Source organism: Oreochromis aureus, linkage group 3 (assembly GCF_013358895.1).
Source record: "Oreochromis aureus strain Israel breed Guangdong linkage group 3, ZZ_aureus, whole genome shotgun sequence".
Classification (NCBI taxonomy): domain Eukaryota; kingdom Metazoa; phylum Chordata; class Actinopteri; order Cichliformes; family Cichlidae; genus Oreochromis; species Oreochromis aureus.
This window is the reverse complement of record NC_052944.1, coordinates 2373544-2444765: the sequence shown is the minus strand read 5'-3', so window position 1 is coordinate 2444765 and position 71222 is coordinate 2373544. Positions and strand designations below refer to the sequence as shown.

General features: G+C 44.1%; 3 protein-coding genes across 8 annotated transcripts in view; 2 read left to right on the top strand and 1 right to left on the bottom strand.

The window, feature by feature from the left end:
- Positions 1-4860, top strand: part of LOC120438860 (NACHT, LRR and PYD domains-containing protein 12-like) — a 9988-nt gene extending 5128 nt beyond the window's left edge. The window contains exons 2-4 of the mRNA XM_039609337.1: positions 178-354; positions 2083-2131; positions 4855-4860. Of these exons, the coding sequence (XP_039465271.1) occupies positions 178-354; positions 2083-2131; positions 4855-4860 (232 nt within the window). The remainder of the gene's footprint in view (positions 1-177; positions 355-2082; positions 2132-4854) is intronic.
- A 27256-nt stretch (positions 4861-32116) lies between these two features.
- Positions 32117-64610, top strand: focad (focadhesin). Of its 5 annotated transcripts, none has more exons than XM_039608981.1 (44): positions 32117-32193; positions 35043-35114; positions 35654-35728; positions 36164-36318; positions 36562-36654; positions 38302-38403; positions 38515-38740; positions 38934-39140; positions 40614-40701; positions 40869-41074; positions 41441-41701; positions 42752-42856; positions 44106-44207; positions 44304-44431; positions 45242-45368; positions 45480-45614; positions 47968-48018; positions 48208-48291; positions 48578-48716; positions 50161-50349; positions 50725-50846; positions 50947-51039; positions 52129-52217; positions 53622-53663; positions 53768-53876; positions 53962-54078; positions 54882-55120; positions 55198-55287; positions 55692-55839; positions 56414-56533; positions 56631-56753; positions 56869-56946; positions 57274-57345; positions 57460-57562; positions 57756-57836; positions 57910-58038; positions 58118-58233; positions 58571-58831; positions 60392-60481; positions 61266-61443; positions 61578-61675; positions 62062-62313; positions 62413-62488; positions 64388-64610. In XM_039608981.1, the coding sequence occupies exons 2-44, from the start codon at positions 35058-35060 to the stop codon at positions 64459-64461; spliced, it is 5430 nt and encodes a 1809-aa protein (XP_039464915.1). In that variant the 5' UTR covers positions 32117-32193; positions 35043-35057; the 3' UTR covers positions 64462-64610. The 5 variants fall into 5 exon arrangements, with proteins under 5 accessions (XP_039464915.1, XP_039464912.1, XP_039464914.1 ...); XM_039608978.1 differs by having other exon boundaries at positions 40869-41086; XM_039608980.1 differs by lacking the exon at positions 32117-32193 and adding an exon at positions 32240-32553 and having other exon boundaries at positions 40869-41086.
- Positions 64526-69913, bottom strand: hacd4 (3-hydroxyacyl-CoA dehydratase 4). Of its 2 annotated transcripts, XM_039608983.1 has the most exons (9): positions 69756-69913; positions 69454-69617; positions 69173-69268; positions 68423-68529; positions 67595-67722; positions 67386-67495; positions 66116-66222; positions 65644-65775; positions 64526-64774 (listed from the first exon to the last, which is right to left on the bottom strand). In XM_039608983.1, coding segments are annotated over exons 3-9 (663 nt in total). In that variant the 5' UTR covers positions 69175-69268; positions 69454-69617; positions 69756-69913; the 3' UTR covers positions 64526-64697. The 2 variants fall into 2 exon arrangements, with proteins under 2 accessions (XP_039464917.1, XP_031581662.1); XM_031725802.2 differs by lacking the exon at positions 69454-69617.
- Positions 69914-71222: the final 1309 nt, after the last annotated feature.

The window sequence follows — 71222 nt, the reverse complement described above, 5'->3', positions numbered from 1 at the left end:
GACAAATAAAGAACCTTGAACCTTGAACCTTGAAGAGGAGCTGAAGCACAGATGTGAAGAGCAGATTCATCAGATTATGACCTCACTCTGTTTTGTCTTCATATACATTCAGTCTGTGTTTATAATGCAGATTTTCTTCTTTTATAATAACACATTTTATATTTTCTATCATCACAGACTGACTCGGTGTCGACTCTCAGAGTCTCACTGTGAAGTTGTGGCCTCAGCTCTGAAGTCCAACCCCTCCCATCTGACAGAGCTGGACATGAGTAGAAATAATGACCTCCTGGATTCAGCATTGAAGCTTCTGTGTGCTGGACTGGAGAGTCCAAACTGTCGACTGGAGACTCTGAGGTGAGTTCACTGACTGCAGCTGTTGTTGTTTTTCTATATTTCAGGTCTTTGATTGATGTTTGAAACTTTCTTTAGTTCCTAAATGTTCAGGATGTGTCTGAAGACAAATGTGAAGAAGTTTGAGTGCTTTCAGAAATGTTGTCTTTCCAAACGACTGAACAACAGTTTTTCCTTTTGGCTCCAAACAGAAGTGACAGACTTGAGCAGGGTTCATTTAAAGGCTGACAGAAGTGGAGTGGTGATGGGGAGATGTTTGACAGGACAGTGTTTCAGCCTCCACAGGTTCATGTTGTGCTCCATCAGTCAGTGAAGATGAAGTCAGTGCTGATGAGGCTGTAGAGTGTGTGAGGGATGTGAATGAGGATGATGAAGATCTGATGATAGCAGATAAAAACAGGCTGCAGAGACTTTGAGCCATACAGGGCACACAGTGTGTGTACAGAACAGCTGAAATCATTCTGGAGGCCTCACTGGAATATGGAAGCATCACAGTACAGCTTCACTAAAGTCTCTGATATGAGATGAGAAATGAAGCAGCCAGAGCTTTTTCATGAGTGGAAATCCACTGTGACTGTGAGCTGCTGCTACAGCCTCCAGATTAGCCAGCAGCTCATCCTGCTCAACATTTTCTCACCAACTTTAATGGAAGTGTGATGTTTTCAGCTGGAGTGATGGTCAGGGTGGCCTCCCTCTCCTCTTCTTCTCCTCTTCCTCTTTCATTTGTAAAGCCACTTCTGCTGCTTTCATTCATTTGGAAGTCCTGTAGCTGAGTTTGGGAGAGACTAACAGCCTCGGCAGCAGAGGGAGAAAGGCTGTAACACCACCACTTTACTCTGTTCTACCTGTCACATCATTTTATCAGGAAACAAATATGTTTTACTATGTTTGTCTTGAAGATGTAAGAAGATCACATGGTGCTTTTTATTATTGTGTTGGTTTGTTTCCTGTCTCTTGGATGGAGCCCAGCTGTGCGTGGCCCCTGGGCCTGTGGTCAGAGTGTGTGCTGGATAATCCGGCCCAGGATGAGGCCAAACTGACATGGGATGAAATGTCTGTCACATAATTGAGCTTAGTGTAGTTTCATTTCTGCACAATTTAAAAACAATCAAAACTTTTTTCTGTCTTTTCTATGTTATACTGTAGAATTTCTTTGATACTGTGTCCAAAAGGAGCAGCTTTTACTTTGAAGGGGAGCCGTCTCTGTTTCCTCTTCAGGTTGGATGATGGAAGCAAATGAGTGTGTGATGTTCTTTCAATGTTGCACTTTGTAGACGCTCCCTGAGCACTGGTCTCACAGCCAGCTGCACATAGAGACCAGTGTTGTTAGTCCAGGTCAGAAGATGACTTGTTGGAATGAAAATGAGCTTGTAGATTGTCTGCTTTAATAATGTGACTGGAAAAAGGCGTTGGACTTCAAATATGTCCATTTCTTTCACACTTCACCTTTAAAAGTGAAGCCTTGTGGTTCCTGGAAGGAAAAACACGACTTTTTCAAGTCGCTGTCCTGTTTTTATGATAAATGTACGACTTTAATGTGAAACATTCAGAGTTTTTTCTCTTGTTGTGTTTGTTTGAAGCTGCTTCCTGTTGGCTTCAGCTGTTTGGAGTTTCCATTTTCTAAACTTCTACATTCTGAACCTTCTTCAGCTCTGAACAGATGATGAAACACTGAATGATTTCAAGCTCACACTTTGTCTAATAAACTTACATCTTTCATTCTTTATACAGATTGAGCGACTGTGATTTGTCAGAGATCAGCTGTGATTATCTGGCAGCAGCCCTGAAGTCCAACCCCTCCCATTTGAGAGAGCTGGACCTGAGTAACAACAACAACCTGCAGGATTCAGGAGTGAAGCATCTGTGTGGTTTCCTGGAGAGTCCAGGATGTGGACTTGAAACTCTGAGGTCAGTCAGCATGTTTTAGTTGTGCTGAGATGAATATGATGTGAAAGTTGTGCTGACACTAAACTGCAGACATCAGGCTGATATTATACTGATCCACACTGAGGATCTTCATGGTAAAGTCTGTTTTCTTCTTCTCTGGTTTAGTCCATTGACTGCAGCAGAACAATGTTCACATTTCAAACAGTGATACTCAACGTATGGCCCGCCGCCCCACGCCGCCTGCCCACCTTTCCTGATTCAGAGAGGGGACCCTGATTAACTGTGTAGTGTTCTTCCTCACAGTTCTAAGTATCAGACACAACCATGAATAATCCACAGCTGACTGTCTTTAGCAGGTCAAAGGTCACGGCACACAGCAGACAGTGGGAAATATTCTAATTCTGATCATTTATCAGCACATATCCATATGTATAAAAACAAAGCTGACACTGTGAGACTTGATCAGAGGTGTGATCATCACAGCAGAGGCCTTTGTGTCAAAGTCACTGAGGATCAAACAGAAACACATGAAGCAGATTTTCCTCTTCTGGCTTTTTTATAGCAGATAACCTTCAAAATATTCTGCAGTCGATCAAAAACTGAAGCAAACCATGAATCAACATGTGAACATGAGCTGATGCTGCTGAAGTGAAGCAAAGTTACAGAGGTTTGATTACAGACACAGCTGAGAGTTTGTAATCTGTCATCATTTTAAAAGGTTTCAATTTCTTCAGTATTGAACAGCAGAAATGAGGCTTTGTTTTTTCGAGGCCGACAGCAGTGAACACAACAGCAGACTGGTGCGTAATAAGCAGTGAATAATGCAGAAAACAGATTTTTGAAGGTAAACTGTTCTTGAAGTACACTGAGAGAGAGAGCTGTGCAGGAAGTAAAGGTCAAAGTCAGAGAGAATTCATGACCATGTTCATCAAACGTAAAGCGTAGTTTGGATCTTCTTTTGCTGCTGGTTCACTCAGTTTTGGTTGGAGACAGATGAAACCTGCAGCTTCAGGATCTGTGAGCTGTCCACTTTCAGCCCCGACGGCGTGTCCGTATGCGTGCCGTCGAGTGAACGATCCACGCTCTGTGTTTCCATCTTTGTGTGTTTAGCTGCTCTCATTTACTGTTTTATCTGTTTGCTTGTTGTTGAAATACTTTTGGGAGCTTTAACCTGAGATTCTGGCAAAATACATTTATATTAAAAATCCATTCAGGATTGAATGAATCAACATCGCTTTATTCAAATTAAAACCATTTAAATAGGAAAATCCATTTTTTACAGCCGCCTCTAATGCTGGGTAATGTCAGCTGGTCCATGTCAGCTGGCTGTGAGGCTCAGGGAGCGTCTACAAAGTGCAACACTGAAAGAACATCATCCATAAATATTGAGGAATAACTGGACTCTCATACAGCGAGACTCAAATGCCTTTAAACATCAGCTTATCCTGCTGATCCAAGTCCAACACTGAGTTTGTAAAAACATGTTTGTCAATCATTTTGTTTGGTTTCTGAGGAAAATGATTCAATAACTTGCTGCTAATACACAACATTTCATCATATTTCCTCATAACCCTCTTTTGTCTGACCATTTGATCCCATTTGAATTTGCAATCAAGGATCCACAGAGTTTGGTGACAATAATGACAGTAGATGTTTGTGTGAAAGTGCTGGAAGCAAAAGAGTGTGTGATGTTTTTTCAGTGATGCACTTTGTAGATGCTTCCTGAGCACTGGTCTCACAGCCAGCTGCACATAGAGACCAGTGTTGTTAGTCCAGGTCAGAAGATGACTTGTTGGAATGAAAATGAGCTTGTAGTTTGTCTGCTTTAATCATGTGACTGGAAAAAGGTGTTGGACTTCAAATATGTCCATTTCTTTCACACTTCACCTTTAAAAGTGAAGCCATGTGGTTCCTGGAAGGAAAAACACGACTTTTTCAAGTCTTTGTCCTGTTTTTATGAGAAATGTACGACTTTAATGGTGTACAAGGTTTATCTCTTGTTGTGTTTGTTTGAAGCTGCTTCCTGTTGGCTTCAGCTGTTTGGAGTTTCCATTTTCTAAACTTCTACATTCTGAACCTTCTTCAGCTCTGAACAGATGATGAAACACTGAATGATTTCATAAATGTCTAATAAACTTCTTTCATTCTTTTATATAGATTGAGGGGCTGTGGTTTGTCAGAGATTAGCTGTGATTATCTGGCAGCAGCCCTGAAGTCCAACCCCTCCCATCTGAGAGAGCTGGACCTGAGCTTCAACAAGCTGCAGGATTCAGGAGGGAAGCATCTGTGTGGTTTCCTGGAAAGTCCAGGATGTGGACTTGAAACTCTGAGGTCAGTCAGCATGTTTTAGTTGTGCTGAGATGAATATGATGTGAAAGTTGTGCTGACACTAAACTGCAGACATCAGGCTGATATTATACTGATCCACACTGAGGATCTTCATGGTAAAGTCTGTTTTCTTCTTCTATGGTTTAGTCCATTGACTGCAGCAGAACAATGTTCACATTTCAAACAGTGATACTCAACGTATGGCCCGCGGCCCACACGCGGCCTGCCCACCTTTCGTGATTCAGAGACAGGTGACCCTGATTAACTGTGTAGTGTTCTTCCTCACAGTTCTAAGTATCTGACACAACAAAGAATAATCCACAGCTGACTGTCTTTAGCAGGTCAAAGGTCACGGCACACAGCAGACAGTGGGAAATATTCTAACTCTGATCATTTATCAGCACATATCCATATGTATAAAAACAAAGCTGACACTGTGAGACTTGATCAGAGGTGTGATCATCACAGCAGAGGCCTTTGTGTCAAAGTCACTGAGGATCAAACAGAAACACATGAAGCAGATTTTCCTCTTCTGGCTTTTTATAGCAGATAACCTTCAAAATATTCTGCAGTCGATCAAAAACTGAAGCAAACCATGAATCAACATGTGAACATGAGCTGATGCTGCTGAAGTGAAGCAAAGTTACAGAGGTTTGATTACAGACACAGCTGAGAGTTTGTAATCTGTCATCATTTTAAAAGGTTTCAATTTTCGACTTTGACAAGTGAGGTTCGCAATTTGCCCAGCAGCCTCTGTTTTGTTTATTGGGGATAGATTAGCGTCATGTTTGGGAGACGCAGGGGGTTGGGCGGGTCTTGTTTGTCTGTTTGTTTGTTTTTCTTTGTTCTGTTCTTTTTTTTGTTTTGTTTTGTTTTGTGGCTCACATGTGTGTATTCTAATTTTTTTCTATGCTATGCAAGATTAAACTCTTGAATTTGATCACTTATAATTATAATGACTGATGTCCAGGGCAGTGTAAAGGCAGAGGGGGGAAATTTGCAGTTGATCTAATGGAACGTGAAGGGGCTGGGTAGTTCTATAAAAAGGGGGAAGGTTTTTAAGCATTTGAAATCTTTATCGGCAGATATTATCTTTCTGCAAGAGACACATATTAAAAAAGACACACAAGACAGATTAAAGTGCAATTGGGTATCTCAGATATATCAGTCACCATTCACCTCGCATGCGCGCGGTGTTGCAATACTCTTTGGGAAGAATGTCCCCTTCCAAATGACTTCTATGGTTACCGATCCTCTAGGTAGATATATAATGGTCTCTGGTACCATAAATTCTCATCCCTTAACATTCTTAAATATATATGGCCAAACACAGACGAACCAAGTTTCTTTAAGAGAATTTTTGATCTGCTCCCAGATAACGACTCTAATATAATAGTGGCTGGAGATCTTAACTGCTATCTTGACCCCTTCTTAGATAGATCATCTACACAATTAGTGTCAGAATCAGCTTCTTCAAAACTGTTAAACAACCTTCTCAAAACTAGGGACATGGTAGACATCTGGAGGATCCAACATCCTACAGGTAGAGAGTACTCGTTTTACTCACATGTTCATAAATCTTATACCAGGATTGACTATTTTCTAGTGAGCTCACGTCTCATTTCTCAAGTCACCAACTCCAAGTATTATAATATACTAATATCGGACCATAGCCCATTAACAATATCATTAAATCTTGCACTTCCAAAGCAGGTTTTCGCTTGGCGACTTAACGCTAATCTTCTTAAGGATGATATTTTTGTTAAGAATATAACCTGTAAATTGAAGAATTACATAGAACTAAATGATAATGGTGAGGTATCCGATTCAACTTTATGGGAAGCACTGAAGACTGTTATGAGGGGCGAAATAATCTCTTATACTTCAGCTCTTAAAAAAGAAAGAGAGAAACGTCTATCGGAAATCAATAGTGTTCTTCCTGATCTGGAAAGAACGTATCAAGTTTCTAAATCTCCTGTGGATTATAAAGAGATAGTGAAATTAAAATATGAATATAATGATATAATGAGTGGCCTAGTTAGTAACTTACTTTGGAAACTGCGACCCAAGCATTTCGAGTTTGGGGATAAACCTGGTATGTTGTTATCACGACAGCTGAAGGGTGTTCAAGCTACAAGAGCAATACATAGCATTAAATCCAAAACAGGAACTCTGTTAACTAACCCAATCGATATAAACCGTCGCTTCAGTGAGGTCTATAGTGAGTTATATTCTCTTAAGCATAATGTGTTACAATCTGATCTTAATGGCTTCTTCGACTCTCTCCCGTTGCCTAAATTGAAGAACTCATTCCGGGATTATCTTGATTCCGAGTTTACTCTTCAGGAGGTTATCCAGGCTATACAATCATTCCCTAATGGCAAAACGGCGGGACCTGACGGTTTCTGTCCAGAGTTCTATAAGACATTTTGTGACATTCTTGCACCACTTGTGCTTAGGATGCTGCGCAACTCGAAAGAAGAAGGAAAATTGCCTAAAACTTTATGTCAAGCCAATATTACTCTCATTTTGAAAAAGGGAAAAGATAAGACTGACCCTAATAATTTTAGGCCGATAGCACTTCAAAATTTTGATCGTAAGATAGTTACAAAAATCCTGGCTACTAGATTGAACAAACATCTGGCATCCATTATTCATCCTGATCAGACGGGGTTTATCCCTGGTAGACTTTCCTTTTTTAATGTTAGACGATTACTCAATATCATCTATTCTGACTATAAAAATTCTAAGGGAGCCTCTGTTTTGGCCTTGGATGCACATAAAGCTTTTGACCAGGTCGAGTGGCCTTACATGTTTGAATCACTGCGCAGATTTGGGTTTGGTGAATCTTTCATTTCTTGGGTGAAATTAATTTACACAGAACCAACATGCTCTGTTTTGACAAATAACAACCAATCTGCCCCATTCCCCCTGCAGCGCTCGGTGCAGCAGGGCTGTCCACTATCCCCAGCCCTCTTTTCCATTGTTTTGGAGCCTCTTGCTGTGGCTATAAGAGTGCATCCAGACATCAAGGGGCTCCAGGTTGGAAGTGTTGAATCACTAATTAGCTTGTACGCTGATGATGTAATATTGTACCTGCAGGATGCTGAACAATCTGTTCCTCTGCTCCTCAGCCTGATTGCAGCTTTTGGTAAAATATCAGGATATACCATTAATTGGTCAAAGAGTGAGTTTATGCTTCTTTCCAACAACAGTTCACCAGAATTTCTGCAGCAAGTTCCATTCAAAGTAGTCAGGAACCACCTAAACTATCTCGGCTTGATTATACCTAGAGATCCCAAATTAATATTTAAATTGAATTTCAATGAGTATTTGTCAGGGCTAAAGCAAAGCATTGAATACTGGAAAACACTACCTTTGTCAATGATTGGACGTATTAATTCAATTAAGATGATTTCTCTTCCTAAATTTTTATATTTATGTCAAAATCTCCCCATTTATCTTACAGCAGCCTTTTTTCAAACAATTGGACTCAATCCTTCAGTCCTATATTTGGAATGGTAAAGGGCTAGAATCTCTAAAGTGCATTTGCAGAAAACTAAGAGAGAAGGAGGGCTGGGTCTGCCAGTTTTTAAACATTACTACTGGGCTGCTAATATCAGAGCATTAGTGTTCTGGCAGCAGGACTCCCCGGATAATCAGGTATTGACCTCCCCATTGTGGGTTAGACTAGAAGCTGAATTAGTGAAAAATTCCTCTCTGTCGGCTATGTTATTTACTAAGCTTGGAAAATTAGACACTTATAAATGTCTGGGTTTTGTATTAAAACAAACCACCAGAATCTTGAATCAGATTAGAAGATTTTTGGCATTGCCAGACACATCTGTACAGACGCCAATATGTTTTAATCATGATTTTATGCCTCCTTGGCAAGACAAGACTTATCATGACTGGAGAGACAAGGGTTTGGTGTATATTAAAGATATGTATATTGATAACAAATTCTTGTCATTTGGTCAACTAAAAGAGAAATATAATTTGCCACATTCACACTTTTATAGATATTTGCAGGTCAGGCATTATATTCAAACTAAGTTTAAAGACTTTGCAACTTTACATTCGGAGCACGGGATCTATGAAATACTCAAGAGCAAACCTGATTCCAGACATCTGTAGGATTATAGGAATTATTTTAGGGTTACTGTTCATAACCATCATCTTTATCATTGCATTAATTATCATTTCATCCAAGCATTTATTGAAGTGCTGGCATTAGGTTATAATTTGTATTACAGGGGTTATCATAATCAAATATTAACAGGTTTATTACAGGTTGTTCTAAAATTTAAAGGTTTTCGAATGTTTTTATATTCTTACATATAGTCTTCAGTGGGTGAGAAAACTGAGTTGCAGGCTGACAGGAAACGGCGTACTTTTGCAGAAGTGAAACCGAAAGCAGAGCGAGTGCAAGCCAAAGAGCCAAAGAGTTATTATGCATTTATCTTTGATTTAAGCTTTTAGTAGAGGCTTTTGATCAAAACATTAATTCAGTAGAGTACACATATATAGTCTTGGTTCGGACATACACGTAACCACACGCACACTTAGTTAGAGGGATCACTGATAGGGGAAAGTTCAAGTTGCTTAAGTTGAGGTCAACTAAGGTTCAGAAAGCAGATGCAAACTCTGCACGTACAGACAGACAAATAGTGAGAGGTCATGACACGTACGCAGTACACAGCATGCACGCGCCCTTCTGCACGCACACACACACACAGATATAAACTCTTACCTACTAAATGAGTTTTAGACTGCAAAGTTGTGCCTGTATGAGTGACATTTTCTACAGGAAGTGCACCTGATGTTCCAGGAGATAAGCGACAGCGAAGGCGGGCTGACAGGAAGCATCAGCCGTGAGACACGAAGATGATGTTCTATGTTAAAAGTCGTTGTGGTTTTGGTGTGACGAAATCTGCCTAGTAACAGAAAAGGGGGCTGTACAATTCTTAACCCCATAAAACAGTTGTCTGAATATGATAAAGACAGTTCAACACTGATTGGGTTGTTGAACTCACACATGTGTTCATTAAAATGCCGTCTAAATTGCACACGCCTGGATCTGTGGTTATTTATGGATTCCTCTCTCAACATTGAACCCTAACACATCTTATCACAAAAATTGTACAATTATTTGGCGACTCTATTGTAGTGCATACCGTTGAGATTAGGCAGGCTTGGGAGAAAGAATCGGGCATGAGGGTGCCCGAATCTATGTGGAGTAAGTGTCTGTCCAAAATCCATTCCTGCTCTATAAACAGCAGACATCAATTAATTCAATTTAAAATCCTCCACCGGTTACACTATTCTAAGGTCAGATTGCACAAGTTTTATCCTTCTATTTCCCCAATGTGTGACAGGTGTAGATTTGAGCAGAAGGCACGTTGTTTCATGCCTTTTGGTCTTGTCCTCATTAAGAGGCTTTTGGTTTAAAATATTTGACTGGTACTCCAAGGCATATATGAAACCTTTACAGCCTGAACCTGAACTTGTAATTTTGGATGTTCTCCCACGTCAGAGTTACTTCCGGTTAAATTGCAGGGGCCACTGGAACTAGGCCTGATTGTTGCCAAGAGAATAATAATGAGGGAATGGAAGTCCCCACCCTCCTTCCTTTCAGTTGTGGGTAACAGACATGATGTTCATAATACATATTGAAAGGTTCAGTGAATACTCAAAAGACTCTTTTCTGAATGTCTGGAACCCCTTTTTGGAACACTTTGCAAAAGCCAGACTGGGCTAAACTAGATTTGTAAACTCTCATTAATTTCAGGTTTGTGTATGTGTATGTATGTGTATATGTGTATATATATATATATATATATATGCATGTAGATGTATGTATGTGTGTGTGTATGTATATGTATATATATCATGAAGTGCAAGTCTGTTTGAATTAACTGTTTTTCCTGTAACGCAACCGAGCCTTTTTTTTTTTTTTTTTTTTTTTTTTTCTTTTTGGGGGTGGGGGGGCTGTTTTTGTTTCTGTATTATATTTTGGAAATTTAAAATAAAATGATAAAAAAAAAAAAGGTTTCAATTTCTTCAGTATTGAACAGCAGAAATGAGGCTTTGTTTTCGGAGGCCGACAGCAGTGAACACAACAGCAGACTGGTGCGTAATAAGCAGTGAATAATGCAGAAAACAGATTTTTGAAGGTAAACTGTTCTTGAAGTACACTGAGAGAGAGAGAGCTGTGCAGGAAGTAAAGGTCAAAGTCAGAGAGAATTCATGACCATGTTCATCAAACGTAAAGCGTAGTTTGGATCTTCTTTTGCTGCTGGTTCACTCAGTTTTGGTTGGAGACAGATGAAACCTGCAGCTTCAGGATCTGTGAGCTGTCCACTTTCAGCCCCGACGGCGTGTCCGTGTACGTGCCGTCGAGTGAACGATCCACGCTCTGTGTTTCCATCTTTGTGTGTTTAGCTGCTCTCATTTACTCTTTTATCTGTTTGCTTGTTGTTGAAATACTTTTGGGAGCTCTCTCTCCAAAAGTTGATTCTGTTCATCTGGACGTAGAGTTTTGTCGGAGAAACGTTTCGTCACTCATCCAAGTGACTTCTTCAGTCTCAGCTGACTGCAGGTCTGACAGACAGCTCACCCAAACAGAGAAAAACATCCTTGCTAAAGGGTTGAATTTTGCCGTCACACCGAGACAAATCCCGCTAGTGGAGCTGATCACAGCCACAGAAACAGCAATTCGTAACAACAATATTGCAGAAGTGGAAGCAGAGCAACTACGGACGAAGGTTTCAGCCTGTCTCAGCAATGCAAAGCCCCCAGCATCCAACATCACCATAGAGGAGAGGAAGGCACTCACATCATTTAGTAATGAAACAGCATTATCATCCTTCTGGCAGACAAGGGTAGGTGCACAGCTCTGCTAAACCAGAAAGACTATCACGAGAAAATTTTGTCACTACTCAGTGACAGAAATACTTATGAGCCCCTGAAATGAGACCCAGGAAGTGGCTACAGGAAGAGGGTGATAGACTGTCTGAAGCAGTAGAACAAGACAAGGCTATTGACCGGACCTCATACCACAGGCTATACCCAGGGGAGACTACACCAAGTCTGTATGGTTTACCAAAAATACATAAGCAGGGTGCACCTTTAAGACCGATTGTCTGCATGATCAACTCGGTCACCTATAACATCTCCAAGTTTCTGGCTTCGATCCTCAACCCGCTGGTGGGCAGCTCTGAACACCACGTCCAGAACACCCTGGATTTTGTTGAGAAGGTGAGAGATGTCATGATGGAGGCAGATGAAACCATGGTCTCGTACGACGTTACATCTCTCTTCACTTGCATCGCAGTCACGGAAGTGTTGGAGGTAGTTCGTAAGAGATTACAGGATGACACCAACCTCAGCAGCAGGACCACTCTCAGCATCGACCAAGTGTGTTTGCTTTTGGAACTGTGTCTCAATTCCACCTACTTCACATACAAGGGTCAGTTCTACAGGCAGAAACATGGGTGTGTCATGAGCTCCCCAGTTTCACCCATCGTGGCCAATTTGTACATGGAAGAAGTGGAAAAGAGGGCTCTGCTATCCTACCCTGGAACACCACCAAGCCATTGTTTCAGGTATGTGGATGACACCTGGGTGAAAATCAAATCTCAGGACGTACTACATTTCACGGATCACATTAACTCGGTGGACCAACACATCAAATTCACCAGGGAGGATATGAAAAGTGGCAGGTTAGCCTTCTTAGACTGTGAGATTTCCATCAGTAATGGGGGACATCTAAACGCTGACGTGTACCGTAAACCTACACATACGGATCAGTATCTAAGGTTTGACTCTCATCATCCACTGGAGCACAAACTGGGTGTCATCAGGACGCTACAACACAGAGCGAACACCATCCCCACAGACACAGCAGCCAGGGAGGCAGAAGAACAGCACATCAAGAAGGCCCTGAGTAAATGTGGTTATCCCAGCTGGACTTTTGTCAAAGCTGGGAAGGCACCTAACGAAAGCTCCAGCCGATCCAGGAGAGAAGGACAACCGCTGCCCAAGCGAAAACCTGTAGTGATCCCATATGTGTCAGGAGTATCGGAGCAGTTGAGACGCATTTTTTCTAAACACCGGGTCTCTGTGGCTTTTAAACCCCAAAACACGCTGCGCCAAAAACTGGTCCACCCCAAGGATCGGGTCCCCCGACACAAACAGAGTAACATAGTGTACGCTGTTAAGTGCAGGAGGATTGCCAGGATTTATACGTCGGGGAAACCAAACAACCTCTGGCTACAACACAGAAGAGCGACCTCGTCAGGCCAGGACTCTGCAGTCTATTTACACCTACAGGCCAGTGGACACTCTTTCAATGATGAGGATGTACACATCCTGGACAGGGAGGAACGCTGGTTTGAGGGCGGAGTCAAGGAGGCCATTTACGTGAAAAGGGAAAGACCATCTCTGAATCGAGGAGGGGGCCTAAGGGTACATCTGTCACCATCTTATAGTGCTGTGATTGCAGCCATTCCCCAACTCTCTGTGAATGGTACTCATGGCCATTGATCAGTGGTATTTGATCAATGGTCATGGTAATTTGCATAATTATGATTAAGGAACTGACCTCACAGCCCATTGTTCCTTCAGTGGGCTGGTTTCAGTCATTATGCAAATGTACTTTTTATAAGGTTTGGGGAAACCTGCAGTCAGCTGAGACTGAAGAAGTCACTTGGATGAGTGACGAAACGTTTCTCCCACAAAACGCTACGTCCAGATGAACAGATTCAACTTTTGGAGATTTACTTTCCTGGATGATTGAGAATGCATCAAGACGTTTTGGGAGCTTTAACCTGAGATTCTGGCAAAATACATTTATATTAAAAGTTGATTCAGGAAAGAATGAATCAACATCGCTTTATTCAAATTCAAACCATTTAAATAGGAAAATCCATTTTTTTACAGCCGCCTCTAATGCTGGGTAATGTCAGCTGGTCCATGTGCAGCTGGCTGTGAGGCTCAGGGAGCGTCTACAAAGTGCAACACTGAAAGAACATCATCCATAAATATTGAGGAATAACTGGACTCTCATACAGCGAGACTCAAATGCCTTTAAACATCAGCTTATCCTGCTGATCCAAGTCCAACACTGAGTTTGTAAAAACATGTTTGTCAATCATTTTGTTTGGTTTCTGAGGAAAATGATTCAATAACTTGCTGCTAATACACAACATTTCATCATATTTCCTCATAACCCTCTTTTGTCTGACCATTTGATCCCATTTGAATTTGCAATAAAGGATCCACAGAGTTTGGTGACAATAATGACAGTAGATGTTTGTGTGAAAGTGCTGGAAGCAAATGAGTGTGTGATGTTCTTTCAGTGTTGCACTTTGTAGACGCTCCTGAGCTCTGGTCTCACAGCCAGCTGCACATAGAGACCAGTGTTGTTAGTCCAGGTCAGAAGATGACTTGTTGGAATGAAAATGAGCTTGTAGTTTGTCTGCTTTAATCATGTGACTGGAAAAAGGTGTTGGACTTCAAATATGTCCATTTCTTTCACACTTCACCTTTAAAAGTGAAGCCTTGTGGTTCCTGGAAGGGAAAACACGACTTTTTCAAGTCTTTGTCCTGTTTTTATGATAAATGTACGACTTTAATGTGAAACATTCAGAGTTTTTTCTCTTGTTGTGTTTGTTTGAAGCTGCTTCCTGTTGGCTTCAGCTGTTTGGAGTTTCCATTTTCTAAACTTCTACATTCTGAACCTTCTTCAGCTCTGAACAGATGATGAAACACTGAATGATTTCAAGCACTTTGTCTAATAAACTTACATCTTTCATTCTTTATACAGATTGTGGGACTGTGGTTTGTCAGAGATCAGCTGTGATTATCTGGCAGCAGCACTGAAGTCCAACCCCTCCCATCTGAGAGAGCTGGAGCTGAGCTGGAACAACCTGAATAATTCACATGTGAAGCAGCTGTCTGATCTTCAGCAGAGTCCAGACTACAGACTGGAGACTCTGAGGTCAGTAGAGTGATGGAGTGAGTGGGTGGTGCTGTCAGCAGTATTGTACTAAACACAGTCAGTATGAAACAAAGATCCAGTGTTTCCTGTAAAGCTGCAGCTTCTCAGTGAAGCTGTGAGAGGAGAATGGTGACAGGCTTCAGGATTGGACACAAACACTTCCTGTTTCTGCCTTTTTGTCGCCATAGTAACGGCTGACACGCTCTGATCAAACGCTGTCAACAGCCAATCAGCTCTCTGAACAAAGCAGCACGCAGACCAATGACTGCATTCATTTCCAAGTTTAAAGCAGTGAAGAACACAGTCTGTAGGTGAGGAAGAATTTAGTGAGAGCAGATGTTTGGATGGAATTCCTCCAGTTAACAGCTGGAAGCGTCCATCTGGATTGTTGGGCTTGTTGTTGGGGTTCCTACAGAGCTCAGAGTGGACACACCAAGGTTCTTCTAATGAATGAAAGTCCAAACTCAAACTAGGAGGGAAAAACATCTTCATCAACTTCAATAAAAATCCAAAGATTAGAAAAAGTGAAGCAACAATGAGTCCTAGTACAGTCCCAGCACTGAAGTCCCTGCTGCTCTTTATACTGGATGTGCTGCATCACTGACTGACAGCTGATGAAGAGTCTCTGGAAACACTCGTTTATCTCCTCTGCTCTTCCTTCTTCTCTCTGCAGGTGGAGGTGGTTGTAAACAGGACGGTGTGTGTGCTGAGAGAGGAGCAGCTGTGTCCTGATGATCCAGAGAGGTTGAAGCAGCAGCAGCTTGTGTGTAGAGACGCTCTGACTGGGCCATGTTACTGGGAGGTGGAGAGGAGAGCTTCATCCAGCAGTGACTGACAGAGGAATGAAGTGCAGATGACTGTCAGTGCTGCAGAGTGAACTGCTCTGAGAACAGCTCCACTGTCAGACACAATGTAGAGTCCAGCATCATCCCTGTGTGTCCCTCTGGATCTGACAGAGGATCATCAGTGTATCTGGACTGCTCTGCTGCTGCTCTGTCCTTCTACAGTCTCTGCACAGTCTCTGTCTGACTCTGGCTTCAGACCCTCCTGGATCAAACTCACCTGGAAAGACTTTCAAACATCACTCAATAGATTTGAATACAGAATAGATTTGATATATACTGTAGATGTACTGTAGAGTTGCAGTTTGTCACCTGTAAATACAGTCTGTGAGCAGCTATGAGCAGAAAGATCTTTCTAGAAACACCAAATGTTTTCACTCTTCTGTTGCTTTTTCATATATTTCCACAACATTAATATTGATCCCACCTGTCTCACCTGTTTCATGCTTTTATACATAAGAACAGGACACGTGTGATCTGAGCGCTGCTGTGGTTGCTGTGCTGCACGTCTTCATTTAGATAACAGAGACATCTAGTGGTTCAGAGGGAGAACTGCAGGAGGTGGAGCTGTGTTTTAGCATGGAAAACTTTTGATCTTTTAGGCGCAGATACAAATATGACAAGTATCAGTGTGAGATACAAAAGGTCACATCAGTCAGCAGAGGGAACAGTGATCACACAGCAATGTAAGAATAGAAACATAACAGTGAATCTGGACATGTGTACAGATGGAAGCAAACAAACAGGATGTAACACTACATTAAAGCCACAAATGGGAAGAAAACAAAGCCAAAGCAAAATATATTTGATCTCAGGAATCCAAATCAGATGCTTTAGAGCAGGGGTCGGCAACCCTGGGCACGCGTGTCACAGCTGCCACGTGAAGGGTTAACTGATGGCACGACCATAGCTGGACTGGCCATCGGGCATACCGATGGTGATTTTTAGTTTTTATAGGCTGATGATGTTTTTTTGTTCTTTTTTTGTAACGGTATAAACGATGGAAGGTGGTGGATTGGCCAGAAGCTGGTCGGTGTAAAAATAAGTCAGTTGTTTGGTGGTGGCTATGGCGGAGCTTCCACAGAGGCAGCAGGTGGATGAGGGAAAGGGGAGGCAGGAGGAGCAGAGACCCGAGGCGGCCGCCGGTCCGAGTGTCAGGTGAACTGAACTACAGGTAAGAAGTTATGACCTGCAGTCTATCCGGGTCAGATATAAACCAAGTTTAGGTGGAGTTTATTTTCGTTGTGCTGACTTTTTACAGTCAGTTACAATAACTCGTACTGCGTACTAGCTAGCATGACGGAGTTTCTATACAGCTGGGTGGGTGCTATGATGTTACTGATAGTGAACTTTGCAGTGGCTGCAAAAGTATTCGGCCCCCTTGAACTTTCCCACATTTTGTCACATTACAGCCACAAACATGATTCAATTTTATTGGAATTCCAGGTGAAAGACCAACACAAAGTGGTGAACACGTGAGAAGTGGAACGAAAATCATACATGATTCCAAACATTTTTTACAAATAAATAACTGCAAAGTGGGGTGTGTGTAATTATTCTGTCATGGAAAAACACACTGCCATCAACTTCTGTTTTGTTTTTGTCAAAATCACTGTAATATAGTCACTGTACCTTTATATACATGTGACTTATATTAATGCTGCTGCCCTCTTGTGGCTAAAGTGTAATTATGTTATTGTTATTAGGGAAAACATTTGAGAGTAACATGCAAATGAGTCAGCACTTTGGCTTTAGCTTAAGAAATCCTAATCTTTATGTAATCAGTTTTAGTTGCATGTATTCATTATCATGATTTAACCTTTAATATTGATGTCTTAAATTTATTTTACGTAAACTAGCAATAATTTTATGGTTGTATTAAATACATACATCACCAGTGAATGAACTATTTTAGTAATTAATTAAAAAATGTACATAATCAATTAAAGAAATATATTAATAATGAATTATCCATTAATTTCATTTAAAATGTTTCAATATTTGTTTATATACAATCCAAATTAGTTAATTACATATTTAATCAATTATTGGTTTGTTTTCTATTTTAATTATTTTACTGACACATTTAATGAATTATTTAATGATGTATTTATTTAATTCACGTTGCTACTCCTGTATGGAGGACCACAAGAGCCACGCGCATCGAAATAAAGAATTCTGTGCTTAAATAATAAATTTTAGAATAAATTCTGCATTTGTAAATTCATTTTTGAATTCCAATTTAATAAGCTGATTTTTGAAATGCTTTTAAAAACTGCATTTCAAAAAACATTTTTGAATTCCAATTTATTAAAGTGCATTTCAAAATCCTTTTTCCAATTGTACTTTAATAAACTCCATTTCAAAATCCTTTCTCCACTTGTACTTTATTAAACTGCATTTCAAAATCCATTTCCCTTTCCTGTTCGTTTAGGGATTAACTTCTGGATTAGCTGCTGGATTAGCTGTTGGATTAGCTGTTGGATTAACAACTTCATTTTAAAAATCGTGTGGCTATTCAAATTAGCCACACCATGGGATGTAAGGAGCTCTCTGATTGGTTGGACAGACACAGGCTGTCTGATTGGATTTTTCTAGCTCATAGCTTCGCCCTGCTACGAAGCGTGTGTGCTTGTACAAAGGCCGTTCAGCCTCGGGATTTACACTCGGCTCGACACGGATATGTGAAGAATGAAGGGACCCTGCAGCGAAACGGAGAGCCCAACCTCTGACTGAGTGCCTGTTTACTCAGTCTGACCACCTGTTGAAGGTAACGTGCTAACGCTAGCATCACCGCACGTAGCCCCGTTATTTTAAGGTCATCTTAGCTAATGAAAGTTTTACGTCGCAGCTGTATGAGCTAGCTACGTGTTTTGTAAGCTGCTGTGCTCTTCACAAATAAAGCTGGAAGCAGCTCAGACTGTTAGAACCAGCACTGAGCCCTGTTACATTTATACAGTGTTAGAGCAATGGCTGCAACCTACAGCCTTTAAACTAGCGATTACAATGCTGACAGTAAACTCGTCAGTCCAGATGTTACCACATTACTTTGTGGTATTTAGAGTTAAAACAACTGAGACAGGCTGATTAAAATAACAGCTGTCAGTTCTCTCATTCCTGTGATTTTAGCTCAGAGAAAGATGGACTCTGCACCCCTGCTTCGCAATGAGGAGGTCAGTTCCTCGGACTGTCAAAGTCGGCACGGTGGCGGAGACTCTGCCGCACGAGCTGAAGACGTCATCCGTCTTGATGTTGCGGGCAATCAGCAGACGTTGAATGGAAGGAATGAAACGAGGGGTGAGAAGTTTTTTCCTGATGCTGTAATAGTTGTCAGAGTAAAAGTCATCCTCCAAGATTTGCAGACACTCGTGTTGTCTCTGGGTGGGATGATCGATCTTACAGCCGTTGCATTCCTCGGTGCGGTACTTGTTGATCACCAAGTTGACTAGATGATACACCGCAGTTTTCACAGCATCGATGAATAAAGAAGATGCCCAGCTGTCCAGCTCTTCGGCATGCTGCTGCTGCTCCTCCGGGGGTCTGTAGTAGCCGGGAGTGTCGGGTACCAGCGAGCCCTCATCCAAGAAACAGTCCGAGGAACTGACCTCCTCATCGCGAAGCAGGGGTGCAGAGTCCATCTCTCTCTGAGCTAAAAAAAGGCTTTTTGAACGACGGCGGGCTTCCTTTTTAAAACGAAAAGAAGGGGGCGTGGATGGGCGGGGATTTTCAAAAGCGCAGAGTTTTTCTCACCGCTATGGCGTCTCTCCAGCAGCGGCAACTTTGAAAAAGAATTGTAATATCCTTCCTTACATGCAGCATCCTTATGATCCATTCTTTGGCGGGTAAAACCATCATGCTGCGAAATAACCTGCAGTCGGGGTTGAATTTCCATGACGAAAATGTCAGGTGCATCAGACTCATCTGTTGAGCGCAGGCTGGCCCACAGTCTCCATCTCCCCGTGGCTGTGGTTCCGGAACACCAGACGGTTGACAAGATTATTTTAGTCTTGGCCAGTTCTCCGTCTTTGAAGCGTATACCCCCGTTCCGGGGAGGAGGAGGAGGAAGATCCTCTTCTTCTTCTTCTTCTTCTTCTGAAGGGGAAAAATTCTCTGAAGCTTTTTCCGCTGGGGGAACATCTACTTTCTCCTCATCATCCTCTTTCTCCTGAGTTTTTTCTGCTGGGGGAACATTTTCTTTATCCTCATCTTCTTTTTCTGAAGTTTTTTCATCTCTTTTCTCTGCAGCGATGTGAAGAGGAGAATCATCCTCGTCTATTTCAGCGGAGGAATCATCCTCATCTACAGGGGGATCCTGTTTGTCCGGAGTTTTTTCAGCAGCGGTGTGAAGAGGAGAATCATCCTCTATTTCAACAGAGGAATCCTCATCATCCTCTTTGTCAGGAGATTTTTCAGCAGCAATGTGGAGAGGAGAATCAGCCTCTGCAGGGGATTCTTCCGGTGAGTCAGAAGGAGAAGAAGGGGGAGGAGGAGGAGGATTATCCTCCTCTCTCCGGCATCTTTTAGGAGCAACATCTTCCTCTTCTGGAATAGGAAAATCCTCGCTAGCCCCTCCGATAGCCAGCGCAATCAGCAGCTTCAGCACGGCCCAGTCACCGGAAGTCAACTTCACAAGGTTGCTCGATTCCATCAAGCTTTCTCCTTCATTAAGCTGATAGAACCAAAGCTCTCCCAGCTCGTATTTGAAGACGTAGCCCCCCTTTCCACACCCCTCAAAAGGTAGAGGCCATTCTCCCCGCAAGCACCTCGGTGCTGGTATCTGGCTGCGGAACATGAAGACGCTCTTATTTTGTCTTCTCTCCACAGAGCATCGGCCGCATCGCATCTGTTACTGTAGACAGTGACGGGGGTGTCGCTGCTCACCGATGAGGACCAGTCGCCGCTGCCTCCCATGATTCTGGCGTCGGGAGAGCAGATCTCTTCCCCATCCAAGTACAGAGGAACGCAGGGCTGCAGAGTGAAAGGTTCCATCTTGTCTGTGCATAGAAAAAGTGTGCACAGGCCCCTCTGTTATTATTCTCCTCCCTCCACAGACCCCCTCCCTCTAAGGGAGAAAAAATAAAATTTTTTCCCCACCGGATGCGATTAGTCACACATATGGAATCGATTAGACACTTCCAGAGTACTTCCGGTAGGGTCAAAAGGTCAAGGCTGGGCCATCAATCAAATTGATGACACAAGCTGTACAGCTATGTTTTTGCCATAAACTAGAGTTGGCAGCTCTGAGTTTTCTGTTCATGAAAGGCTGACCTGAGTTACTTCAATCAAGTACGACCATGGTTACTTTAAGTTAAGACTATGCTCCTGAAACAAGCATTAAATTAAAACTAATATTAAAAAGATGTTTAAGGAGGAAAGAGAACATTTTCACCACAGCATGTTCATGCTGTTTGTAGATAGTGAAGACTGCTGTTCAGCCTGCTCCAAAAATTATTAAACTGCCTTAAAAAAATATTATTAAACTGTATTCTAAAATAAAGTCTGATTAAGGTCTGATCTTTGTTGGGGGGTTTTCAATAAGCAGTGTGACCCGTGTATGTGCATGTTTTAATAAAAGAGATAATGTTGCTGTTTCAGTTAACTGTACAAGGCTTGTTAGACATAATGTCTTCTAATGTCCAGAAGTCTGTATGATGTGTTTCATAGTTTCTAACAAGCCTTTTAAACTTAAGTTACTGCATTGCTGAAACACCAACATCTGCTTACTGAACAAAAAAAACCCCAAAAAGCCACACATCTGATTTTATTTTTTGGTCTTATTTTAATAGACTTCCAAAAGTTATACCAGACAACTGGTGCTTAGAGTATAATTGAATAAATATTTTAAATAAAAAACAATAACCTAATCCTGTCTTGACAGGCTGAGCTCTTCAGTATCCACCAACAGCATCGTCATGCTGAGTCAGACGTTTCTGCTCCTGGTGGAAATACTCTTCCTCTTTCCACATTGTACCAAATGTTTTTAAATGTTAGTTTCAATTTAAAATTAAAGATTAAAAGAGTGTAACACATGTAAACATCAGATAATTAAGACAAGCGAATGGTTCAGTTCCACATGTGCTCCGCTGAGACATTAAACTTCAGTAAAATTATGCAGTTATGAAACAACTTTAATCTAAAACAAACTGATTTGCTCAGGAGCAAAAACAGTGAAGTAAGTGAGTGTAAGTGAGTGAGCTGTGCTGCTGACTGGATATCAGATTTCCAGTCATTAGAGCAGATAAGTGGCAGAACTATATTACTGAGGCACACCTTTACTTATTTAATTGATGTCTGTCAATAAATCTATTTAATTTAAATGCAAATAGCACAAATCCTTATTAAAGTAACAGGTATACCCAGATTGGTCACTTTGAGGGTAAACACAAGCTCCAGCAGCTGTGCGCAGAGGAAACTTAATAAACTTATAGTCCTTTAATTTTCTCAAAAATCGACAGTGCGCCTTATAATTTGGTGCACCTTATGGTCCGAAAAATACGGTACATTTGCAAATTATTTGCACAATATTGGAACTAAATTATTTTATATTGACAAACATTAAACTGTGACTGTCACCTGGTAATGTGGGCGTGTTTCCTGAATAAGCAGCAGGTGTTAAACAGCTGACAGGTGAACAGGATGCATGCAGGTAAACTCGAGGGCCCGTCGAGCTGATCGGTGGTGTCGTGAGGAAAGTTTCAGCTCTTTATTTCTGTTACAGAAACACAGAGGTACGAGACCAGGCAGAAGACTTTCTGATTATTTGTTTTTAGTTAAAATAATTCCATTGTTGTCTAGTGATGGTGTGGTAAAGCTCTGTGAATGTGTCCAATTTTTCCGGCTTTGTTGCTTCACCCAAAGGCAGATCACACAAAGCCTCGTTTAACTGCTTATTTGGAAGAACTGACATCTGCTGGTCATTTAAAGTTCAGCAGCACTGCTGTGAGAATACCTGCAGGATACATACCAGTGGATATGTAAGCACATGCACAGCTGCAGGGCTAGAAGGGCCCAAATGAATTAAATAAATAGATTCTTAAATAATTAATTAAATGTGTCAGTAAGTGATTAATTAAATATATTTAAAAATCAATAAATTTGAAATTAATTTATTGGAAATTACATGGCATTAAATCAATGATGTATGTATTTAATTTTTTAAGTATTTTGAACTTAATTCATTAATGACATTTAATTAATTATTTAATGACTAATTGATTAATTATTGATGATTAATTAACCCTCCACATGATTTAACCTCTAGAGAGATGATATTTTATCTAGATCATGTATTTTTCAAAGGTTCAGACCAGAAAGTTTAACATTATTATTTTTGTCTTTATTGTCTCTTTAGATTGAGTGTCTGTAATCTCTCAGAGGGAAGTTGTGAAACTCTGTCTTCACTACTCAGCTCCCAGCCCTCTAGTTTGAGACAGCTTGACCTGAGTAACAATGACCTGAAGGACTCTGGAGTGAAAGTTTTGTCTTCTGGACTGAAAAGTCCATATTGTGAACTGGAAACACTCAGGTCAGCGTTCTTGAAATGTTCAGTAGATGAGGTTTAGAGGTTTACAGTCTAAGGTTTAGATTGACTAATGGCTATTTTTAACTCCTGTTTCATTTTTGGCTGCAATTTCCTGTTTGCATTTAGCTATTTTGCTATTCTCTAAGAGTATTTGTCATGTCTGCAGGCTGTCAGGTTGCCTGATCACAGAGGAAGGTTGCAAGTCTCTGGTCTCAGCTTTTAGCTCCAGTTCTTCCTATCTGAAAGAGCTGGACTTGAGCTACAATAACCCAGGAGAGGCAGGAGTGAAGATGCTTGAGCAGCTAAAACTGGACACTCTGAGGTGTGTAGATGGCCGTTACAGCCACAAACAGTGTCTGATAGATGAGGAAACTGGCTCTGTCTGATTACTTAATGCTGGAAACCAGTGTAATTTGAACAATCACACATATAGGAACATTTTTCCCATTTTGGTCTGACATAAACAGTAGATGTATGTATGGGGTCTCAAAGGACAAAATCTCTGTCAGCAACAACGGTGCAGCCTGTTCAAACTGATCTCTGGAAAGGAACTGACATTTTCACTCTTTATTTATTTTAAGTTTTATCTGTGTGCAGAGACCATGTCCAGGACATCTTTAGCCTGGCCCAGCATGAACTAGGATTAGGGGGAAGTTGTTTCCCCAGCTTAGAAAAAAATATTAATAAAAGTAACATCCCACTGTGGAGGCATCCTGGCCTGGACCAGTGGCTGCCCTTGTGAGACAGACTTTATGGTCACAAACAGCCCTAATCTGAGAATGAAGGCTCCTTTACATAGAAAGCAGTATGTGGTGTGATGACCGCTGCATTAGCTCAACATATGTGATGCACTGGCTGCTGCACTCTACCTGTACTGGATCAGTTTTTGTACCCAGTCCCAGTCTTTACATGTAATATGCACCCACTCCCTGACAGCATGGATGTCACAGTGTGTTGAACCTTGACTGTGGCACATGTCAATGCTCCCTGGACATCGTGCTTAATAAAGGAGATTAAATGTGATGTGATTATGAGTTTTGCTCTTTTGAAGTTTAAACATTTATGTGTCAAAATGTTGGCCTGTTCCTTTATCAGTGTGTAACAGTGTGTGTATGAGAGCCATGTAATGTCCATGTGTGCATGCTGACTGTGCTGCTCTGACCCCTCCTCCTTTCAGGGTGGAGCCTGCTGGAGTCCGATGGTTGAGACCAGGTCTGAGGAAGTGTAAGTGTGTTTTTAATGGGATTCATGAAAACAAAGCAGCACACATTCAACCATCTTCATCATGTCAGGAGTCATCATCAAAGTGTCAATCAATGAACAGATGATGGATCAATAACTGCAGCTGGATTGTGTTTGTTCTCTCCATCAGATTCCTGTCAACTCACAATCGACACAAACACAGTGAACAAATGGCTCCAACTGTCTGACAACAACAGGAAGGTGACACATGTGGAGGAGGTTCAGTCATATCCTGATCATCCAGACAGATTTGATGTTTGTGAACAGCTGCTGTGTAGAAATGGTCTGACTGGTCGCTGTTACTGGGAGGTCGAGTGGATGAGGAGGGCTTGGATATCAGTGAGTTACAGAGGAATCAAAAGGAAAGGAAGGAGTGATGAGTGTGTGTTTGGTGGAAATGATCAGTCCTGGAGTCTTTGCTGCTCTGAATATTATGGTTCCTCTGTGTTGCACAATAAACGAAGAACATCGTCCTCCTCCTCCTCCTCCTCCTCCTCCTCCTCTGTCTCTAACAGAGCAGCAGTGTATGTGGACTGTCCTGCTGGCACTCTGTCCTTCTACAGAGTCTCCTCTGACACTCTGATCCACCTCCACACCTTCAACACCACATTCACTCAAACTCTTTATCCTGGGTTTGGGTTCCAGTATCAATCTGATTTTTTGAGAATGAAGAATTCTATAAGAAGATTTTTTGGGGGCACTGAGTCTGAGTCAGTGACTCTGTGTAGTTAGTCTTACCTGTTAGAGAAACAGTTCAGTCTGTACATGTCTGTGTCTTTCACTCTGAAACACATGATGAGATTCATGGATTCAGTCAGTTGATGTTTTAAACTAAACGATTTTCAAATTCTTATTCAACACAAGTTTGGTGAGCAGCAGGGCTCATCCTGATTTTTATTTTTGTGCATTATAATGATGAAATAACTTTGTCATGTCTGTGGTGGCCTTTGGAGAATTAAACCATCCTTTAGAAACTAGATATAAATGTCATATTTTCCAACATTGATATTTTTCTGTGTTTCAGACGACAATGAAAAGATAAAGAACAGTCTGTAAATCATAAGTTATCAATTCAAATGATTATTAAAGCCACAAGAGAAGCTTCCTGTTATTTGTACCACTCACCTGGTCATGTGATCCAGCTGTGCAGCCAATCATAACTGACATCACTTTCTGCTTTGATATTTCCATGGTGAATGGACTGATTCTTGTTTAACACGTTCATACTCTGATGGATGCATCGGAGAGGGTTAGTGTCTTGCTCAAGGACACTTTGCGTGTCAGCTGGAGCAGTCAGGGATTGAACCACCAACCTTCTGATCATTAGATGCCTTGCTCTATCTCCTGAGCTACAGCATCATCAAAGCTCTTTCTTAAATCCTCTCTGAGAGGAGCTCAAACACCAGGAAGAGACGAAAGTGAGGGAAGAGAGTGGACTCATTAGTAAAATGAAAAACAGCCAGCGTTGATGTTTAAGACAAGTGAGGTAACAGAAATACTATATATGGCAGTGGTCACCATGGCAACATCAATGTCGGTTGCTACGTATTGTATTGATCCTGATCTGTGAGCCTCATATCAGGATATGCTGTTGTTTGTATTTGTTTTCATTGTTACCATTTTTGTGTCTTTTTTAACAAACTCCTTTTATCTTGCCATCGTTTGTCAGAGAGTCAAACTAAATTTGGTTCATCTTTCTACAATAAAAACATATCTTCATCTTAATTATTGTATGTGCAGAGTTGTAGTTACTCACAGTGACCACTGGAGGCATGTGATCCTGATAGTTTCCCTGGAAGCGTCCAGTTCATCCACATTAATGAAGCTGTTGGTGATTAACGCTCATCTGTACAACTTTAACAACAATATTAAACATTTAATGGCTCTACAAACAGTTTGATGTATAAACTGTGTCTTAAAGGATCAAATGTCACATTGAAAGCAGATTTCACTGTAATGTCCTCTGTTTGAAATATTCCAAATATAATCTGGCTTGGTAATGATTTACTCATATATTGTCCACGCAGACTAAAGCAGCAGGAGATGAGATGGAAAACAATTAGAAGAATCTTTACTCTTTAATGTCACAAATTCCTGTTCCTCTTTGTATGTAACATAACAACATACATGATACAGCTGCAGCAGCTGAGGCGAGGAGAGAGGCAGCAACAAGAACACTGGAAGAAGGAGACCAACAACACCACCTGTGGAAATCTTTCCCCAATCAAGCGTCATCATATCAGCATTTCATCAAAAGCACACATGCTCCAACCTGACAATGCAGAGGTGTGGCAAAATCATTGAAATCATTTATGAAACAAATACATCAAAAATAAGAGTGGAGCTGCAATGAAAGAGAAGTGAACTTTCTCCAGTTAACACAAAGTTTTCCCTGACAGGTGACATTTAATGAAAGTGACTTTATTAGCACACACACATTCAGAGGCAGTCTACAGGAGCAGAGCTGCAGCTATTCAGCAAATGTCTCCCTGCAATCCTCACTGCAATACCTACATTTGAAAATGAAACCAGCTCTACTGTTCACACATGAAAAGTGGTGTGAATAACCAGTTTTCCTCAGATCTCTGTTTTAGTAACTCTGAAGTCTGAACTTTGGATTTTTGCATTCTGTTTGTACTGATAACTGTCAGCGGATGATTTTGATCCCAAAGAAATCTTTAACACACATGTAGTGATGGGACGTGTGCACTGAAACAATGGTTAGGAAACAGAAATCGCCTGAGAATCTGCTCATGTTTAAGATTTCTTCTTTACAAACATTTTCTGTGGCTGTTCCCAGTATGACCAGTGACACAAAGCATGGGAAATGGGGATTAGTTCATTCAGACAAATACACTTTTTCAAATGTAAAAATAAAGAAATGAATCAATAAAATGAAAAGTCAAAGAAATAAAAAATAAGGGTCTGAGGCGTCTGTCTCACTGTATCCATGGCAACAATTTACTTCCTGTTCCTTCATATCAGAACCACATCTTTGAAATCAAAAACATTTAATATTCAAATTCATCCACAGATGTGTTCAATTAAATATTAAATGAAGCAGTGCAACGTTATTATCACACACACACACACACACACACACACACACACAGACACACACAGACACACACACACACACACAGACACACACAGACACACACACACACACAGACACACACACAGACACACACACACACACACACACACACACACACACACACACACACACACACACACACACACACACACACACACACACACACACACACACACACACACACACACACACACACACACACACACACACACACACACACACAGACACACACACACACACACACACACACACACACACACACACACACACACACACACACACACACACACACACACACACACACACACACACACACACACACACACACACACACACAGACACACACACACACACACACACACACACACACACACACACACACACACACACACACACACACACACACACACACACACACACACACACACACACACACACACACACACACACACACACACACACACACACACACACACACACACACACACACACACACACACACACACACACACACACACACACACACACACACACACACACACACACACACACACACACACACACACACACACACACACACACACACACACACACACACACACACACACACACACACACACACACACACACACACACACACACACACACACACACACACACGCACACAGACACACACAGACACACACACACATACACACAGCATGCAGACATGATTTAGGTGATGATAATATAACGACTGCACAGACCTGTGGGATGATTCATGTCCTTTTTCTTACTCTATGCAATGATGAACTTCTTGCTTCAGGACCTTCTTGATGAATTTGTTTTCTAATCCACAGTTTTCTACCTGATCTGTGTGTTTGAAGTAAAATGTGTTACTTCAAATGTAAAAGTTAAACAGACAGAACGCATCAACGTGGACTTCAGTCAATGTTTTGTGTTCATACAGGTCAGCTGTTGCACACAGAGGTCCTGGATTTGCACTGTGCCCTGGTTCCTGTGTTTCTGTATGTAGTTTAGTCTAAAGTGTTTCCTCCTCATGTACAGACTGAATTATCTGTTCAACAATCAGCATTTCTGATTCATGGATTTCATTTGTTTTGACTTGTTTTGACTGAGATTTCAACATATCTGTGGTGGCATCTGTTCAGTGTTATGGGAGTTTTACAGCACTAATCTCACTTAACTGTTTTCTTCCATTTGTGCAACATCTCTAAATAAATTAGAACATCTCTAAATCTAATTAGAAATATCCTGTCTCAGAGTGATGCTGAAAAACTAGTTCATGCATTTATTACTTCCAGGCTGGTCTACTGTAATTCATTATTATCAGGATGTCCTAAAAACTCCCTGAAAAGCCTTCAGTTAATCCAAAATGCTGCAGCAAGAGTACTGACAGGGGCTAGAAAGAGAGAGCAGATTTCTCCTGTTTTGGCTTCCCTTCATTGGCTTCCTGTTAAATCCAGAATTCAAATCCTGCTCCTCACATACAAGGTCTTAAATAATCAGGCCCCATCTTATCTTAATGACCTTGTAGTACCATATCACCCTATTAGAGCACTTCGCTCTCACACTGCAGGCCTACTTGTTGTTCCTAGAGTATTTAAAAGTAGAATGGGAGGCAGAGCCTTCAGTTTTCAGGCCCCTCTTCTGTGGAACCAGCTTCCAGTTTGGATTCGGGAGACAGACACTATCTCTACTTTCAAGATTAGGCTTCAAACTTTCCTTTTTGCTAAAGCATATAGTTAGGGCTGGACCAGGTGACCCTGAATCCTCCCTTAGTTATGCTGCAATAGACGTAGGCTGCCGGGGATTCCCATGATGCATTGAGTTTTTCCTTTCCAGTCACCTTTCTCACTCACTATGTGTTAATAGACCTCTCTGCATTGAATCATATCTGTTATTAATCTCTGTCTCTCTTCCACAGCATGTCTTTATCCTGTTTTCTTTCTTTCACCCCAACCGGTCGCAGCAGATGGCCCCGCCCCTCCCTGAGCCTGGTTCTGCCGGAGGTTTCTTCCTGTTAAAAGGGAGTTTTTTCTTCCCACTGTCGCCAAAGTGCTGCTCATAGGGGGTCATATGATATGATTGTTGGGTTTTTCTCTGTATCTACTGTACAATATAAAGCGCCTTGAGGTGACTGCTGTTGTGATTTGGTGCTATATAAATAAAATTGAATTGAATTGAAGAATTTTATAATGAACTGTTTACAGGTGTATACAGAAAGATCCCAAAACTGAAGCAACAAGTGTAGCAGTGGTAATCCTGGAGTTAAGGATCAAGATTGCAAAAACAACATCAAATCTTCTGAGTATATATGCAGTTGAGTTATATGTCACACTGTTGGCTTTAGAATGGGTGGAAGACAGCAGAAGTTCAAAAGTAATAATTTGTAGTGATTCATTGTCATTATTGAAAGCACTGAAAAAGGAAACAAGTAAATTTTGTATGACGTCCTTTTGCTCATCATAGATTGTCTGAAGAAAATAAACATATAGTAATATGTGGACTCTGGCTTATAGAGGTATTGTGGGTAATGAAAGAGCAGATAGGTTGGCTAAAGCAGCTGTTAAAAAAGTAGACATAGATGTGCAGATACCATTGTTGAAATCTGAGGGAAAAGTATAGTTTGGACACAAAGTAAGAATTTCTGGAGAATGGCATGGGATAATGGAACAAAAGGGAGACATGGGGTACAAAACACAATAGAAGTTAAGAGGAGTCGTGGGTTAAATAGGCAGCAGGAGAATACAAACAGGTCATTGCTTTCTGAATGGTTCTCTTTTTATGATGGGGAAACATCCGACTGGGTTATGTGATGGTGTAATGCTATGGAGACGGTTGAACATGTGGTTATTAGTTGCAGGAAGTATAGAAGTCAAAGGAGAGTGTTGAGGGTAGGAACTGGTGGTGAAATGAAACTTACGTTTGAAAAAGTGGTTAATCAGTTAAGTCATGATGAGGTGAAAGGAGCGGTTTTTCATTTTTGAGAAATACTGATGTCATCAAGAGGATCTGAGGATCTGGAAGAGAAGTAAGAGTAAAAGCCAGGAGATGGCAGTAGTTCAACATCTTTGGATGCAAGCTGCTGTTAAAAATGACAGAAGAAGAAGTTTGCTTGATCATTCCTCAGCTCGTCTGTGTGAAGCTGAGTGTAAAGAGGCTCCTGCTGTTAGAGAAACACTCTGACTGTTTAACAGAGTCAGACATGTTCAGACTGAATTTCAGTCAGAAACTCAGCATCACATTGATGAAGCTGCAGATTAATTGTGGTTAATTTCTGATTAATTTCTTTGCTGCCAGCAGAAATTTAAATGTAATTTAAAAGAAAGATTCAAGGTTATTGGGTTTTTTGAACGTAGAGATCACATGAACGTATATGAAGTGTATGATATGCCTCTTCTTTTTTTCTATGATCATATTTTGATGTTGATTGTGATTGGTTTTATTTGTTTCTTCATTGGCTGTAGTGTTTTAATGTTTAGATTGTCTTTTGTTCCATTATTGTAATTGTGTATAAAGTTTGATTTGAATGAAATTTACACTGAAATGCTTTCAGTGTTGCTGTGTTGAGTGTTTGCATGTTTAAAGTTTGTATGGAAGACACAGAAAGACGTGACTAAAGAAATCTGTGCTAGAGTGACATTTAAAAAATTAATAAATAGTTAAATGCAGACGTTAAATTCTTTAGAGAATTTTCTAAAAATCTTTTTCTTTCTAAACAGAATTCAGAATATTGATGTTTGACATGGAAGCTGTTTCTACAGGATCCTGATGGACACTCAGAGGTTTAGAAAATGTTCTCATTAGTTGTTTACAGCAGAATATCAACCGATGTGAACCAAAACAACAAAATGCTCACACAAGTGTGTGAGACTACAAATGATCAAATCAGTACTGCTGATTTCATTACTCGTAACTTTTAAAGGCAGGTTTTGTATCTGAGAGCAGGGACACCTGCTGTGTTCAGTGTGACTGTAAGTTCAGGCTACGCTTGATTTAGTTGTTAGATGTTTTTAAACTGTGTTTATTTTATAAGGCTGAACTAGAGATGGACCGATCCGATCTTTCGTATCGGTATCAGTCCGATACTGACCTAAATTACTGGATCGTATATAAGTAATTAATAAAAAAAGATGTGGAGCCTCGCTTCGTGCTTCCAAACCGGCCGACATGGTTTCTTATGGACTCAACTCAGACCCAAGACTTTGAAGGCTCGCCGGCTGTAAATCATCTGTAATGAGACGCTTTACATGTCTGAGCTGAAGTTTGTTATCAGTGTTTAAAAAGGCTGCATCTCTGATGGTTGGCATTAGATCAGTGCCTATGGAATTGGCACCTTGCACATTTGGAAAGGAACCAAGACTGAATTATATACACAGGTTTTAGAGCAACATGTGCTCCCATGGAGATGATGCCTTTTACATGTTTAAGGGGGACTGTTGAGCAGCTCTGTCCCTTATATCAGACAAAAATGATGCTCTCCCAAAAGTCCAACACCTGGTCTCCTCAGTTCCCAGGTGTTTATGGACGGTTGATGAAAGCAGAGGTGATGTTGGAAACATGGCCATGCTGCAAGCTTTTTGGGATGTTGCTGCCACCAAATTCACAATGAGCTCATATGTTTTCTATGTTGTGTTATGAATAAAGTATGGGTTCATGAGATTTACAAACCATTCAATTTTATTTACATTTCACACAGTGTGTCAACATTTTGTCATAAAATAATATTAACAACAAGAAACAATGACAACAACAACAACAACAATAATAATTGCAGTGCTCTGTTAAATGTGCTGAAAATATGAGCCTGCGCGTGCTGTGCATGTCTGTGACGTAATCGCGTCAGACAGGCGGTTTCCTGTCCTTTTTGGCCCTCGCTGCTCGCCGTATTTCCGTGCGGGTTTGCTGGATGGAGGAGGTAAAGTTTTTTGAACATCATGTATAACTTTAACTGAGCTTAGTCTTTCTTAGCCTGCTGCAGTTACAGTTACAGCCGCGTGTCTATAACAGTGAATCTACCGTCAGCTGTATAACGTTAGCATTAGCTTGTGTTGATGCTAAGCTGCTATTAGCAGGTCCTGTTCAGTGCTAAGTTGTGTCCAGACGACTTTACAGTTTAGTTTTCTCCGTATTACGATCACCAGATATTTGTGGATGGCCTCGTGTGAACGGAAGCTTTGTGGTGAAGCGCTTTGGCCTGTGGGAAATGTAGGAAACATCAGGACGAGCTGCGCACCGCAGGAAACCGCTTTGACAAATCAACCTTATTTTCACTCACGTAATTAACAAAAGTATTGTCACTTGGAAAACTGCAGTTTTCACACATGTCGCCGTTAATGTCACCCAGCTAACGGTGTAGTTTCAAGAAACCATGCAGAGTTCCTGCCATGAACATCACGACGGAAGCCCTGCAGGGTCGATCTGTGCAGCGGCTCTGATGGAAACGCCACAGATAGTAGCGCATCCTCCTTCTTCCGGTTTCTCCTCTTAGTGTCTCCATAGCAACTCATCTGCCTCCGTCTCACCTGGTCCCGAGGATCCAGGTCTGTCACCTGGTCTCAGGTTCACCCTGAGCTGGCCCTCCTCGTCCAGTCCAGTCACTCTCAAAGACAAACTGGACATTTTCCACTACGACACATCCAGCTGGGTTTTATGTTTTAATTTGAAGTCATTGTCACCATCTCCAAAACAGACAGGAGAGCAGGTCTAACTCCTGTTGCATCCTTCACTCAGTGACCCATAACAGCTGTATTCACCCACTCATCATGTAACACCACAGTTCCTCTCCTGGTTTCTCTAGATCTGTGTCCAGTTTCTTGTGGGACACTTCATAAACATGCTGCTCTGTCTTGGCTGGTCGGCTTTGCCATTTCCAGATTGAGCTTTGTTATATATCTGGGGGATTATTCTTGATTAATTATTTTAGCTGTCACGTAGTTTGTGGCTGTATCAGTCTGAGTGCAGCTCATCATGGTGTGTCGCACTAATTTAATAACTGTAGATGTATTTAGCCTGATATCCTCTTTAGAGACCAACAGAGCAAACGCTGCTGATTTTATTTTTGTATTTTATAGTTTGAAAGTGACACTTGGGACACAATGAGTGTGCGTCCCAATGTATTCTGCTCCTTCAGACACAGATCCACACAGCATGTGTATATAAAACCATGGAAGAAGCAGGAGCTTTCATTGTGACACACTGCTCAGCTTCACAGTGTGTGTGACACAGGTGGGTCACTTGGATTGGCAGAGGTGAGGCCTGCTAAAAAGCTACAGCTGTAAACTGTAACAGTGCTCATATAGGGGGCTGTTGGGGTTGTCTCACTTTTGGATGCAGGCTCCAGAGGCCGTTAGGGGAATTGCAGTTTTTGGCACTTCTGCACAGGTTTCAGTTTTCAGCCCTGGAGGTGCCGCCTGATATGAGGTGATACTTTTGTCTTTGTCCTCTCACCGTCTGTGAGAGATGTGTATCCACCATGTGAGTCCCTCCCTCCACCAGTCGGTCAGACGTCTGCCCGTCCTCCAGTCTGGTTCGGCTAAAAGGGAGATTTTCCTTCCCGCTGTGGCCAAGGGCTTGCTCATTGGGGTTGACCGGTTAGTGGGATTTTCTTTGTACTTCATGGTCTGTGCCTTCAAGTGACTGTTGTTGTGATTTGGTTGATCACAGAGACCTAAAAGACCTGGTGACCTCTAATGGTGACCTCTAATTTCCTGCTTCTAAATTCAGACAGAGGCTGTTGTGCTCGGCCCTAAAACTCTTAGAAACAGCATCATCGTGGCCTCCAGTGAAGCTGTGAGGAGCCATCTTTGAGCAGAATATATCACTCAGTGTGCACAAACAACCATGTAGGTCTGTGAACGGCCACTAAGCTGAGAGTGATTCTAGCTGCATGATTGTGAGTCAGTGTTATCAGACAAGTGCCATGAAAAGCCTCAAAGCCTCCAGTTAACCTGAAACGCTGCAGCACGAGTACCAACAGGAAGTAGAAAGAGAGCATATTTGTCACATATTAGCTCCTCTTCACTGACTCCCTGTTAAATCCAAGATTTAAAATCCTCCTTCTGACAGACGAGGTCTCGAATAATCAGCCTCTGTCGTCTCTTAAAAAGCTTGTAGTACAAAGTTATACTGATAGAACACTCCCTCCTCAGACTGCAGCCTTATTTGTTGTTACTGGGTAGAATAGGAGGCAGTGCCTTCAGCTGTCTCTCAGTGGCCCATCTCCTGTGGACCAGCTCCCAGCTCTCTGAGCCGTATCCCAGTAACACTGCAGTAGGAGGGCTGCTGGGAGACTTCATCATCTATCACCATGTGTTCTCTTTGAAAGCTACATATTTGTTATATAAGATAACGTAATCAGGCACTGTTAGCATCACTGTTTGAACACTTATTAATAGATATACATGACAACACACTGCCACAGTACTAAGATAGTTTAGCAAAATGCATTTAGAAACAACAATGTACACGTCATGTAAGTTCATATAAAGTTTCATCCAGAAACTTTATATGAACCTAAAGTGTTGTTTAGTTAGTGGGTGGATGCTGAATGGTAATCTTGGTTTCCTTTGTTTGGGACAAACATTTGGGGATGTTTGTTTGAGAGGAAGAATAAAGTGTTGGATCAGTCAGGGGTTCGATGTCACGTCCCTGAGCTAAAGTCTGATTTGCCCTGATATGTGATCATCTGTAGTTTAACAGGAGAGCTGTCTTTACTTTGATCAAACCTCCTTCTCTTGTTCTAATGGAGATTCTGGATGTTCACAGGTTTGATCCAGGGACATGATGGAGAGTTTAAAGACACGGCTCAAGTTCCCCAGCCCTGTCGTACAAGCCCAGGTAAGAGGCGGACTCTGCTCTGTGACTCCTCCCATCCAAATGATACAAATGATCCTTCCCTTGTCTGCAGAGATTCCACAGGTACCAGTGATTTATTAATGATAGAGGTAAACTAGCAGCTCACACAGGCAGAAGATCTCTACCATTAACAGGAATTCAGCAATACTCATAGAAAAGTATCCTGATAAGACAGAGTAATCAGTAACTATTTGATAGAGTAACATGACTGTAAGGTGCACTGATACATGTGTGCAGCTGCTGGAGGATTTTAAAGAGACATGAGGTGAGTTTACAGTGTAACAAGATCACAGACACAGAGTTACTTTGTATGTTTGTTGGCACCACAAAGGTTTCTGAGTCACTCACACTCGTGTGTGTATAATATGTTTATGTAGAGGGGAGGCAGGTTTTACTGAACACACACAGACTCCCTGTAGGCTCATTCATTCATTCATTCATTCACACTGTAGTGTTGGTTTCTCTTCTTCTCTTTGTTATTGTGAATAATGGTACAGAAGTGTGATTTTCTTGTGTTGTAGATGGTGAGAAGTCTTGTTGCAGCTGTCTTAAAGGAAAAAGGGTCAAATGGACAAATCAGCTGGTCCTGTGCTCAGGTGAGTTCCTGTAAGATCACATATGATCATTTCTTTAGTTACATGAAGTATAAAAGAGCAGGCCAGGAACATCTGCTTCATGTGGTCCTGTGTTTGATCCTCAGTTACTTTGACACATCTGCTGTGAGGCTGACACCTCTGATCTCACAGTGTCAGCTTTGTTTTTATACACAGATATAAAATATGGATATGCTCTGATAAACGATCATAGTTAGAATATTTCTGACTGTCTGAGTCCAAATTTAATCAAACCTTGTGAGTTGGGATTGAATCAGTGCTGAGCCCGAGTGGCTGAACTGAGTGGGACAGACTGTATTCTCACCTGCACCTCTGTCTTTGTCCGTTTTCATTCAGGGCTTCAGTGCATGTGTGGAAATGGCACAGATAGTTGTGTTAAACTTCTGAAACACTGACTGCATCACTGTTGTCGTTCAGGGCCCAGCACTGGAAGCTTTGTGGCAGCAGTGCTGCAGTGACTGTGCTGTGGTGTGTTCAGCGTGCTGTGACACCTTGGTGTTATTGGTGGACCAGGGCCATGCAGACCTGGAGTACATCCTCAATGGTGTCCTCAACCTCCTGCCTTCTGCAAGGTATGCAACACGCAGTTATTGGACGCCACGATCCTGCCTCAGAAAGCTCAGCTCAGCCACGGCAGCTGTTTGTCAATGAGTCTGATAGAGGCTCTGTAACCTGGCATCCATGCAGCGTTACAGCCGCTGCACAAAGGCACGACATGAAAGATGGACCTCAGCAGGAAATTTGAAAACATTTGAAGCAATGAAAACGCTCACACTGTTAGTTTTTTCAGTTATTCTGACTCTGATATCCAACAGACACACTCAAGGGTTGATAAAAGTCATTCGGCGATTGTTGGAGATGCAGGCTGACCAGAGCGATGGACACTTCACCTGTCCGTATTCTATCAGGTAAGTTTCTCATGTCTAATATCTAGAGATGTTCATACATATTGTCCTGTATAATCTATCAAGCTGCAAATAGCTTGTAGCTTCCTGCTAGTCCAAAGAAGCAGCACTGGTCCATCACCCACCTGAGGTGCTGTAGGGGTCCGGTGCTCTGTGGGGCTGCAGTCAAAGGCCCTGGTGCTTCAGTCCCAAACTAGTGCGTGACGTTGAAAAATACTGACTACATGTAAAGAGTGAGAGGTGGCAGACAGGGATGGGTATGTTTTGAGTAATTCTGCAGCTGCGTGTGAAACATTGGGATGAGAATCAGCACCTCCAAGTCTGAGGCTGTGGTTCAAAGCTGAAAACAGTGGAGCACCCACTCCAGGTCAAGGACGAGCTGGCGCCCAAGTTGGAGGCGTTTAAGTATCTGTGGGTGTTGTTCATGAGTGAGGACAGAGTGACATATTGACAGACGGTGGCTGCAGTGATGGGGCCGCTGTAAGAATGAACAGGGTTTTAACATTAAAAGTGATGTTTTGGTCCCAATATAGTGAGCTCTCCTCTTTTTAGTGTATAAAATCTGTCCTGTGGATGAATGCAGACTTCACCTCAAAGGTTGAAGACACTCGTGAACATCCATATAAAAATCAGTGGTGCAACAGAAAGATCTCCTCTGTCCAAATTGTCTGCCAGTGTTCTGAAACACCAACAGACTTTGAGTCACAATAAATAGAAGAAACTCCTGATTGTTTGCTTCCTTTGTGCTGAAACGTGAGGAGTGCTCTGATAGGCTGACGAGTTGGCGCTGTATTGAAACTCAGGGTCTGGAAATGGCGTGCTGAAGGGTGACACATATGGTCAAACAGGTTACGTCATGTGAAGACTGGAAACACGGAGGACCAGACGTCCGGCCCACAGTGCAGGCTGTCACAGGCACACAGCACTTCATTCAAAGGCTGGATCTATAATGGTATCAGTGGATGCATTAGTGTGTATGGAACTGCTAACGTTTTGTCTCTCAAACTCGACTCTGGTTAGAGGTGCGTGTGAGTACACAATATTTTTAAGCATGTTTTCATCCTCATAGGTGGCAGCTACGTGACATTTTGCCTTTAGATTGTCACTGTGGGAGTGGGTGTATAAATCCAGTTTGTGTGTAAACAGTGTGGATGTTGGAGGACTATTTATATGACTACATTTAACAAATGTGACGATGTGTAGCACTTGGCCAATAGTAAAGGATCGATGCTTTAAAATAACACTGTCAATAATTTTTAGTGTTAACAGTTTGCACTTGTTCTTTGGAGAACTTGTAATTCAGTTTTATTTATACAGCAACAAATCACAACAACAGTCGCCTCAAGGCGCTTTATATTGTACAGTATATCCTATAATAATACAGAGAAAACCCAACAATCATATGACCCCTTATGAGCAGCACTTTGGCAACAGTGGGAAGGAAAAACTCCCTTTTAACAGGAAGAAACCTCCGGCAGAACCAGGCTCAGGGAGGGGCGGGGCCATCTGCTGTGATTGGTTGGGGTGAGAGAAGGAAGGCAACAGCTCTTGTGTGGATTCTTAGTTTGTCTTCGTTGTAACAGACTGACTCAGTGGTTTGTTGGGAGCATGATTTGAATCAGAGCTGGGACACTGACCCGTCCATTGCAGGAGCAGCCCTCACCCGTACGTCACAGCCCTGGAGAACAGAGCGGACTGCTGGCCGGCTCTGCTGTTCGAGATCGATGACTTTATCCAGAAAGCTGTTGACAGGTAAGTCTTACTGGTTCTATCGTAGCCTGTTATGTTGTACACTAGTTTGGACGTTATGAGATGATATATTTTCAGAGATTCTCATGACTCCAGTGTGTGCGTACGTTACAGAGATAAAGCAGCTTATATCACCATGCTGGCCCCCTTCCTTCGGTACCTATACTGCCAACCTCACAGGCAACCCGAGCACGCGCTCCTTCGACAGAGTCTTCTTAGGGTGATGCTGCCCATTCAGGGAGGATCCAGGTCCGTCCCCCAGAACAAGGAGCAGGAAACGCTGTCCCCAGTGTCTGACAGGCTGCTGCTCTGTCTTTGTCAGCTGGTTCCACACATGCAGGTAACACACTGAAGTTATGTTGGGTAACTGTACAAAGACACGGTCAACATGTTTCCACTCTGTATGTTACAGTCCACCATCGTTCATGTAAATGTGTCTCTCTGACACATTTGCATTCGCTCAGATTGACAGGAAGTAACTAACACAGAGAGCAGGATGGAGCTACGTCAGCCTCTCCTCTCTGTCCCTGCAGGTGGACAGCGTGGAGGCAGTCCTGGAGCTGTGTGCATTTGTGGGCGCTCTGCTCCAAGATCTAACTGGGACCTCTGGAGACCAGTGGAAACCAGAGAAAGCGGCGCTGGCTCTGCAGCTGCTGTGTGCGTGTCGGCGATGCCTCGAGTTCAACGGAGACTGCAGACCAATAATCGGCTTAATACAGCAGCTGGTTCCAGCCTGTCAGGTGATCGCTGTTTGTAAACAATCAGACACCAGCAAAAATAAAGAAGCCGTGCTGCTGTGCTAGTTAACGTGAGCGAGTCTAAATATGGAAGTAAACAAAAGTGATGCTTTTTGTTTTACGTGTGCAAATATCTCTGCTCCAAACCTGAGCCTGGACTCACAGGAGCTGGTTATCAGCTTCTTCACTGACAGCAGCGGGCTGACATGGACATGCACACATGTGAATATCTGACACTCAAAGACACTTTGTAGAAATGTAGCGTTTTTTGGTTCAGTGTTTCATAAAAGCCTTGTTGCTACCAGGGAGAGCACACCTGAGTTTAAGAACAGGTGTGAAACCTTTTGTCCTCCATGATGGCTGAAAATCAAAGCTGGTCTCACTTTAGCCCGCTCACGCTGCCCGTCTCTCTGTGTCCCTGGCCTTCCTTCTGTCACATAATGGTATGATCCCAGACACTCTGCGTGTGATTGGCTGCATGGTGTGCCCATTAAAATACAGTCCCACCCCTCCTACATGGCTTCTCAGCAGGGTTGAAGATTCAGCTCCTATGTACTGACGAGCCGTTAATAACTGACACGTGAATGATCTCTGATAGAAGTACATGTGACCTGTGTGTGTGACAGCCTGCACTACAGTCTCTGCCTCTGCTCATTTTCATGGCTGTCATCAGGTTTGTTTACACTAACTTATGTGATGAAGTCAGGCTGTGCACCCTCAGGCTCCAGTCACATTAAAGAAAGCAGTGTTGGAGATGCTGTGTGACCAGAATTAGTGTGAAAAATTAGTTTAGACTAATTCTCACTGAAGCCATCAGAACTATGAACACGTGTGGAAGGAAGTAACTCAGCACATGTTTTAGATTCATCACCCTTTGCTTTGATTGCTGCTCTGCGTCCTCTGGATGAGCTCCATGATGGGTCACCTGAAGTGGTTTGTTCCCAGTGATGCTGAGCACTTGTTGGTCTCTGCGCTCCATCTCATCCAAACAGCTGATTATTGAAAGCTGACTGAAACTCTTCATCACAGAAACAGCTGTAGTGACGGTTACAGAGATCTTCTTACGTAGGGATTAAATGAACTGCTCTGCAGTGGTGATTGGTTCATGTAAATACAGAGTCTTCTTCACACACTGTCTCCATGCTGGGACCGATTCTGTTTACACGTTTCACCTTATTAACATCATTCACATCCTGCAGTTGGAGCCTCTCTGAGAGGAAGCCTGACCATCGATCCTGTCCACGCTTATAAAACCAAACATGCTGACTTATTTATTAGCTGTCAGACTCCAGTCTGCTGCTGATGTCAGTAAGTGGAACAAGATGCCTTCTGGCCTATAGAGAGGTTTACACATGTGGGTCAAATGTCCCCCATTGTGAACATTGTCAGTGCTGTAATGTGTAAGCCCTCGGGCCTCTGTGGCCTGGAGCCTGCGGCCTGTATTGACCTGTTGGCATCGCTGTTTGTTTTCTGCAGGAGTTGCTGTTGGATGAGCTGATGATGGGCGTGGCCTTGCTCTTGTTGGAAACCCCTTCAGATCAGCTGACCAGCCTTCTCAGACTTGGTAAAGTGATTATTTTTGGACAAAGCTCTGCTGGCTTTAGCTTCCTTTAAGAGACTCTGAAGCAGTGAAAGAATTAGTGGGAACAAAACTAGGTTGTGTGTGCAGGTCATGGTTGGAACCTCACAGAGCTTTGTGTCCTACATGAGATATTCTTTCTCTCAACACAGCACTGAGTTTGGTCCCTGAACAAGCGGAGGCGTCGCCCTGGTTGAGTCCGGTCCTGATTCTCCCTGTGTTGCAGCTCCTGTCCTGCTTGGGTCTCACTGAGCCGCTGTCTGACCAAAACACACACAGCACCAACCACAGGCTGGCTCACAGCCTGCTGCGCAGCATTAGCAGGGCCACAGATCAACCCCAGCAGGTAGCCCAGCAGGTAACCCAGCAGGTAACTCAGCAGGTAACCCCAGGCCTGCTTCTCACATTCAGTTTTTGGAGTCTTTCTTTGAGGTGTAGCCACGTAATTCAAACACTGTTACAATAGTGCAGGTAGGTGTTAGAGCATTAGAGCACAGACGACATCCATCCAAAAATACTGTTTCCCTCTCAGTGTCATAGCAACAGGGCTTTACCATTCTGTAGCATGGCCTCTTCTTCAGGGTCAGCATCCAGTCTCTGGAGTGTTGTTCCTCTGGGATGCTTTGCTTGATCCTTAAATTCCACTTCATTAACATTCATGGTGCATCTGTAGCTTTGCTCTTTGTTCTTTATCATTTGTTTCTCATGAATCTGTCTCCCTCAGCCTGCCCCATCACTGACTCTGTCTCTGAGTTCCTGGTATAGTGAGCTCAGCGTGTCTTTGTCGGTACTGCGCAAAGTGGCCAACAATCCAGCAGCAGCGACCGATTGGCTGTTGGCGGTCAGCTCCGCCCTGCCGTCCAGCCAGCGCCTGTCCTCCTCTCTTGTCCTGATTGTGACTTATCTCATCATCACGGGTCAGGAAAACATCTGCCAGCTGGCTTTGAAAGCAAGCCAGGCTGTCGCCGCTGCCGACCCCTGCCAGGTAGATAAATCTGTGGACTGAATATAAAGTAATGCACGTGTTCCCTCTGACATGTAGATATATTGTATGTAAGGGAGCTAGCTTGTGTTTGTCTTTCTAACAGCAGTAAACACATGTTGATAACCTGGTATTTTGGCACCAACACATGACTTTGAAATGGTTCAGATCAGCAGGAAGATAAAAGCTGTCACTGCTGTGTGATTGCTGCTAATCTGCTGCCGTATAAAGGGAGAGGTTAGGGAGTGCTTTAAGGGGACAGACTTCCCTCTGGACTTGTGTTGGAGTCACTAGCTCCAGATGAAGTGTGAAGTTTACCCCTCATTACTCAAGCGTGCACCGGGCCCCAGAGGATTCACCTTCTGCTCTAATTGCTCCCAGAGTGCTGCACACACTGGTGTTTGGATGCACTGGTTGAAGCTTGTTGGCATATTTGAGTCCTCTGGAGATCTCTGCTCGCTCGTACTTGTCATCTTAAATCTGCCTGCGTGCAGCAGCAGGTCTTTGTTACAGGAAAAGCCAGAAGCTAACCACTATGAAACCTTAGATGATGATTTACTGCAGTGATATTGATTCAAAGTGATGTTTTTGGCTTGACAGCATTAAACGTGTCGTCTCTCAGCTTTATTGTCTTTGCCCCTCCCTCTCGCTCTCGGGCCGTGCAGGTGAAGCGTTCGCTCTGCAACAGTTAAAGCTCGGTGTGCCATTAGGTGTGTGGTGGTAATTAAGAGCTGTGACACTGCAGCGTGGTGTATCTAAGGACCATGATGCTGTCTCACTGTTTCCTTATTTGTAACCTGTCTCATACTAAAGTGTCAGGACTTCATGTGTGATCTATGAAGCTTTAACTGACTGCAGAGTACAAGATGGGCACAACACATTTAGCATCACAAGGGCAGACTCAGCCCTGCTTTATCTGTTTATGCTGAACATCCTGTGAAGCTGTCAGTTTGTGTGCACGTACAGGTCGATGATGCAGCCTCTGTAAGGTCTGACAAAGTGCATTTAATGTTTGGTTGGTGTGTTTGCTGATGTGGGTGTTTCCCTCTGCAGGTCCCGCCCCTCCTGCTGCTTCTTTTGTTCAAACTGACCAAAGAAAAGAATCCCGTCCTGGCTCACGCTGTTCTCACAAGCCTGCCAAACCTCGGCACTCATAAGGTACGCAGCACGACGAAGAAGAGCCTGTACTGACTGTGAGCGTATGGAGACGGGGCTGGAACATCAGCAGCACCTTTCTACTTCATCTGAGCGCTCACAGTGTGTTTTAGTCCATCATACATACAGATGAGCTTTTATCTGTGTGGGTCATCCAGGTCATGGTAGTCTGAGGAGCTTCTCTTCATCCAGGAGGCTTCTAGAGTTTAAAAACCAGTGACCCGCGTGTCCCAAATACCCGGGTCACTGGCAAACCAGCGTGTGAGCACAATCCACCAATAGCAGCAATAGATGTTAGTTTAGTTTTGTAGGTGATTTATAAAAGTTGTCATTTCATTTCAGTACAGCATGTTCAGTCTGCCAGGAGCTGCTCAGCTCAGAGCAACATGAGATTTTTGGTTGCCAGTAATTTGCTAATAGAACAGCAACAGCTTTGTAATGAAATCATATAAACAGAGGTCACATGGTCCAAAGGCTCCAAACTGGGACTGTGAGTACAGTATTTTACCTACACATACATTCTTGTAGTTAGACAACAGCTGAGGGATACAACTAACTGTAAATGTCTCCAGCTGGTGTTAACAGCACCACTAACACATCTGTGCTGATGGGGTGTGTATCTGTGATCTACAGCTCATGTCTGTCACATTAATGCAGCTGAGTTTATGGAGATCCATAAAGCACAGCTGATCGTCCTGCGCTGTCTGTGGTCCTGAAATGAACCTTATGAACAAACATGTGTTTTTGAGGTTTATCAGTGTAAAAGCAGAGATCAGACTGATGTCCATCAAATCTCTGTGACGCCGTCTCCGTGCACAAATGATTGGCACAATGTCAAGAGCAAAAAATCAAACACTGCAATAAACAAACTGTGTTAAACATTAGCACCATTAGCAGGACACTGTGTGTGGCAAATGTTGGTAAATCAGTTTGTGCACATAACTGAAATGTTCCCCTCTCGATGTTTAACACTTTGACAAAGGAACAAAGAGAAATTCCCATGTCTTCCACACAGTTTTCTCTTTGTGAACACGGACAGTGTTTCTTGTACCCAGTTTGTAGGAGCTGGGATTGGACTCCACCACAGCAGCCTCTGTGTGGGGTAGATGCAGTGCTCTGTAGTATAAAGCACTCTGTCAGGAAGCTGGACTCTCCAAACCAGCAGTCATCGTCTAACATCTGCCTTCTTCAGCTGTAACCGTGTGTTTCTCTTGTAAACTTGGCTCTGATCATCTGTGCTGTAATATTCCAGCTTTGCTTCCCGATCGTGCTGCACAGTCTGCACATGCTGGCCGGCTCCCCCAAGCTGAGAGCAGTGGGACTGCGCCTCATGACCGCTCTGTGGAAAAAACAGGTTTGCAATAATAACGCATTACTATAAATGTCATATTCATGTGTTCAAAGCTTCTGTTTGTCTGTGATTGTGTGCTGCTTTGGTCATGTCTGTAAGGACCGGGTCTACCCAGAGCTGCAGCATCTAATGAGCCAGCAGGACAGCAGGGTGGTGCTGGGGAGGGACGCCCAGTGGGAGCAGATCCTGGCCAGGGCCGCCTGTGTCAGGGACATCTGCAGAGAGAGGTGGGTCCTCCCATACTTACAGAAACAGTGGGCGCTTCCTACATTCACTGGTTCATTCATTCAGTGGACTTTGCATGCACAGTGCAGACAGTGTGAGCTTCCAACACCAGGATTATTCATTTTCCCTTCTAATGAGTAATAATCACTGACTGGACTCTTCATGGATGTTTCTGCTCAACAAGCTGATAAAAGTTCAGAAAAATAGAAATATTTGTTTTTTCAGCTTTGGTCACATCACATCTGACGGACTTGTTAAGATAAATGAATGCACTTTGTAGCTTTGCAGTGATGAAGCCTCAGCTCGACGCTCCACTGAGTCCCTGTTTCTCCAAAAATCAGCAGGAGTCCAGTTTTAAATATTTACGTACAAATGTCCAGAGCAGCTACACGTGACTGAATCCAGAATGATCAAAGTCTTACAAAGTTCAGTTCAAACAGAGAGACTGAGAGGCAGCTAACTTCCTGTCTCTGCCAGACTATCAAAATAAAAGTCCTGTTACACCTGCTAACATGTACATGCAGCTTTTTTAGCCAGCATTAGTGAAAACCTGGGAAACCCTCTGGATGGATGCTACAGTACAAATTTAGCAAATCATTGAGCTGTTTCGTTGTTTTCACAAATGCTTATGTTTGCTTTTATTGTAAAACCTTTGCAGACATAAGAGTTTGCAATGATAAGAAGCTGTTTGGCATTTACTTGATTAAACGTGTCCTGGCACTTTTAATGCTTTTTTTCTTTAATAAAAATAGTAACAAAATTAGAAGAAACACATTTTCCACTTTGTCCACGCTGATGTGTGTGTTAACCAGGCCTTACCAGCATGCAGGGGACATGGTGGCTGCCATTTCACTCACTTTAAAACAGTGCAACAGACCAGACCTGGCAACCCCGGCTGCTCTCGTCCTGCAGGGACTACAGGAGCTGTGTCGAGCAGAGGTACCTCGTCTGTCTCCATTTGTCTCTTTAAATTCAGGAATCATGTTTCTGGATCATAACTTTTGAATCTTTTCCAAAGTTCTGGTCTTAAAATAAATCTTTCTTTCTCAGGTGGTGGATATTATCTCAGCATGGAGAACTGTTTGGCCTGAGCTCAGCTGTCACTCACAGCCAGGAGTGGTTCAAGCCATGGCTGAGCTTTTGGCTCTGGTGCCTCAGCTCACAGTTAAATCAGAGCAGTACGAGGTGCGTCGTAACGTTCATGTTCCTCTGTGTTAAGGAGCTAACAGAGTGACACAGGAACTCCACCAGGTTATGTTTTTCTCTGTGGTTCTGTCTGTAAACAGGACTCTCACCAGCTGTTTGTACATCCTAACCTTACTGTAGAGTCACATCTCTACAGGGTGGGCCATTTATATGGATACACCGTAAAATAGGAATGGTTGGTGATATTAAAGTCCTGTTTGTGGCACATTAGTATATGTGAGGGGGCAAACTCCTCAAGATGGGTGGTGACCATGGTGGCCATTTAGAAGTCGGCCATCTTGGATACAGCTTTTGTTTTTTCAATAGGAAGAGGGCCATGTGACATATCAAACTTATTGGTAATGTCACAAGAAAAACAATGGTGTGCTCGGTTTCAACGTAACTTTATTGTTTCATGAGTTATTTACAAGTTTCTGACCACTTATAAAATGTGTTCAGTGTGCTGCCCATTGTGTTGGATTGTCAATGCAACCCTCTTCTCCCACTCTTCACACACTGATAGCAACACCGCAGGAGAAATGCCAGCACAGGCATCCAGTATCCGTAGTTTCAGGTGCTGCACATCTCGTATCTTCACACCATAGACAATTGCCTTCAGATGACCCCAAAGATAAAAGTCTAAGGGGTCAGATCGGGAGACCTTGGGGCCATTCAACTGGCCCACGACGACCAATCCACTTTCCAGGAAACTGTTCATCTAGGAATGCTCGGACCTGGCACCCATAATGTGGTGGTGCACCATCTTGCTGGAAAAACTCAGGGAACGTGCCAGCTTCAGTGCATAAAGAGGGAAACACATCATCATGTAGCAATTTCAAATATCCAGTGGCCTTGAGGTTTCCATTGATGAAGAATGGACCCACTATCGTTGTGCCCCATATACCACACCAAACCATCACTTTTGTTGTTCCAACAGTCTTGGAGGGATCCATCCAATGTGGGTTAGTGTCAGACCAATAGCGGCGGTTTTGTTTGTTAACTTCACCATTCACATAAAAGTTGCCTCATCACTGAACAAAATCTTCTGCGTGAACTGAGGGTCCTGTTCCAATTTTTGTTTTGCCCATTCTGCAAATTCTGTGCGCCGATCTGGGTCATCCTCGTTGAGATGCTGCAGTAGCTGGAGTTTGTAAGGGTGGCATTTGTGAGTAGCTAATATCCGCCGAAGGGATGTTCGACTAATGCCACTCTCCAGTGACATGCAGCGAGTGCTACGCTGTGGGCTCTTGCTGAATGAAGCTAGGACAGCCACTGATGTTTCTTCATTAGTGACAGTTTTCTTGTGTCCACATTTTGGCAAATCCAACACTGAACCAGTTTCACGAAACTTAGCAAGCAGTTTGCTAACTGTAGCATGGGAGATGGGTGGTCTCGTAGGGTGTCTTGCATTGAAATCTGCTGCAATGACCCGGTTACTGCATTCACCAGATATCAACACAATTTCGATCCGCTCCTCACGTGTTAACGTCTACGACATGTCAATGGCTGTGAACAAAGAGAAACTTGTAAATAACTCATGAAAGAATAAAGTTACGTTGAAACCAAGCACACCATTGTTTTTCTTGTGACATTACCAATAAGTTTGATATGTCACATGTCACATGTGCCACAAACAGGACTTTAATATCACCAACCATTCCCATTTTATTACACTGTATCCATATAAATGGCCACCCTGTACATCACTGTGTTTGGTAGCTAAAGTTAGCACATCAATGTAAAGTTGGGTAGAAGCACAAAGTACAGACGTGTGAGGGTCCAGTCCTCAGAGTCCTGCTCTGCTCGGACTTCAGAGGGTACATCTGCTTAGGTACAGCTTAGGTTTGCAAAGTTGCATCTAAACAAACAAAGACCAAAGGCCAAAACCAAACATACCATATTAGCACAGGATGCCTGATAGCTGCTGTGCAGCATGCTGAGGTAGGGTTTTGGGTTGCAGCCACAGGACCTGTGCAGCACCTTGCAGACATTGAGTCAGTACAAATTCCTCTGCTGTGTGAACTTAAGCTTAGAGAAAATCGGTTAATGCAAAATGCCAAAGATCCAGAGCACAGCAGCAACTCTTTCATATACATGAAAGCTAATTCTGGGTTTCATGTATATTAAGAGCGGGTCCACCTTCACTGTGTTTAAAGGAAATGTCGTGCAGATCGTGCTTTAGGTCAGTGCAGTCATTTGGCTGAATGAAAGTCTGCAGAAAACATAAGAGAAAGGTTGGAAAACTCTATTGATTCTAGTGCTTTGTGTTATGGGTGCGTCTGTGTGTGTGTGTGTGTGTGTGTGTGTTATATGTGCATTAAAATGACTTCTTATTTTTTGTCTTTGTCATTAGAAATTAAAAGAAGAGGTGGTCAGCATTCTCTGGCATTATGCTCTGAGCGAGGTCTGTATATACTGTATCCACACACACACACACACACACACACACACACACACACACACACACACACACACACACACACACACAGCTGACATGATGACTCCTACATGCACAAATATGCTGTGATGTCACATATTTTTCATCATTTTGTAGGAAACAAAAACATGTGTCTGTACCTTTGTGTTGTAACAGGATCCAGAGGTGGCCAGCTGTGGCTACAGGGCTTTGGCACACTTTCCTGAAACAGATCACACCATCAACCACCTTCCTGAGGCAGTTAAGAGTCCTGCTCCACTCTCATAACAACATCATAACTTCCAGTTTTGTTGTTGTCCGACTCGTGGTTTCTAACATATTAGCCAAACCATTTTGCAATGTTTCTTTATTAATTGTCCTCAGAAGTTAGTCAGGTGTAATCATGTGAGGAACTAGTTAATGAGGAAGCTGACTACCACATTTCAGCTTATTTTAGCGTGTTCAGAAACCTTCCTATACGCCGCCGTGTGTCAGCTCTCTGTTTGAATTGTCCTGCTTGACTTTTGCTCTTCTCTTTGATTGGAAGGCCCGACCACCTGCAAAGCTCCCTGAAAACGAAGAAGATGAACACAGTAAAGAAAAGGAGGAAGATGAGAAGGATCTCTCCGTCCCAGGCTCATCTTATGTGAAGCTGATGACTCTCACCACCTCGTCTGTTCTTCCAGGTAAACTGGAGCAGCCAACAAACCAACAGGTTGTATCCTGTCGTCCATCCAGGGCACGAGAGAGAGCAAGAGGCAGTCAACATCACAAAGCAGACATCCAACAATGAGTCTCGGGACAACAGCGGGACCTGACATAATCCATGTCTACTGTTCGAAGAAGCGTTCAGTGATTAACTGCCTATAGATATGGGGAATGCTAAAGGCGCTAACACAGGACAGAACCGTCCTGGCCATCAAACCACGGTCCGATAACTCGCCTCTCCACGACACAGGAGCTACTCTGTGAAGCTGTGAAGGCACATGAGCCAGTACATGAGCAAAACTCTGAAAAGCATTAGAAATAACACAAGGGCCAAAGCACAGGCTCCTGGTTCGTAGGGTTGCTATCATGTCATTCTGACAGTACAAGAGGACTTAAGACTAGGCAGACCAACCTGACTCAATGCCCCATTCATGCACACTGACGTGCTTGTTACTGTGCTTCAGTGCACTGATAATATTCATCAGGAACTGTGGGAGACAGTACTGGAGTGTGCAATGTACAAAGACAATGTCCCAGCTTCTGTCTGCATAGGCTTCAATCCCCAAAGCCAGCTCATCACTAAGAGGTTATGTCATCAAATGTCATGCTGTAGATGGATGACATCAAGCTGTATGGGAGGAGTCAGTGAGATCTACCTCACCAGTTCCTGTAAAGTTCCTGGGTATACCAGAGGCCAGCAGGATGAAGATCAGTCAGAGCCAAATCCTTGCAGATGCTAAAACAGATGCTGAGAAGCCAGATGAATGGTAGAAAGATCCAGATCCATAGAGGTCACCTGTGGTACGAGGGAGTCTACCACGGCTGACAGGATCCAAGGTGCAGACTGTGCAAAGGTGCTACGGACATTTTCCAACACGTAGTACCAGGATGTGAGATGCAAGCCGGGATAGCATAAACTCAAAGCACAACCAGGAAGCTGTAGTATATAGAAACCCCCACGCCACATATGGACTAGAAGCCCCGTCCACCCGCTCCCCCATTAAAGGTAGTAGGAGTAAGGGCCGGGGGTACTTCAACTTCCAGAGTACCAGGGACTGGAGAAGGTCAAGAACAAAGTGGTCTTAGTGGCAGTAGGAGTGTTAGAGGCTGTAACCCTGAAAGCAGATTCCAGGTACAGCAGCTGTCCAGGAGAGTGCAGTCCTGGGACCGCTAAGATACTTTAGGAACACACATGTATGCTACATGATTTTACAACATTTTTGTTTAGCACAACTGTTCATAACCATCAACATCATAGCTGCTTGAGCTATTTGAGCATACCTGCACAGAAACAGACATCAGGTGTTTGATGTGTTTCCTGCTGACTCCCTGGAGAGAACGTGGATCTGTCACATCTGCATGTGATGCTGAGTAATGCTGATGATTATGCATGCATTGATGGTGTTTCTTTTATGTTTCCAGCCTTTGAGCTCTTCTTGACGTCACTGGTGAGGCAGGAGATGAGTCAGATGCCACGGGGAATCTACTTCTCAGCCCTGAGGGGGGGTAACCTCCGCTCGGACCAGGGTAAAACGGTGGCAGGAATCCCGTCGTTCATGCTCAAGACCTACGAGAAAAACAAGCAGCCGGGGCTGAAGCCAGGACTGGCAGGTGACCCAGTAACACCGCTCATTTAGTTGGTGTCAGTAATATCGACTGTGTGGTGTCGTTGAATGTAACTAATGAACATGTCAGCTCCTTTGCCTTTAAACTCAGTAAAATCTGTCAGTCAGCATATCAAAGTTATGTTTCTTAAATCAGTGAGGAAGGAAGAATATGTGGAGCTACAGGAAGGGACGTCTTTCTGAGGAGAAGTTTGGAAAACGAAGATATTCTGCAGATTAAATCTGTGTTTACGGTTTGGTTTTCATAAAGCCAGGACATGGTGGAGATTTCAAACCCACGCGTGGTGAACAGTGTGTCTGTGTACCAACATGTTACTGTTGAAAGCACCATTAGAGCTCACCCTTTCTCTCTGTGGTGCAGCTGGGCTGCTTCTGTCGTACAGTTTGTCTGTGCAGACCGATCGTGCTGGGAGACCCATCGGCCGGTTCCTCGTCAGCCGCAGCCGCAGTTACCAGCAGACGCTGACAGCCCTCATTCATGAAGTATGTGTTGTCTTCTTCCATTCCTTTCACTCTTGTTCTTTGGTCGTGTACGCAGAGCTTGAAAAAGGAACTCGTTCTTCTTCTTTATTTTGGTGCACAGGTCAACATCCAGCCCTCTGAGTGGCACCGTGCCCTCCTCCTGCCACAGGCCTGGAGGGGCTTCATGAGCCGAGCTTTCTACGCCGTTATGGAGGTTTGTGCAAGTGTTACAAAAGCATGCAGCACTAAGTGCTTTCTAGAAATAAGTAGTGTAGACAAAGAATTCAGTCGACTAAAATGCACATAGTGAAGTGTGACTTCACCAGCTGGTTAGTACTGCCCTTTCCATGTGGCATCAGGACAGAGTAAGACATATTGGGTGATGTGCTAACTGGAACTGACACAACACAAATGTCAGCCAGTCTGTCCTCCACAGGCCTCAGAGGCCTCCGATCTTACGGTAAAGGCCTCCGAGGCCTCCGATCTTACGGTAAAGGCCTCCGAGGCCTCCGATCTTACGGTAAAGGCCTCCGAGGCCTCCGGTCTTACGGTAAAGGCCTCCGAGGACTCCGGTCTTACGGTAAAGGCCTCAGAGGCCTCCGGTCTTACGGTAAAGGCCTCAGAGGCCTCCGGTCTTATGGTAAAGGCCTCAGAGGCCTCCGGTCTTACGGTAAAGGCCTCAGAGGCCTCCGGTCTTACGGTAAAGGCCTCAGTGGCCTCCGATCTTACGGTAAAGGCCTCCAAGCCCTCCAATCTTACGGTAAAGGCCTCAGAGGCCTCCAATCTTATGGTAAAGGCCTCCGAGGACTCCGGTCTTACGGTAAAGGCCTCAGAGGCCTCCGGTCTTACGGTAAAGGCCTCAGAGGCCTCCGGTCTTCGGTAAAGGCCTCAGAGGCCTCCGGTTCACGGTAAAGGCCTCAGTGGCCTCCGATCTTACGGTAAAGGCCTCCAAGCCCTCCAATCTTACGGTAAAGGCCTCAGAGGCCTCCAATCTTACGGTAAAGGCCTCAGAGGCCTCCGGTCTTACGGTAAAGGCCTCAGAGGCCTCCAATCTTACGGTAAAGGCCTCAGAGGCCTCCGGTCTTACGGTAAAGGCCTCAGTGGCCTCCGGTCTTACGGTAAAGGCCTCCGAGGACTCTGGTCTTACGGTAAAGGCCTCCGAGGACTCTGGTCTTACGGTAAAGGCCTCAGAGGCCTCCGGTCTTACGGTAAAGGCCTCCGAGGACTCTGATCTTACGGTAAAGGCCTCAGTGGCCTCTGATCTTACAGTAAAGGCCTCTCAGTGTTTGGTTTTTGTTGGCAGGGTCGACGTGCTGAATTAGAGATGCTTCAGAAACAAGGCAAAGAGGATCCACAGGAGCTGCAGTACAAGCATCACTGTGCCTGGCTGTGGTGAGAATCACACACATTCCTGCATGTATATGTGTAGACTGTCTGTATATATAAATGGTAGTACTTTTGTACAAGGTCTCTGTAATCTTACTGTAATGACTGTAGTGTGTGTATATGTGTATATATCCCTGCCTGCTGTGTGAACCAAACTTTACATCAACACTTTGTGGTAACACCTGCACTATGTAGCCAAAATAACTGGTTCTGAACCAGCAACCTCCTGACCAGTACACGACCTGCTCTCCCTCCTGAGCGACCATGAAGAAAGTGAAGTGAATCATGGTATTCAGGCATGTCAGCCACAGGTGTATAAAGCACCTAGACTTCTACAGATGGCTTCTATGAACATGTGGGTCGCTGTCAGGAGCTCAGGAAGTTCCTGGACGGTGTCGTGATCAGATGCAACAAGTATAAGGTCACATAATCACAGAGGTTGGTACCTTTCTGAAGGGTCCAGCGCTACAGACCTCCAGACTCCACGTGGCCTTCAGATTGGGTCAAGAACAGCTTCATGGGTTTGCATGATGGAACAGCTTTATCCCTGCCTGCATCACCAGGTGCAGTTCAAAGTGTGAGCTGCAGCGGTGTAAAGCACACCGCCACTGGAATCCAGAGAAGGCGAGACGTGTTCACGCTTCTCCGTCTCGCAGTCCGATGGAGGAGTCTGGTTTAGCAGTTATCAGGAGACTGATACTTGTCTGACTTTGGTGGTGGAGGGATGATAGTGCGGCTGTTTTTTTAGAGGTTGGGCTCAGCTACTTAGTTCTGGTGAGAGGAATTCTTAGTACTTCCAAATACCGAGACATTTGGGACAATTTCCTGCTCCCAACATGAACGTGTGCTGTTGACGGGGTAGTTTGCTGTGGAAGAACCTGACTGGCCTACAAAGAGTCCTGACTTTAACCCAGCAGAACATCTGTGGGATGAATTGGAGCAGAGACTTATTTAGAAAGCATGGAGGGAAGCATTCTCCGGGCAAAAGAGAGGCCAATAAACAATCCACCAAAGAAGACCCAGGACTCTGATCCAGGATTTTACCTCGTCAGACAAGAACAAGAGGACATTCCTGTCCCAAAGTCCAGCTGCAGTTCCCCTCAGACATTAACAGACTGTTACAAAGATGCTACGGCGTCTGTCTCAGAGTTACACCATCAAACTTACATTCTCCATACTCTGTTTTCCCCTAAAATGTTAGTTTTTCTCAGTTTAAACATGTGATTACATTTAATCTGTAAATCATCCTGTTTCATTTACATGTGAGACGCCGTCCTGATGTTTTTGGAATTACGGTTGTAACTAGACTAAAGTACTGATGTACATCACTGCTTTAACAGACACTGGTCACCATCTTCATCACGTTCTTCATCTTTTTTTTAATGTATTTTAATTATTTTTCTAACACAGGGCCAGAGATCAGCTGGCAGATGTCATCAAAGGTGCTACAAAGTGAGTCTCCTGGTTGTGATCGCTCTGTTTTACTTCACTTTGGTGAGCTGTGCAGAGTGACCTGGTGTTAGCACTGTGAAATGACTTTCTGTGGATCGTTTCAGGGACAGTCCTGTTGTTCAGGGAAACGCCATCTTGGCTCTGAGCGGCCTCGCTGCTGTCCTTGCTAAGTATGAGAGCAACCTGCCCACTGATGGTGACGGCAGCCTGGGGGTAAGACTGCAGTGTCCTGTTATACAGCGCCTTTGCTATTTCATAATCATATAAATGCTTAGCTCAGTGCTGTTGGACTTGATAGGCTGGACCAGAGTTTGTGGCCACAGGAAGCTGGTTGACCATGGTGCTGGACACCCTGTTCAGCATCAGCAGCAGCAGCTTCAAGTCCAAAGGACGAGTTTTCCCCTGGTTTCTACACGTGAGTTTCATCAGCTTTTACATAAGAAATCAGAGATTTAAGAGTCGTGACAGTGATGTGATGAAACATCAGAGAGAATCAGCTGACTGTTTCTGTGCAATAACAAAGTCTGAACCTCACACTATGAAAACTTTACTTACGCTCAAAAGTAAACATGCAATGATTCACCTGCCCCATAAACCATATGTTATTCTAGTGTGCAGTGCAGAAACACATGCTCTGTGTGCATACAGCCTGCTAGCTGCTGTGGTTTCAGAGACGGCTGATGTGGCTATCGGGTAGTTGCAACACCAGCATGTGTGCCGGTCAGATGAACACTGTTGGATTTGTTAGTGTGGTGCAGCTTTTATCAATCTGAGCTTCACTGAGCTCTGAAAGTGTTCATCAGTGTGAGTGAGGGGAGCCGCTGTGTGCGTCACTGTCTTTAGCACGTGTGCTAACACCTTTCAGCACCTTTCCAGACGTGCAGACGTACTGCAGGCACTAATGCATCCCCATGGCTTCAGAGATGCAGCTGTTTGAAGCTCCACTTTATCCCGAGCATGCAGTGAACCAAAGACAACTTTATTTTTATGACTTTCTCACAAAAAAGAAGCAAAACAAACCTGAAACTGCATCGACACGTAAACAGGCTGGAGTGTATTGACATCAATATTTCAGTAAACGTGGTTCTCACAGCACAACGAGTCATTTGCTCTCTAACACGTTGCTGGTTGGCTGCATAGTTGTTGTGAATATAAAGTTGCTTTCATGCATTGATTACTGCATTGATTACTGTCATTCTGTGCTGCCGGCCTCCTCAGCGCTCCTACTCGGGTGAGAACACAGCGAGTACCATAGCGCGCTCCTGTGCAAGCCTCGCCCTGTCGCTGCTCGTCTCAGTGCTCGTGGTGTGGCAGCGGGACAGTCTGACCCACATCCTGTCGGCACTGCAGGCCGGCCTCCCGGGCTCCCCCGCCGCAGACGACTCCCAGGCCATCCAGTTCCACTCCGGGCTCGGTCTCGGCATGGTGCTGTCCAGCCTGCTGCACCAGCGCCTCAGGTACAGAGTCTGCAGGAGGAGATTCTGATGTGAACGAACAGCGTAAGCGGTTACTGACTGCCTCTGTCCTCTGTCAGTGATGAGTCTGCTCAGAAGGATGCTGATCTCCTCTTTGGCCCTCTGGATGCTCTGGAAAGTTCCTCTTTCAACCCCAACTTGGAATACAAGTACGTCCTCTCGTGTTTGCATAGAGTAAACTCATACTGACATCATATGGTTGGTAGGAAGCTGAGAGAGTGTCACCTCACAGCTAGAAGGAGTGTGTGGAGTGTCCACAGGGTCCCTGTGTGGCATCCTTCCATCATCCAGAAACATTACATGACGTTAACGGGAGATTCAGCCGTTACCACGGCTGCATTTATGCTCGTTTGGCACATTTACTGCAGACTGATTCAAACAGTACAAAGCTGCTCTCATTGGCCACACGAGCAGCACTGAGGAAACAAGATGACATAAGTTATATGTTGTTTTTCAAACGACACATCTGGAAGCATGTTAGGAGTTAATATTTAACAGTAAAACAGGGGTTAGCATATTAACTGTGGTCTTTCCATGTTCTCGCCTTCCTCAGCACTGGCTGTATACTGGGTCTGGGTCTAGTGCTGTCTGCCTCCTGCAGCAGTGGACAGAGGAGTCAACATGTCCGTGTCAGCAGGACACTCGACAAGCTACTGGCCAACCTGCAAGACTGCAGTGGACGGGGACGCATGGTGCAGGAGGTACAGCAGCCCTGCACACGACTCACACACTGACACCAGAGCCGAGGTCCTGAAGTCTCTGACACAGGAACAAGTCTTTGACTATGTAACTCTCTGTCTGCTCAGACACGTTTGCTCCTGGACGTTTGTTATAGAAGAAGCTGAAATGATACTTAGTTTTCTCCAGATTTTTGATGAATTATCTACCAAAGACAGTTTCTGATACATGAACATGAAACAAGAGTTAAAACTTTGAGCCTGATGGTGATGTGTGAACTTTGACCTATGACCTGGAAGCACTAAAATGGTGTATCTTATGATGTTTACCGTACGATCGGAACAGATTTGGCTTCTATAAGCTGTAAAAACGTGATTCAGCAAAGCTTCCTGGTGTCGTCGTGACCTTGTAGAGCAAATAAAAAGTGTGTAACACTCGATAAGGTTTGTTTACGCCTGTCTAAGGTGGAAACGTTGCACGGTCCAGTGTAGGGTGAAGGTTGAAAACTGTGTGCCGTATAAAGTTTTCACTGACTTTCACATGTGGTGTGTGTGTGTGTGTGTGTGTGTGTGTGTGTGTGTGTGTGGACTTGTGCAGGTCTTGGCGTACTCTGTGGCGTGTGTGAGCGTTTCAGCGTTCAGCGCAGGTCTTATTGATGCCGCCAAGGCCGAGGAGGTCATGGACACGCTGCGCAGCCTGACTGAGGAGAGCCAGCAGGTCAGTAGGAGAGCTGATGGGGGTCATTCTGGCTCCAGCAGCTCTTTGTGGTTTTATTGGTGATCGGGCCTGTTTATTGATGAGCCTGTGTCCCCAGACCCCGGGCTTCTCCCTGGCTCTGGGGTTAGCGGTCCACGGCCTGTCGGTGTCCGGCCACGGCAGAGCAGAGCACATCCACCCTCACCTGCTCGCAGCCTGGATCAAAATCTTACTGGCTGAGGTACAACACCTTACTTTATACATCTCAGTCTAAATGTTCATGTAAACGATATCCAATCATGTGAAATGATGTTTGGGGTCCCAGCGGTGACCTTTGTGCTGCCTTTGTGTTGCAGGGCTGTCCCACCATGCAGCGGCTGGCTGCTGTCAACGGGCTGGTGGCTTTGGTGGGGTCAGAGAGTTACCTCATCCAGGTAAGACGCCTGCAGCTGTGAGAGGATCAGCACATGTGCTTCACTGGATCCCTGAAAACATTTTATCACCTGCTGTTGTGTTTCTGAGGATGTCTTTGTTTAGTGGTTTCAAGCATGTGGAGTCATAGAGGATCGAGCTCATGTGACCCTGTAAGATTTTAGGAATCATGGTTACCATAGGAACACACTGGCAAACCCAGTATTTAAAAAGATGTGACGGAGATCTGTGTGTTATGTGCAGTGGAGCCATGTAAAGTGTCCCTGTGTTCATAAAGAGATGCAAACACAGCTTTAGTTACCGACAGTGATGCTGATTCTCTGATGCAGCTGAAAAGTGAGACGGAGCTCGTGTCCAAGCAGCAGAACAGGCTGAATGAAGTTATTCGGGCCGTCACACAGGTAAGAGTTTACTTATCAAATATTACTTTACTCTCATTACTACATACCATACTTTCCCCTCCGCTCGCACCTCAGAGCGTCTGTTTCATCCACGTCTCGGCTCTTTGGTTGCAGATCATCACGTTCTCTGGAGCCATCGGTTTGCAGTCCAACAGCGCCTGTTTGCTGGGACATTTGCATCTGGCCCACATGTCCAGCAGTCACAGTCACACCGCAGGTAACACAGGTGTATGTCAGTGGGCGGAGCACAGCTGGAGACAGCATTAGTAGTCCTTTAAAATTCATTTCTCATAAAGTTTCAGCTTTTAGAGAATCCCTCAGATACACACACACACACACACACACACACACACACACACACACACACGCTGGGATCTACTGGGTACTAACTACTTTGATCCCATTCCCAGTTCCTCCAGATTTCAGTTACCTCTCAGAGAAAAGTGTGGTCAGATCCACGACTGAGTTCATCACAGAAGCTGGACAAACAGGTTTGTGACACTGACAGAGGTCATTGTGTTTGAGGCGCTGTACCATCGTAACATCGTCTCTCTCTGGGCCCAGGTCCTCAGTCCTCCCATCCAGGCCTGGTTAAGACCGCTCTCACCGCTTTGGCGTCAGTCGGCGCCTCTTTCCAGTATCCGCCCATCAACTGGAGCGCCGCTCTTTCTCCTTTAATGAGGATGAGCTTTGGTAAGACTTGTCGCTCACTGCTGTCTGTGAAGCACAGCCACAGATCCTGTTCAGTCTGTGTTGTTGTTGTGTTTTGTAGGAGAGGATGTGCAGCATCAGTGTGTTGTACTGGCAGCCTGTCAGACCCAGTCCTCCCACAGTGCTGCTCTGTTTTTGGGCTCCTGGTTGTCCCCTCCCCTGGTCCACAGTCTCAGTGTAAGTTCAGCTGGGTATTAGCGCTGTGACAGCTAATATTCAATTCTCCATCAGGTTTATAGGCTGGTTCACTTAAATCTGTTGTTTCTTGATATCAAGCTTAATAGAAACAGCTAACAGGAGCATCTGCTGAGGTCAGCCGTTTCTCAGTCTGACAGCAGCTGAATAAATGTCTGAATAAACAGTGTTTGGCTGCTAAAGTTGAATAGATGCTCTTTAACAATGACACACATCCAGTCTGTCTCTGCACTGCTGTAGGAGAGCGTGCTGAGTCCAGTATCACCTGTTACAATGATGAAGGCTTTAGAGATCCTTACTGGCTGTCTGTCTCCCCCAGTACCAGACCCGGGCCCACCTCTATGAGACTCTGGGCTCGTGGATGAAGCACGTGACTGAGGACAAGCTCCAGGTCTATGTGGAGAGTTTGGGGGTGCAGCAGTTTCAGGAGGACCTCCGACCCCAGCGGGCGTCCCTGTGCTGCTCTGTGCTGCGGGGCCTGGCTCAGGCCATGGCCCTCCCAAACCCCTCTAGCAGCTGCTGGACCATCCTCTGCTCTGCCACGGAGAAGATCTTCACCTTCCTGCCCGACCGAATCCAGGTGCAGTCTAACTGCTGACTGTTATCACTGACATGTAGAAGCTGTTTCTTTGGCTCTGTCCCTGGTTTTACGCTTGGGGATCATGACATCCTCTGACTGTCCCCACCCACACAGAGACACGAACAGCAGCATGAACCTATTTTATTCAAAGCAAGAAGCTGTGACAGTAATAGGTAATTATCTTGATGGATGTTGGATGAAGAAGCCTGATAGAAATGCCACTCAGGTTTATAATAAGTGCAAAGACATGATGTGCAGCAGGTTCCTGTTAGTGTTCGTTTGATGTCATCAAACTCAAAGTTAAAGACGTCTAACTCATGGATACAAACTGGGTGCTTCAGTGAAACATGCAAACACTTGTACATGTTTTGCTGGGATGCCTGTCTGGGTTTATTAGGACAAAGTTAAGTTTGCAGTCATGTGCATTGGCCTGATTACATTCATAGCAGAACACACAGAACACATCAGCTGGATAAACTGAGTGAATGAAGTGGAGACAAGGCCGTGCTGATCAGAGCATTTCCTCTAACAGTCTGTAAGTGTGTGCAGACCAACTGTGGGACTGCTTGAAGAGCAGGTTGTCTCATTGTTGTCTGATGTGGGACAACAGCTGCTTAATAGGCCAGATGTTTTCAGCTGGAGAAAGGTGAGACCCAGGTCTTTGTAACGATGAAGCCTGACTGTAGTAAGACAGATGTGTGTGCCAGTTCCAAAGGCACTAACGACCTTCATACCATTAGAGATGCAGGGTCTGCTCCTCCTCCTCTTTATGAGGAAGAATGTCACGTTTGATGCATCTGGTCAGAGAAGTGTTTTACAGTTTGTCACAGTCCATTTAAAGCTGATTCTGGTCACATGACCTCTTGGTCCATGATGGAGCTGTAACTAGCACGTCTGCACGCTCTGGCTGACAGTGGTTTCTGTGACACAGCTGTAGCTGTTTCTGCCACTCGACACCTCCTTTTCCCTTTGTTTATACAGGTCATCATTTACAGGAGAGAGCTGATCTAGACCTGTCAAAGTACAATAAAAGAAACAGGAAAACAGTCAAATAGCTAAAGTTGTCTAAGGATCACGGGCAGTTATACTAAGTTTAGCCTTTGTCCAAATCCTCTGTAGTCTTTTACGCTGAGCAGCATCTTTCTGAACCTGTGACATCATTAATGTCATCAGTCTGAACAACAGCACAGTGGTCATGTTTAATGGTACTTGATGCTGGTGTTGCTACTTTTCAGCTTTTGAATGGCTGGAATAATGTAGTTGATAATATATGAGCGCTGGTGTGTGTCGCCTACCATTGGCTCCCTGAGTTTAACAGCTGCTATAGCTGAACCTGTTAGTCGTGCTCTGTTCACCTTTCTTTGAAATCAGCTGATCTCCTTCAACCTGCTGTCTTTGTCTTTGTGTGGAGCAGTCTAACAGCTGCTGCTGGGCCCTGCTGGCATCCAGCTTTGCCTCTTTAAAACATGACGACAGGTTCAAAGGTGTTTAAATGAGACATTTTAACTAAAAAATAACAATTTTTATGTTTGTGTTTGACTTTTTGTACATTTATTTCAGGATAATGAAGTGGATCTGTATGTGGGCGTGGCCAAGTGTCTGTCTGAGATGTCTGACACAGAGATTGAGAGGATCATGAAAGTCTCTGAGGTACAGTGTTAATAACATACACCACCAGGAAATGAACAGAGGGAGCACATCCACTAACATGTGCTGAAGTGCAGCGTGGGCAGAAATACATTTGGTTTACAGGTTAGAAGACATGTTGTTGGTCTCATAGTGAAAGGAGAAATGGAATTAATTCCAGTGACCTGTAGCTCATATTGCTTTTATTATTTATACCTGTCAGTGTGTGGACAGTAAAACCTGCATTCTTCCTAATGCCCAGCAGGGGGCCCACTCTGAAAGTGTGTATTTCTAAAAGGAGCACTTTAAGCAAACGTTCAGTTTAACCAAATGTAACCATATAGTGATTTAAGCTTTCAGTAATTTAAAGGAATCTTCCTCACATGGCTACTTTATTCACTTCAACAACAGTCGACTCAAGGCGCTTTATACTGTAAGGTAGACCCTACAATAATACATACAGAGAAAACCCAACAATCATATGACCCCCTATGAGCAAGCACTTTGGTGACAGTGGGAAGGAAAAACTCCCTTTTAACAGGAAGAAACCTCCGACAGGCTCAGGGAGGGGCGGGGCCATCTGCTGTGATTGGTTGGGGTGAGAGAAGGAAGACAGGATAACTAAAGATGAAATGGTGACAGGTGTGTAGTTTGAAGGACTCTGAGCTGCTGCTGACCCTGGTTGTCAGATCCTCTGCTGCTTCTTTGCAGCACACCAGCGGTGATCCCCCTGACGTCACACCTGTGATACCGTCTTTGACTTTGATTGAAGCTCAGCGTGTGCTGTTAACATCTCTGTTCTGTTTAGACTCAAATGGAGAAGACCTGCTTCATCTTAGCCTACCTGACCTCTCAGGGACGAGTGCCCCTCCTTAGTCTTAATGATGTCATTGCTGGGGTCCTCCGTGGTTGGCCAAGCCGCAGAGTGGGGTGGCTCCTCCTGCAGACTTTTTACCAGTGTCGCCTGGCAACCAGCATCAACACAGGTGAGACAGGAAGGCGTTCCTACTGCGTGGAAAGTGGAAGTGCCTCTGTTCTCTTCTAACAGACGACTGACACCTGTGTGTTTTATCCTGATGATTTGACTGAGTCAGCATGTTGAGCTCGCTCTTTGTCACAGGCATCTCCAGACGGATGGAGTGGCTCCTGGAGCTAATGGGACATATCCGAAATGTTGCCTACGGTGTCACAGACGTCCAGTGTGGAGACACCAGATCGGTATGTTTCTGAGTGACCATCATGTCCCACAGTGACTCCCACACATCCTCCTCTTCCTCTCACATCCTCCTCTTCCTCTCAGCAGCTGAGCTGGAAGTGTTAATGAGAGGTTGTAAAACGTTATTTTAGCTTTGACAGCAGGCCGTCACATGCCAGCATATCTTCTTTTTCCAGCTTTTGTGCTCTGTTGCTTAGTAACTGTCAGCTTAGCTAAATGCTGGTCCAGCATGACGGTGCCATGTTAACAGCGAGGCTGCTCTCGAGCATCACCAGTAGCGGAAAGCTTGTTGCTGTTTTCACTGCTTCTTCTGTGTATTTGTCTCGTGCACTGAGTTGGAAGCAGATTCTGTGTCGTGTGTTTCTAACTGAGAGAGTGTGCTCTGTAGGCCACCGACTTCCTGTTCCAGCTCTTTGCTGCTGCAGTGGTTTCCTGGAGTGACCACATCATGCCACTCCTCTTTGGCATCCGGGTCCAGTGGTTTCCATGGCAGCCAGACCCCAAGCCTCATGCTCTAACACACGGTCTGTATGGCGAGGAGTCGTTGGTGGAGGGCGCCCTGTCCCAGTGCCTTTTAGCGATGTCCCACAGCCTCCCTCGGCTGCTGGACAAGGAGCCCTGGAGCAGCCAAACACCCAAGGTCAGTGTTCATGCTCTGAACTTTGACCTTTTAGCTAAAATTTCACTTGTTCTAAACGTGCAGAAGGGATGACCCTGTGTCTGTGTGTGTGTGTGTCAGTTCATAGACTGGCTTCTCAGCATCATGGAAGCTCCTGAACAGAGCGTGTCAGCATCAACTGTCAGCACAGCCAAAGGTGAACAAAACAGGCTTTTTTCTACAGTGATCACACTGGAATATTTCATATTTCATAATGTTTCACTCTGTTTGAACCATCTGCATGACGGCAGCATCTACAGACTGTTGTCTCCACAAAGTGTTAATGAAATGAATCAAAACAGTGAAATCCTGTTTAAACACAGCTGAGCTGGATTTAAATCACATAGAAATGAACAGTTTAATTAGATATAGATCATTATTATTACTATCCTTGTGCAGGTAAACGTCTCATTGAAATTAAGACCTGGTCTGAGTTTTGTCAGGTTCTTAGATCCTCGAGATAAAACTTCACTATAAAGCCAAAGTCCTCACTTCTCCAAATCACTGAATGCAGGTGTTCAGTCACTTGTGGCCACAGGTGTCTAAGCCCGAGCAGCCAGGTGTTTGGGCTTCTGCAGCATGTGCTGCTGATAGGATGTTACCTGTACACAAACTTCAGTTGTGGTGACAAAGTGGAAGCAACTGGGAACGACAGCGTCTCTGCTGTGAAGTGATAGGCCATCTAAAATAGAAGGGCGGGGTCAGCCACAGAGTGCACTAAGCACTTTCTAACATTCATGCATGTTCAAGGACGGCTGGCATGCAGACTGGGAGCAGACTGGGATCAAACCACCAACCTTCCTATTAGCAGATGACCTGCTGAGCTGGAGCCGCCCCTGATTGCATCACTGAGCATCAGGTGCAGCGGTTTAAAGCACAGCAGCAGAGACGATGAATCAGACTTCTCCATGTGGCAATCCAACGGAGCAGTCTGGGCGTGGTGGAGAGTTACAGCTGTTCCAAGTGTAAAGCTCAGAGGAGAGGGTGATTATGGTGTGCTGTTCTTTGTTTTTAGGGACTGGGCTTGGCCCATTACTCTCCAGGGAAAGGAACTTTAACACCAAGGTATTTTACCCAGCTTCGTGCTTCCAGCCCGACTGTACTGCACAAAGCACAGTGAACGGGTTTGTGTGGAAGAACTTGACCTCTTTGGGATGAGTTGGAGCGAGGACTCAGCCAGACCTGCTGATCCAACATCAACCTGACCTGCTGAAGCTGTTATAGTTGCAAAGTAAATCATATGTATTCAGGATGGAAAGTCAGTGAAGTTCACGTGTGTGAAGGTAGACGAGTGAACACCTTTGGCAACAGTGTGTTTTCATAGGGTTCACTAAAGTGACCACTACACCACCAGCTGTTGTTTCTTCTTTACTGGTTTTGCCCCAGCAGCTACACCTTCATGGTAAAGCCTGTATGTTCGGGTCTCATTGTGAAATGCAGCGTGTTTCATGTAGTGGCAGATGGACTGGTTCTTACACAGCACTGTTCCTCTCTGAGCGGTTGATTCATCCACGCACGTCTTTCTGTGCTTACATCGCACTGCTGTGGATGCCAATGTGTGGATTTAGGTTAGAAGCCTGAATTTCAGCTCAGACACATGTAGTTTGTAGTTTTTGCTGAAATATTTCCGTCAGTGATCACAGAGACAGAACAGTCCCCTCACCAACCAGTCATGGCCTCCATCAACCTGGTGGTGTCTCCTCCACCCTCACCACGTCCCTCAGACAGGGTCGTTAGGACTGTTAGGCTTTCTCTCCACTGTTGCAGGTTATCTCACAATATCAAGTTACCATAGACTGTAGTGATTCAGCTCTATATAAATAAATGATGATTTGGCCAAATGAGCTCCACAGGCCTCATCTGTGACAGTCTTTACATGAGAGCTGATGCACCATGTTTATTTGACACACAGCTGACACACAGCTGACAGCACTGCTGTAAAAGAAGGTGTGCAAAGAGCAGGTGGTATTTGAAGAGAGGTTTACTCTAACATCAGTGTTCATACAGGCAGGATATGATGAAAAAATGATCAGATTTCTCCTGTGGTTCCTTTCAGCTGCTCTGTTGGCGCTCAGGTCCTCTGCAGAGTTCAAGAAGAAAGCCGTGTGGACCAGAGCGTACGGCTGGTAGTCCAGAGGAGCCTCGGCATCCTGCTCAGGCTTTGCTGCTCGTACACAGAGAGACACACGGCTGCTGGTCTGAGCTGTCGGCATGTTTAATGTTAGGCAGTAACTGTACTGTAGGAATCTGTGAGGTCAATAAAAGTGCAACACAAATCATTTTGGGTTCAGAACATCCTTTTCTCTCTTTACAGCAGATGGTTAAATTCGACTTCATCCGTAACTCCGGCGAGCTGTGACTTCATGTTACTTCCTCTTCCTGTTCCACTTCTCCAGGTGGTGGTGCCTCTCCTGCAGCAGCTGCCCCACTGTGAGCGAGGCTCCTGAAGAGAACGTTGGAAAAGCCAAACAGTGTTTTACATCACAGTTACTGTACAGTTACACAGTTACACTACAGTTACACAGTAACTTCATTCATGACACAAATGTAACATCCCCACAAAGAAGATCCTCCTCAGTGTTGTCACCACAGACCTGGTCAGAAAGCTCGGACACCAACTATGATGATATGACAGTGAGGCCTGTAACCGTTCTTCATCATCCTAGTCTTCCTCAGGAAACTGTCACCCATAGTTTTTCCCAACAGTAACAAATCAGGAGAACCTGAGAACGTTTTGTGTTCTTTTCCTTCAGTCTGTGTTCCAGCTCAGCTGAATTTAGCTCGTGTTACTGAAGCGACTGACCTCTGTGTCTAACATTCAAGAACTCTTCATTGTCTTTTTGTCTTAGTTAAGGTTCTCATCTAAATGTGTTTGCTGTACAGCAGCCGCCATGTTTAACATACAAGGACGAGCGCCTGAGGACCACGAGAGTGACCTCATGTTAGAAAAACTAATAATGGTAACATATTTCTCAGTTCTGTAACGATTATGCAGTATCTCTGCAAAGTTGCAGTGGCCTCTGTTGCAAGGATGAAATGTAGAGTTTAATCCATCTTACAGCTTTTATTAAGTTTAATCCACATTGTTACTCATGAAACTTTACTGGTATCACAGAGCTTTCAGTCATTTTAAGTATCATTTGTTCTGTATTTACATGAAGCAGCTAGTCAGACTGCAGTGACCATGAATGTAAAGTACAGTTACGAGGAGCTTGGACTCAAACTATCGTGGATCAGTGCAGCCTGCTGTGCTCCTGTGCAGCACGTCCATCAGCTGACTGTAATGTCACAAAGGGTTATTCCCCGTCTTACCGAGAGTGAGGACCGGCAGGTAGAGCGCCAGGACCACGGGGAGGTGGCTGTTTGGAGCTGTTGTTGAGTTGAGTGCACACGACTGGGAGGCCGTTTGCTCCACATAAGGCAGGGCCTGATAGATGGTGGCAGCTGACAGAGAAACAAAAAGGGGAACAAATGCTTCACTTGCTGTGCTTTGACTTCATTCACTATCACAGTGTTGGCTCTGGCCTGTGTGTCACTGATATACAGAACTTCTGCTTCCAGTCAGCACAAACCCTGCGTTACTCACTTCAGCTGGAATGTGCTCATTTCCTGGCTTCATATCATCAGCTCTGCTTGGCTAACCCATTTCCTGTTTGCTCCCAACACTTCCCTTACACAACACTCTGACCACATAATCAACTTCATAACGTTGAGAAGTCAGAGTACTTATGAGCTCAGGTTTCAGTTTGTTGGAATAAAAGATGGAAATGTGATGATTTCACACCTTCAACGATGACTGTGAGGATGTATAAGGGGATCCAGAGCGTGTAGCGGGTCCACAGCATGGCGATGGACGGCTCCTCCATGATACAGAGCAGCTCGTGAGGATACCTGTCATCAAACCACAGGCACAGCTTATTGGACGAGAAACAATGTTTGCATTTGGAAGTCCAAATGTACTCAAATCATCATGTCATATATCATAATTCATCTGCATATGGTCTAGTACAAATAAGGCAATAAGGATATTATTATCATTATTATTATTGTTATTAGAGACATTGTTGAAACTCTGTCTTCAGAACAGTCAGTCTGTCCACAACATTGGAACAAATGTGGATGTTTGCACTTCAAATATTTAGATGTGAGTGTGTGTGCACATTCATAACCTGCTCCACCAACACTCATCCAACCTCCAGATATGCTTGGTTGCCCTGGTGTTTTTAAATGTATTTAATGTTTCGATTATTATTAAATGAAATAAGTATATATGTTTTCTCCTTTCTTGTGTATGTGCAGTTATAACTTTATCAGTAACTACTGTTACTGTTCATGAATTACGGCCATTTTCACAGATTCTCAGCAGCCAAGGCCTGAAAGACCATATAAGACAACCACAGTACATGATCCAACACATTATCTGCTATATATGACCATATGATGGGGAAAGTATGGCACATTTTGTCAGCCATGCATGCCCACACGGAGTGGCTGAGTCTGTTCCAACTACAGAAACCATCGTTTTTCTTCCCCGAGAGCCTTTTTAGCAGAGTGTCCCTTTCAGCAGCACTCTTTCCCTTTCACACATCACCAAGTTAGTATTTTCCATCTAGCAGACAAATCAAACAGCAATGTATCAACATGTCACATGTTGGTTTCTTTTTCACAGAAATAACCAAAAACATTTCCATCTCCTCCTGATATCAGTGGATCCTACTCTGGAATGTAAACTGGCTGTTTAGGGGGAGGTTCCTGCACCCGCCCTGGGTATCTGTTTAGAGGGAATGTAAGACCGTCATGGTTTAACAAATGTGCATAGTATGACACATTAGCACAATAACTGCATTACTGCTGAGAGGTCAGGTCCAGGGAGTACTGTTCAACTGTAAGGACTAAAAGCTTCTTAAAGCTCTGCATCCTGTGTGCTTTTAAAACGACTTAACAAAGTAAAGTTAAAGTTTGATAAGCTGATCTGTTTGTGCATCACTGTAAACCTACGTCTACATTATTGGGTTCAAATGCAGCTGCATCCTTATAAACTCTGCAGTGCATACCGGAGGAGGTCCAGGACGTTCCAGAAGAAGAGCTGCACACACACCACCGGTTTACTCTGCAGCTCCTCCAGCATGATGATCATAATCAACAGAAGGTTCTTCTCCATAACCTGAGGAGCAGGAAGACACAGTGTGTCCATGCATCAATCGAAAAGATAACAAAAACAATAATAATGAAAATCTCATTGAACTTTGAGCTGCGTACGCACTTGGATGAAGCGAGGAAGGAGTCGGGCTTTCTCGATGCCGTCTGCAATGTGGAAAAGCTCCAGAACAGAAAGCAGCTGGCAGAGACTCATCACAAAGCCCACAGAGTAGAAGGTGTCGGCCAAAGCATCTGCAGTCAGAAATAAGATGCTCAGCTTAGTCCTTCTGACTTGGAAATATACTTCTGAGTCAACTTGTGAAGCATTTAGAGCGATGTCTGTGTTTACTGGAAACTTCATTCAGCAACAGCAAAGGAGCATTTACAGAGAAATACAGCACCGTGGTCCCTGTTTGTGTCCAACCTCACGTAACAAACGAATGAAGGCAAAGAAATGATACAACGTAAAAGACGTAAAGTCAGGAGCAAATACAGCCTTCACAGCAGAGACCCAGTTTAACATGAGCAAAGTGTGCATCCAGTGTGAGAGCGCTAACAGCCAGACTAGCAGGAGGCTGCTGCTCCTCTGGTCCATGAACTCCTCCTCTGATGGAGGTCTGCAACTCAAGTTTTCACGGGAGAATTTGGTGAAAGCAGATAATGTAATAAATTAGCTTAATGAGGCTTAATGAGATTTAAATGACGGCCTGATCAAACCGAGCCTGGAGTCTAAGCTGGGTGGTTTTTCTATATTGGTCCAAGAGTGAAACAAGGCGGCGTTGGTCCAAACGCTCTCTAAGATGCACCCATACAGCATCGGTCCATTGTTCAGGGTAGCATTGCCATTTTAGTGTCTTTATTATTTATTTTGACCTGCACAGCTGCTCCACAGACCGTTTACTGAATCAGAGACTAATTCAGATTAAGTTTGAGACTGGTAATTTAAGCTTACCTTGGCCAAACATAAGAAACCTGGCGACAGTGTTAGCCAGTATCCACGTGTGGCCACAGAACTGGAACAGGTTATATGAGAAAATGTAGGTGAGTCTGAAGCTGAACCTGCAGAACAGGAATAAGGACACAGATTCATTACTCTACAGTTTACACAATGATGATGATGATGATAGACGTTTGGTTCCAGCAGCTCACGGTTTAGTTGCTAAACGTTGTGCTGAGACGGTGCACAGTGGCATGAATCCAGCCATCACTAGTGCAGCGTTGGTGCCTGTTGGCATGTTATCTGTGTGAGCTGCTGCACCAACCCCAGCGTGTTCTCTCAGGTCAGCAGACCTGATGCTTCCCTGCTCCAAACATGCAACACAAACTCAGGCGCTCAGCAGCTTCCACAGCTGTGGCTCCAACACTGTGGAAGTATTTCCCACTGCACGCGAGGCTCCCTCACTACACTCTGACCGGCTGTCCTTCGATCCAGTGTTAATGCTGACTGTGATCTTCTTCTATTGTTCAGCCTCCACAGCTCTGTACTGTGGACCTCTGGCCTGTATTTGTATCATTGTACATGTTCAAATCTAAAAGTCTGTTACCTAAAAGGTGTTGTACATCCGTAATCAGATTACTTTTACTTACAGACCAGACTTCCATCCATCACTAGAGGAATTGTGAATGACGTCTGAATGAGTGAGTGTATGTAGCAGATGTGCCGATCCCAGAAAGACTCCTCAGTTCCTCCGTGATCACTTACATTGTCCTCCTGAAGTCTCGTCTCCGTCCAGTTTGGACTCCTCCGAGTTCACAGTGTGAGGAAGATCATGTTCCCCTAACCGGACACTCCTCCTCCCTTCACAAGAAAAAGCAGAAAAAACACATTGCGGCCAATCCGCGTAGCTTCCTCACGCCAGCTGCAGCACTCATGACTTCCCCACAGTAACACAGTAACACAGGCTGTGGACCGTCCCGGGCAGCACTGACACGGACATGTAGAGACAGGCAAACGCACACATGGATACACAAGCGGTGACTCACTGAACTACACAACACATGAAGCCACACATTCCCATCATCCACAGTAGGAAGCTGTGGCTACCGTGGAGTACTCCGTGGAACAAACCGTGGAACAAACCGTGGCTTTTACTTGAAGCGTGAAGCTTCCGTTTTATTTTTAAACACCACCTGGGTTCATTTGCAACCTGCACAAATAAAGTGTACAGGTGTAACACACCGATTAGTGCCAGGAAATGAAACCAATAAAACACTAGAATGTAACTCAACAGAAGCTCAGCATCAACTCTTCGGATGTTCTTTCTCCAAAGTCGGGACAAACTTACACAAAGTAACTGCATCTGTTCTCAGACAGCGCTGCCATGGATCTCCTCTGTTTGCATCCACTGGTGACACCTTACGGCTGAGGCTGGTTACTGCGCAGACAGCTCCACTGCTTTCACACTGACAGAAACGCCCGTGAAGCTGGCTCCATCGTTCGGACTGTCCAGCTCACATTAGCTTTTATTCACCGAGCAGCTAGCATCAGCTGGAGCATCAGCTGGAGCATCAGCTGGAGCATCAGCTGGAGCATCAGCTGGAGCATCAGCTAGCATCAGCTGGAGCATCAGCTGGAGCATCAGCTAGCATCAGCTGGAGCATCAGCTAGCATCAGCTGGAGCATCAGCTGGAGCATCAGCTAGCATCAGCTGGAGCATCAGCTGGAGCATCAGCTGGAGCATCAGCTGGAGCATCAGCTAGCATCAGCTGGAGCATCAGCTAGCATCAGCTGGAGCATCAGCTGGAGCATCAGCTAGCATCAGCTAGCATCAGCTGAAGCATCAGCTAGCATCAGCTGGAGCATCAGCTAGCATCAGCTGGAACATCAGCTGGAGCATCAGTTAGCATCAGCTGGAACATCAGCTGGAGCATCAGCTAGCATCAGCTGGAGCATCAGCTAGCATCAGCTGGAGCATCAGCTGGAGCATCAGCTAGCATCAGCTGGAGCATCAGCTAGCATCAGCTGGAGCATCAGCTGGAGCATCAGCTAGCATCAGCTGGCGCATCAGCTAGCATCAGCTAGCATCAGCTGGAGCATCAGCTAGCATCAGCTGAAGCATCAGCTAGCATCAGCTGGAGCATCAGCTGGAGCATCAGCTGGAGCATCAGCTAGCATCAGCTGAAGCATCAGCTAGCATCAGCTGGAGCATCAGCTAGCATCAGCTGGAACATCAGCTGGAGCATCAGCTAGCATCAGCTGGAGCATCAGCTGGAGCATCAGCTGGAGCATCAGCTGGAGCATCAGCTAGCATTAGCAGCTAAACCAGCTTCGGTGACCTGTCATCCTAACAGTCTCCTCCTACTAACCAGCCTGGTCAACGCGTGGTTTAGTTTAGAGACGGTGGAGTGAAAAAGTTGTTACTAACTCAACCAAAGATGATGGAGAGTGGACTGCAGCTCTTAGCACGTCCGGTGTTTTAACCAAAAGTGATTAAAAAGGCGAAATGACCACAAGCAGGCTCAGCCCTTAGACTGCAACCTGTGAGACTCAGTGACTGCCTGCCAAAAACTGATTTCCAATGTTTTTGTGTATTTTTTATGTGTAATATCTTTACGTATGTTGGTAAATAGACTTCGGTGAACAGGGTTTACAAAGGGGTTATATATAGAATTAAAAAATTATCTGTTTTTCAAGTATCTTTACAACTCTGTGTTATTGTTCTTACATTATAACCAATCCGGAACTTTATCCCCACTTAAAAGATTTTTACAGAACTATTGTAATATTTGCTGCCATTTCTGCTCTTGGCCAA

Coding starts and splice junctions, on each gene's coding strand:
- focad (XM_039608978.1), top strand. CDS start 35,058: ATGATGGAGAGTTTAAAGACACGGCTCAAGTTCCCCAGCCCTGTCGTA. Junction 48,292..48,577: donor TCAACCACCTTCCTGAGGCA/GTTAAGAGTCCT, acceptor TTTGATTGGAAG/GCCCGACCACCTGCAAAGCT. Junction 54,079..54,881: donor TTTTCCCCTGGTTTCTACAC/GTGAGTTTCATC, acceptor CGGCCTCCTCAG/CGCTCCTACTCGGGTGAGAA.
- hacd4 (XM_039608983.1), bottom strand. Junction 67,496..67,594: donor TCCTTCCTCGCTTCATCCAA/GTGCGTACGCAG, acceptor CCTGCTCCTCAG/GTTATGGAGAAGAACCTTCT. Junction 65,776..66,115: donor CCTCACAGTCATCGTTGAAG/GTGTGAAATCAT, acceptor TTTCTCTGTCAG/CTGCCACCATCTATCAGGCC.